Raw genomic sequence first — 64,725 nt, forward strand, 5'->3', positions numbered from 1 at the left:
GTAAAGTTGAGTTGATAAATCTGCCAGAGTAGTAAATAGTAACATAAATAGTAAACTTTAAACAGCCATAACTCTCTATAAAACGCTCCGATTTAGGTGATTCTTGAACGGATGGAAACTTAAAATATAGTAGAACATTTCATATGAAGAACTCGGAGCCAAATTATGAACTTAACCCAATCAAATTATTAGCCAAAGTTAAGTCACCAAAGCTGCCACAATCAGCCCCACGTGAACAGTAAAATTCATTTGACTATAACTTTGGCTACACAATTCCAAATGAGGTGATTCAAAAAGAGAAATAAAGATGAGACCTAGAGGGACAATTTTCATGAACAACATCTTATCAAATTATGATTGAAACTAGGTAAAAAATTGGGCTTAAAGTCCAATGTACCAAGCTGTCCAAAGTCAAAACTCTTTAAAAATTTACAAAGTTAACTTGGGATGCATTAGACATTCATGTGATGAGTACTTAGCAGTAATTAGGATGAGTATTGAGGTATTCTATTTGTGTATTTTCTGTAGAGAAAGAGGTTGAGACGGATAAGGAAAAGTAAAGATAAAGGAGTTTATTGAATGTTTGAGCATAATTAACATTTTCTTCATTTTTAAAGTTGTAAATTGTTTGGAATGTGTTTATTTGAATGAGTTTGCTTTGAACAAGTTTACTTTGACTGAAATATAATTTGTCTCTAGCATTTGAGAAATTTAGGTGTTGCCACCTTTATATGGATATTATGATGAATTTAAATGTGTTTATTGATTTATAAATGTGATTGTTGAGTGGAAAATTTTTGAAAACTGTTTTAAAATCACAGTTAGCATGACAGTCCCTTTCGGAACTCCTCAGTAGTAACGGCTACTTGGGATTGATAATTGATATTGATTATTTCTCCCATTAATAACGGTTAGTAGGGTAAGATTACGTGAGTACTCATTAGCTAGCTAGCCCTTCTCTCATTAATAATGGTTAGTAAGGTTGAGATTGCTTTGTCGTAGTGTAGAACATGCACTGCTCGTGAAATTTTGTGTCATGGCCTAAACCGTGTATTGATGTTGATAACACTAATGCTTTGTGAATTGTGATTTATGAAGTGTGATTTCTCATTTGAAATGTTATTCCAATAAATGGCCCTTATAGACTTAGAACTATTGTGAAGTTTTCATACTTAAGAAAAATATGCTTTATTATGCTTTGATAAGTTGTGTTTACCTTAAGTTTTAAAGTTATTAGTTGTGCACCACTGAGTGATATACTCAGCGATAGCTTCTTTATGCTGTCGCAGGTAAGGGAAAGGAGAAGGCTGCTGAGTGAGAGACTTGAAAGCAGCATTTTGGTATTGATTGTGGGTATTTACGTTAGGTATACACTTGTGATTCCTTTGGATATATTTTATACCTATATATATGGATATACGGACATTGAGCAGTTTGTATTAAAAAGCACTGTATTACTAAAGTATTTTGAGTTTGTAACTATTTGTATTGTATTTTGAAGCTTATGGAAATGTAACTTTTATAATATTTAGTCTATCATTATTTCCAATGAATGTTTACATTGAATTTTAACTATTCCCATGCAGTTTTCCATAAAAGAATTGATAAGATTAAAAGCTATAATTTATTTAAAATCTCTTGTAGCATAATTAATGGATTATCAGTAGGTGCAGTTCGGTAATTCATTAGGCATGCTACGGGAACATATCATACCTTACAAGGGATTAGGTGTGATATTAATAGTTATTTAATTATTACTATAATAAGTAGCTATTATTATAAGGTAACTTATAATATATTAACATAAATTAATTACATATATTTGTAAATATATATATATATATATATATATATATATATATATATATATATATATATATATATTATGTGTACATAGATTTTTATTATGAAATATTTATTAAAAAGTTTGAGAGATAAAAAGTAATAAAAATAAAATATGAAAAAAGTAATAAAAAATCTAAGACATTATATTATTTTTATATATTAAAATTAAAAGAAATATATAAATTAAAATTATTATTAGTCACATATATTTTCACGTGTAATTCCCTAGTTTAAAATAATATTATTTTATAAATCATTTCAAATTCACACTTAAATAAAACGATATCTATATTTATTAGCTAAATATATATTCATAATTTTAATCAATTAAATAAAATACATAGTTTTTCAAATTCAAATCTCATATTTTAAATTCTCTCATCTAAAAACAATATTAAAAGCTAAAATTTCCATTTTTATTGCCATCCAAATGCAAATTATTGAGGTGTTATATTTAATTAATTTTTGATAATCCACTAATTAATATGTTGACACACTATTTGAACCATTGATCTACTCATTTAGTCTTTTCGCTGAGTGAACCTCCGAACTAAATTTAATAACATTAATAAAGAGAGCTAGTTTGCATAGTGAACAATGAAGGGATATTTTAATGGTCGTTATAAGAAGAATTAACAAGACATATTTAATAAATAATTAAGTTAAAGCCCTACTTTTTTTTCCTTCATTAGTTGAAAAAATATTAATGTAATTTATTTTTATCTTAATTTATAATAATATTATTTACATAATATTTCTTACGTTAATAAAATATTGAATTATGCATAATTTGATTTAAGTCCAATCATACTTTGACTCTTATATTAAATTTATAAACCAATTATATTCATTGTTGATTTTTTTTATTTGTATAAAATTTGTTTATTTTCTGTGTTATAATTTATTATTTTATATTTGTAGTATAAGCTTTCAATCATTGACAAATAAATTATTCATTTATTTAATTTTTTAAGCTTATAATATTTCAAATATTAACATTGTGTTACATATAAAAACAATCGGGCCAAACCAGAACTAGACTTAAACTAGATCAAGCCATGTTTAACTCGAGTAGAACTGAAACCATTAAAAATGGAAGGAAAACGATTTTAGAACTGGACTGAAATCGGGGCAAAACAGACTTGAAACTGGAATCAATTCAAATCATACCGATTTGGCCTGGTTCCAGTTCAAACCGATGGAAGTGGACAGGAACTGGATCGTTGGCCACCCCTGATGATTGCTCTGCATAAAATCTCTCATTGCCTTTATCACTGAAGAACACTCAGGCAGCTCAGGAAAAAGATAAAATGTGTGCATTGCATTAGGATACTCCACAAAATACACTTCTTTTGTGGATTTCCTCAACCCTTCATAGTAACTTCTCACCCAATCTTGCAAAGGATCATATCCTCCCACGAAAATAATTGTTTTCGGAAACTTGAATTTGGAAATGTCAATCGAATTGGGCCCGAAAACATTCACCGTCTGATGGTCTCGGTTGTCACCCTTGGGCAAGAATGCCCTCCATATCCAATCTGTAAGCTCCATCGAAATAAATGGAGCTCGTGTGAGTCTCAACTCAGATTCTGTTCGTTCTTCTCCTCCAAAAAATGGTTGGTTCAATATGTTTCCAATGAGTTCTATCCTAGAAAATTCATGTTCACTTGCTTTTAGCGCCACATGATGCGCCAACTTGCCTCCTGCACTGTCTCCTAAGAGAAAACAGTGTTTGAGATTGGCTTGGTTTGAAAAGCCTTTAATTTGCGTGCTCTCAATGAATTTGAGAATATGAAAACTATCTTCGTATTGGGTTGGGCAACGATGCTCTGGAGCCAGTCGATAGTTGACGGAGATAATAAAAGCAGAGAATTCGCCAGCAAGTCGATAGCAAAAGTCGTCGTAAAATTTTGAATCGGGTGCAAAGTAGGTAAAGCCACCATCATGGAAGAAGAAAATAACATGCAAGCCAGCTCCATTAGAAGCTGCACTTGGGGTCGTGTTGTTGGCGGTAGGGATATAGAGGCGGAACCAGAGGATTTTGGTCCTCTCAACTGCGATGTCACTGGTTTTTACACCCCCATTGATTGGTTTCTTGGAGGGAAAGGTTCTAAGGTCGAAGAAGCTCATGAGAAAACTGTTGACAGTGCGATCACAACAACGGTTGATATCAACGACAAAGGAGAGAATGGATAAGAAGAGCTTAATATTCCATGGGAGGTCCGGCCATTGTTGGTTGTTGTCAGCCATTTTGCTCTCTTATATATATATATATATATATATATATATATATATATATATATATATATATATATATATATATATATATATATATATATATATCCATTGTTGGTTGTTGTCAGCCATTTTGCTCTCTTTTATATATATATATATATATATATATATATATATATATATATAACATGAAGCAAGGAGAAAGGTTAGTAGGTATATATAAACTGAAATATTTGTACCTTTTTTTTCTTTTAATAATAAAAAATCATGAAATTATATGTATATATTTTTATTTACATGTTTTATTTTTTTTTCCTTCTAATTAAAATGTATATATAAAAATATGTAGTAGTCGATATAAAATAGAAAATAAATTAATAGTTTTTATCAAAAATACAAACTTTAATTAGTTAAAATTTTAAAATTAGGAATTGCAATTTTTTTTACTATTTTAATATATATTGAGAAATTATTAGGTATACTCAGTGCACATGCACTATCTCTCACAATCATATGAGACTTATTCTCTATATTATAGAAATGGCTCACTTTTACGTGGGAGAGAACTATTTTTTAATACTCCTAGTGCATTTAATAATTAGCTAATAAATGAGAAGAAAAATTATGAATGATAGTAAATATTTTTAATAAAAATATAAATTAATATTTTTTGACAAAATAATAATTTAAATAAATACAAATAGATTGTATGTTTCTACCTAATAATCCTTATAAGTTTTCAATTATTATAAATGATTCTTCACATAAATATTTAATTAAACAAATAGCATGTTCTACTGTACGTATTTTATTATTAAATTAAACTTTAATAATTTATTCAATAATAATTATTATCAAAATAAAATACATTTTGTAACAAAAATAATATTAAAAAAACGAGTTAAGTATTATTAATGTATTAATAAAAAATTTTATTTTGTTTGTGTTGCCATCTCTTTGTAAAACAGTGTACATGTTGAAAAGTCAACAATATCTCAGTTTATATATACCTACTAGCCTTTCTCCTTGCTTCACATTCCTGCAAAGCATTTTATATATATATACAAGAGAGCAAAATGGCTGAAAACAACCAACAATGGCCGGACCTCCCATGGAATGCTAAGCTCTTCTTATTTTTTCTTTCCTTCGCCTTTAATATCAGCCGTCGTTCTGATGGCACCGTCAACCGTTTTCTTATGAGCTTCTTCGACCTTAGAACCTCTCCCTCCAAGAAACCAATCAATGGTGGTGTAAAAACCAGTGATATAGTAGTTGAGAAGAAAAAAAACCTCTGGTTCCGCCTTTATATCCCTACCACCGCCAACACAACCCCATGTGCAGCTTCTAATGGTGCTGGTTTGCCAGTTATTTTCTTCTTCCATGGTGGTGGCTTTTCCTACTTTGCACCCAATTCAAAATTTTACGACGACTTTTGCTATCGACTTGCTGGTGAACTCTCTGCTTTTATTATCTCCGTCAACTATCGACTAGCTCCAGAGCATCGTTGTCCAACCCAATACGAAGATGGTTTTCATGTTCTCAAATTCATTGACTGCACACAAATTGAAGGTTTTTCAAGCCAAGCGAATCTCAAACACTGTTTTCTCGCAGGAGATAGTGCAGGAGGCAACTTGGCGCATCATGTGGCACTTAAAGCAAGTGAACATGAATTTTCTAGGATAGAACTGATTGGAAACATATTGATCCAACCATTTTTTGGAGGAGAAGAACGAACAGAATCTGAGTTGAGGCTCACACGAGCTCCACTTATTACGACGGAACTTACAGATTGGATGTGGAAGACATTCTTGCCAAAGGGTGACAACCGAGACCATCGGACGGTGAATGTTTTCGGGCCCAATTCGATTGACATTTCCAAATTCAAGTTTCCGAAAACAATTATTTTCGTGGGAGGATATGATCCTTTGCAAGATTGGGAGAGAAGGTACTATGAAGGGTTGAGGAAATCCACAAAAGAAGTGTATTTGGTGGAGTATCCTAATGCAATGCACACATTTTATTTTTTTCCTGAGCTGCCTGAGTGCTCTTCAATGCTAAAGGCAATAAGAGATTTTATGCAGAAGCAATCAATAGGGTTGGCCACCGATCCAGTTCCTGTCAACTTTCGTCGGTTTGAACTGAAACCAGACCAGAACGGTCTGATTTGAACTAATTCCAGTTTTAAGTCCGGTTTTAAAGTGGTTTTGGTTCCAGTTTTTTATAATTTCAAGTTAAACTCTAGTCAAACACGGTTTGATCCAATTCAGGTCTAATTCTGGTTTGGTCCTGGTTGTTTACTTTTAATTGTAAAACAATGTTAGTATTTGAAATATTATTAGCTTTAAAAAACTAAATAAATGAATAATTTATTTGTGAATGATTGAACGCTAAATAATAAATTACAATAAGAAAACAAATTTTATTAAAAATTAGTGATGAATATTATTGATTTATAAATTTAATATAACGAGTCAAATTATAATTGGACTTAAATCAAATTATCAACATAAAAAATGTTATATAAAAATATTGTTAAAAATTAGAAAAAAAAAATTAATATTTTTTTAACTAATTAAAGAAAAAAGAATAGGGCTTGAACTTAATTATTTGCAAAATATATCTTGTTAATTCTTCTTACAACGACCATTAAATCATCCCTCCATTGTTCAATATGCAAAAGAATTTTATTTTTTCTTAGTTTCATGGAAAATGCCGCAAGATAAAATACTGAAATTGAATTGCTTGCAACACTAGAACCAGTGGATTCTTCTCATCCAAAATCCTTGAGGAGAATGAACTATAAAAATATCTTATTTTAAAGGCTACGTTTGATTTTCTTATAGAATGGACAATGGATTAGCACTCGCCATTAATTCCTTAACTCCCATTGCATCCTTTCAAATCTATTAATATTTGATATATTAAGTTGATAAAACATCAAATTATTATTAGTAGTAGTAATTTTTTTTAAAGAAAATTACTATTAGTGTTTGAATAGTCAATACTGTATTTTAATTGATTGTATGTGCGAAAAATGTGGCCTATCAGCGCTATATGGTCAAAAAGGTAAAATTATTGCAGGTTTGAAGGTCTAAAAATATGACGAAAGAAATGATAAGACCCCATGAGTGTACAAATGAAAGAAAGAAAAAGAGAAAGGGACAGAGATTATATATAGGCAAATGACTTTAAATGTAGAAAGCAATAATACGTGAGTTTTATTTTCTTGAAAATGAAATGGAACCAATGCTATCTTAGTCTCACAAAGAAATGGACAAGCCCTTGATGGGGTCCTTCAAAGGGTACCCGGCCGCCTTAGATTGTGACAGCAAAGTGGGCAATAAATTTCTAATTTAAAAGTATTTATAATATTCAATAAATTAATAAAAAATAATTATGTTTCCAATTTTAAAATTTTAGTTAATTGGAAGATTTATACACATTATTCTCCTTTTGGATTGCAAAAATTGTCTTTGTTAGCTTTTAAGTTAAACTAATTTTCATTTTCTGTAATGCGTTGCATTATATTCGTGATTTAATATATATATATATATATATATATATATATATATATATATATATATATATATATATATTGTAAATGTTATATTTAATTATTTAAATTAAATATTAATTTTAATGTTATATATTTATTAATTTTAATATAATATAAATGTTATAATAATAAATATTAAAAATAAAAATGGACAAAGATGTTTAAAAATTAAAATAAATTAATAAAAAAATACAAGTTAACTGATAAATTAAATTTATTCCAATTTTGATGTTAATTTTTTGAAAAAAAAAAGCTTGATTTACCTATATTATATTTTTTTACAATTTAAAATAATATTAATTTACATAATAAGATTGCATAGTTGTATGAATATGAAAGAAAATTAGAAAATTGGTAATTTTTTAAATGTATTTTCTAGTTTAGTGTATTATTATTATAAAAATTTTAATTTTATTACATTGATGTTTTGAAATTTTATATTGTCATATTGTTTAATATAAATTATTTAAAAACCTATTCAATATATTATTTAATATATTTAAAAAGTATTTTTATTTTTTAAATTATATATTATATTATATATGTTATAAAATACATTATAGATTAAAATATAAATTTAATCATGCATTTTTAATCATTTCTTATTAATTATATAATTAATACTCTCAAGTAATTAATTTTTTTCTTCTTTTTCATTTCATATCTTCCTCTCACTTTTACTATTTTAAAAAATCTATTAATTAACAATTTAAAATTAATATTAAAAGGAGCATAATTTTTTACATAAATATATGAAAAAATATAATTAAACTTTTTCTATAACTTTATGGTCAAAATTAAAAACTTAACTAAGATTGACTTATATATATATATATATATATATATTCACATAAGGATATTAATAAATTATGATTAATCTATATTTAAACTAAATAGACTCGAAAAATTAAAATCTCGTACAATAACATGTAAAATATACTTTTTTATATAAAATAATATTAATCATCCTAAATATTATATAATACATCAATATTAAACATGAAAAAATAGGAAAATCAATATATCTTAACCTATATAAATATCATTGAATTTATTAGGATTTTTGTTTCATTTAATGTCAGCAATAATAATAAAATCGTAATGATCACATTCATGTGTAACTAAGCATAATACTTGTAATATACAAGATCTCAAAAAATGTAACGCCTTCACCGTAGGTAATCCGTATATTTTACTGTTCCGACGACTAATGTCCTGCTCAACAAATAATTGTCACGACCCAACCTATGGGCGGACCAAAGACTAGGACACAGGCGACTTAAAGCCCCCGAGGCCCGTAGTAAGCCTAACTATTTCTCAAATCCATAACCAGGCCCACAATTTAAACCCAATATGCATATAAGATAATTTAAATTAAACTGTTATAATTTCATTTCAGGCTAACTTAGCCCAGAAATTTTCAGAAAACTAAAATCGTGAGTCCACTCAACCTCATACCTCATTTACAAACTGTTTAAATACCATACAAATCTTCATTTATAAATCTCAAAAATTTAAATTAACACAATTTCTAACAAGGTCCACACTATTACTAATACATGCGGAGTTCTATATTTTAAATTTAGAAAAGATAATAAAATAATTAAATAATCGACGTTAAACCTGCGAGGAAGAAAACAGGTTGCTCTGTAAAATAACTCCTCCTGTGGCCTGGAAAAAATATTGAACAGGAGTGAGCGTTCGACTCAGAGAGTAAAATATCAATTTTAACCATAATCTCTATAACTATCTAAAGCTAATGCACCCTGTAGAGTGAAATGCAACATCAACAACAATTGCACATCATAACATCAAAAAGGTAATTTGGAGCACTCACACACCCAGTAATATCAATCATAATATATGGGAGCCGATCCCCTATACAGCTCTCTTAAATCCAACCTGGTGCCAGCGAAGAACTCAAGCCGTGACTACCCCCGAAGGATTGGGTCCCATCGAAGATCTCAAGCCGTGTCTACCTGTCCTATCCATAGTCCACACCACATCACACGCACGCTAACGCACGCACACTGCTCCAAATTACCACAACAACATCCATGGCACTTTAACAGTTGTGAATGCAACATAAAACGTGCCTAGAGTTTAACTACATAGATACATACATATAAGTGATGCATGGGCATGCTTAAACATATAATAATATCGAAATTACAATTAAAATTAATATTTTACTCACAGTACACCGATGACTATTGTGGCTGCTAGATGCAGAAAAATAGCTGACCTCGATCATCTAATAATTAAATTATAAATTTATTAGTACTAAGTTAAGATAAAACTCTAAAGAGGCAATAGACAGCCTAATTCATACCGGAAATTCGGCAGAGTTTCCCCTATACCTGGGACCTACCCAACCTGCAAAAAGGCTCAAATAATACTTCTAAATTCTCAATTTCCACAACCACATCTCATCAATATCACATGGCCCCTCCTGGGCCCTCCAAATCAGACAATACTCAAAATCTTAAAAATTACGTTTTAGTCCCTATAATTGACATTTTTCAAAAATCCACTCAAACAAGCTCTAAAAATTCTAAAATTTTGCCCCGCGGTCCTTAATAATATTATAAGGCTATTGCAAAATAAATTATAATTTTCTAATCACCCATGAATATTTTATTCAAAAATTTTACTCGATTCCATAAGTTTCCAACATCTAACATATTCTTAATTCAACCTAATTAAATATTCACATATTTAAACCTCCATCCTCAAGCTTCAACCAATTATATAAAATTTAATTATCTTAATTTCAAATAATCTTATATGCCCATATGCTAAAAATCTAACTAAATTCCATCTATATTTTTCAAAAATATTCTACAATCACTAAAAAATTCAACAAACACCATAGAATATCTCCAAATAATTTTACTTTCATCATATATTTTTCTTAGAATTTTTCTCCAATTTTTCCTGTTTAAGAAACACTGTATTTATGCTCCATAGACAGAGAAATAATAAAATTTGTCTTACCCGAAGTTTATCTGTGTCTCAAAAATTCCAAAAATTTATGAGGAAGCCTCTAGAAGTTGAATCACCTCCATAGCCTATCGGAACCATCACGGAACCACCACAAGACGGTGGCCACGTCGCCGGCGACAATTGCCGGATCTGATCATACCACCATGTTCCTCTCCTCTTCCTCAGTCCATATGTGGTCTTGGATCTTCGATCCAACAGTCGGATCGTCCTAGATCTGACGAAAAAGCTTGAAAAACCCGAAACTTCTCTCCTCCATATCTCACTCATCCGACCTCCATTTGCTACAAAATTGGTATCAAAAGAAAGCTCTCGGAACAAGCTTTCCAACGCCACCAGAATCGCCTCGATCGGACATCGGATGAAGCCGGAATCGCGCCGAAAAGCCGCCCATCGCGGCGGCGTTCTCTCTCTCCTCCCTCTCTTGCCGCCGTTTCTGGTGGCTCTTGCCGTCGCCGGAGGGTCGCCGGCCAGATGGGGAGCTGCTCGGGAGGTCGCCGGCCGGTCACCGAAAAAAGAAAGAAGAAGAAGGGAGGGAAGAAGAGGAGAGAAAAGAGAGAATTTGGGGGGGGGGGGGGTTTCCTCCTCCCGATTTTTTTGAAGTTTTTTTTTTTTTTTTTATAAAAACTTTGGCAGTGACAGTGGAAATCCACTGTCACACGCCAAAGTCAAATCTCATCATTTTTTTTTTTTGTTACATTCTTCCCCCCTTAAGAAAAATTCATCCTCGAATTTTCGAATAAACAAGTGATAAGGAAAAGAAGATTATTAGAACAAGTGCAATCATTACTCCTTCAGCTATGCAGAGATTGGTAAAACATTTATTCTTCAAATTCTTCGTATATTATATATGATATTCTACCGCTTCTCTGATTCTACTATAGTATCCTATTTGTCATCTCTTATCTCTTGGCTATTCATTGACCATTCTTCTGACACCTCAGGTATTCATTATAACTCTTACTCTCGACTTGATCTCTGATAACTTTAATTAACTTTGGCACTTGCCTCACTTTTATTACGCCCTAACGTGTCTCTTGGTGACTTCAGTCTTTATTCCTTTATTTCGATAATCTCTGTTTTCTCAAAACATAACTTATGTTCCTTACCCTATTATGTTCTATAAGATGTTTCCTGTAGCACCTATCACAGGTATCTTATTCTAAATCTTTACTTGTCCTTTGACCTCAATGGTCAGCACCTATGCATCTTGTTCACTCCCATGATACTTCAAATTTCTTTTGTGTCATTACTATGGTCTTTAGACCAACCTTTGCCCATCTTATGTAACTGGTCAGGTAGAGTCTCCTCCAAGGCCCAAGTGTATCATTTATCAATATTGGAAAGTGGACTGGGTCTCTCCTTCTAGGTAATAAAAGTGTTTATATTCTCTGACAACTCAATCCATGCGACTTTATCAATTCTCACTCCTCCTCTAGAATGAGAATATCTAGACTTCTTCCTAAGACTTCTTAGTATGTGGCCTACTTCTGTCATATTGGCACTCAGATCGAGGCTCTACTACTCCTTTAATCTATCATCTCATAATAACTTGTTTTAAACATCTCTTAGTGTGTTCCTAGCATACCTATCCCTTCTTATCCTCATCATTATAACTAGCTCTACCGAGCTTTCTTCTTGTCCTTTGGATCTTATCCACTTCCTTTTTCCTATTTCTAGTATTGTTGATATCTTTTCAACCTGCTGTACTTATTCATTAATCTTAGTCCTATTTCACCCTTACACCTTTTTTCTTCAATGATATCCATCCCATCATTAACTTTAACTTTCACTTTATTTCTTAGTTTTATCTTGATTACTAGTTCTATTACTTCGGGAATTCTAACCTTACGATTTACTCCTACCAGCACATTCTTCACCTTTTGTAACACTTATAATTAACTATAGAAAATTCTTTTTGTATCCCCTTTTTTCCAACTTAACTATCAGAACATTATCATTCCCTACCCGCCTCAGTAGGAAATTGCTTATCCTGGATGGATATGAGCCCCAGAAACTATAAGTTCCATCTGAACTAAAACGGCTGTGGGAAATGTGTGCCATGCCTTAATTCTAAACAAAATACTTCACATGTTCATTCTTCTTAATATAATCACATATACTGCCCATAGCTTTCCAAACTTCAGTCTCCACTTTTCCCATTAGCAACAATTCTATTCACTGTAACTCATTAGCAATTAGCACTTCCTCCAGCTCATAATTTAAAATAGTCACAAGCCTTAGTAGCTAACTCAATTTGACTCATGTTATTACTCTGATCGTCCTTTCATACTTAACACTAGGTATGTACTTACTGTCATTCTCATATCAAGAAATTGTTTATGAATTGGTGCCTACCAAACTCTCAAATAACTCGGTCTCCTTGATTCAGCTTTGTTCCTTATATAACCCTCTAGAACCAATAGTACAAACTAAACTTGAAAAGAAAGAAAAATATCCTCTATATTCAACTACGCCCAATTGTCCATATAATAACGTTTAACCTATGTTTCTTAGTCTTTCTCTTCAAATTTCATCATCTCCTAGCACAATTGTGCTCTACCTATAAGGTATCATCTGTATGAACCATTTACCGTACCATTGTCCTTTCTGACATAATATTTTATAATTTATTAACTTTACTTATACTCGACCTATGATTCATATCTACCATCGTTTATATTGTGCCCTTAACTTTTGTCGATTCCTGAAAGATTTCTCTTACTAATAGATTCTTTCAACACTAATTCCACCCTTAGCTATGGTCATTAATTTGATCCTTGAACTTTCTAGTGATTTATAACCACCTATACTTGTCACTTCTCATTCTACCTCTACTGTTGTCATGTCGTTATTGCTTCACTACAAAGTGATTCTGTTGATCACACTAAAAATGTTTGCCTGACATTCATAATGAACCTCTAACTACCTTCTCACTATCTCAAAAGTCTAACCTAAAGCCTCTGTGTCATTATCTATCATTCTTTTCCTCTCATTATACCTTTTTGATCCCTTAGATTAACTTTTATTCAGCTTACTACTTACTAACTCTTTTGTCTCTGCCTAATTAGATAATTCGCAATACCACTGCACACCTTCTAGCTTTTGCTCATTATTATTGTATTCCTCGCCTAATCTTCTTGATACTGTTAACAAATTAAAAGAATCTTGCTCCATTGCTATCCACTTCACTTTAGAAAATAGAGAATAGATAGAGTATGATCCAATCATGAAACTCCAAGCTCTATAATTTAGCTCCTGACACTACCTCAACTACATCATGCTATGAGTATCACATTACTAGATTCCACACCTCTATCACTATTCTCACTAATGTGATCCCATTTTGGGTTCTCCATCCTTGTCATTCACCTTGCCAATAATAACACTTAGCCTACCCTATATCTTAACTTTTTTAACTTTTTTTTTTTTTTTTACGCTCTTTAGGTTATCCTTTCATTTATTTCCTTTGTCTTACCCAAAATAGAACTTGACTATTCAATACCTGATTCCATTATTCTTCCTAACATGACAGCTGTACTTACTAACTATATCTTTCAGAGTCTCTACCACGCTATCACATATCTGTGCTACTCAGATTTGGTCCTTTGACCACTCTAGCTACTGGCATTTAGATTATATTGCATTTGCAATCAATTGTCCAAACCTTCATTCTGCACTTTCTCTATCCATTGGCCTTCTATAACTTATCTTCGCTAATTTATTTCTCTTAACACTATTATAATTAGATTATACTATTGTTTTGAACAATATGAAGTTAGAAAGGAACTCAAGAAATTGCAGTTATACCTTTATCGTATGATTTCTATTCTTATCCTTTAGCTTACATAATACCCTTACTACCTCGAAAACTGATTCTGCAGTAATTTTATTTATTTGTTATTATTATTATTATCCATGTTTACTCAATTAGCCAAAACTTAAGGTTCCGGGCACCCAAACCCGTCATCCAATTCAAAGGATTTACATCCATTGTGATCTGATTATATATGATTCCTATAATGAAACTTGTATCCTCTGCAGGATACCCTAGCCAACTTCTCTCTACCACACTCTACAGTCCCATCTGGGGCACTATTTTGTTGGTCACCATTATTAGTAATAACTTTCGATCCCTTCTGAAAAGATAGGACTATACCCTAACTTGCTGCAATAAAGGTACTACATTTACCACCTTGCCCAAAACCATGTCAAATTAATGTCTCTTTTATCATATCATAGCTCTATAAATCATCAATTCATAGTTTCAACCTTCTCTAGGTAGTAAGGTTGCACTTTATTCCTTACTGATACACACAAGGTATACTATTCTCACTAAACTCTAAGCAAAACGTCTGTCGTACTACCAAAAACGATCCAAAATTCCATACTGAAGACTAGATGATCTCACTCTATAAGTGTCACCTTTACTTTGCAACTATTTCGAAACCTCTGGTCTGATGGCAACTCTTAATGCAACTCTAGCTCATGCTAGGGTAACTGAGTCACTGACTCTAGTTATCACCCAACTGTGACCTTTCAATATTCTAACTCTAGACCCCTAACCAGGAGTTCCCAACTCCTCTGCAGATATAAAACTCTGTTCTGGCATAACTATACCAAAATAGAAGCCATCCGCAAGCACCCTCATTATGGAGCACCACAGGGATGCACGTAGCTCTACACAATAATCTCATGTCGGTACTGTAATCTGCAACTTACAGAGCAGACATCGAGAACATTGTATAGTTACTACGATACGTCCTGACAGACTAAGTCTCCCAATTTTTTATCTCTCTTGAATCTTCTATTATCAAAAACTTATTCTGACTGGGTCATCTACTGATGATTGCCAGCAGTGGTATCCTCATCCTTATCTAGGCCAACTGTACTTTCAAGACTCACTTTTATGTACTCGTGCCTTGCACGAAATGGGCATACCATTTAAACCCATACTGACAAAAATAGAGTGTTTATTGGAGTACATATCCTCATGATAAACCTCAACATGTCTGCTAACTCTATTTCACCTTTCTATGTACTCCACGAAAATCAAGACACTAACTGAGGCACTTTTATAGTTCCCAAGGTATAACACAGAATCTAGAAACAAGAAATTACAGAAAAAGACGAAACAGAATCCTATACTCCGCATGTAACATCCTAACAAGACTCCTTTTACACTCCCAATTATATTATTTCCCATGAATCTAGAGCCTAAGCTTTGATACCAACTTTGTCATGACCCAACCTATGGGCCGGACTGGCACTAGGACCTGGGCCAGCTTAAAGCCCCCGAGGCCTGTAGTAAGCCTAACTATTCCTCACATCCATAACCAGGCCCACAATTTAGACCCAATATGCATATAAGATAATTTAAATTAAACTATTATAATTTCATTTCGGGCCAACTTAGCCCAGAAATTTTTAGAAAACTAATATCAGGGGAGCCCAGCTCAACCCTGTTACCTCATTTACAAACTGTTTAAATACCATACAAATCTTCATTTATAAATCTCAAAAATTTAAATTAACACAATTTCTAACAAGATCCATAATATTACTAACACATGCGGAGTTCTAGATTTTAAATTTAGAAAATATAATAAAACAATTAAATAATCGACATTAAACCTGCGAGGAAGAAAACAGGTTGCTCTGTAAAATAACTCCTCCTGTGGCCTGGAAAAAAATATTGAACAGGAGTGAGCGTTCGACTCAGAGAGTAAAATATCAATTTTAACCATAATCTCTATAACTATCTAAAGCTAATGCACCCTGTAGAGTGAAATGCAACATCAACAACAATTGCACATTATAACATCAAAAAGGTAATTTGGAGCACTCACACACCCAGTAATATCAATCATAATATATGGGAGCTGATCCCCTATACAGCTTTCTTAAATCCAACCTGGTGCCAGCGAAGAACTCAAGCCGAACTTTTGCTTAATAAACCAAATCGGGGTCCCAGCGAAGAACTCAAGCCGTGACTACCCCCCAAAGGATCGGGTCCCAGCGAAGATCTCAAGCCGTGTCTACCCGTCTTATCCATAGTCCACACCACATCACACGCACGCTAACGCACGCACACTGCTCCAAATTACCACAACAACATCCATGGCACTTTAACAGTTGTGAATGCAACATAAAACGTGCCTAGAGTTTAACTACATAGATACATACATATAAGTGATGCATGGGCATGCTTAAACATATAATAATATCGAAATTACAATTAAAATTAATATTTTACTCACAGTACACCGATGACTATTGTGGCTGCTGGATGCAGAAAAATAGCTGACCTCAATCATCTAATAATTAAATTATAAATTTATTAGTACTAAGTTAAGATAAAACTCTAAAGAGGCAATAGACAGCCTAATTCATACCGGAAATCCGGCAGAATTTCCCCTATACCTGGGACCTACCCAACCTGCAAAAAGGCTCAAATAACACTTCTAAATTCTCAATTTCCACAACCACATCTCATCAATATCACATGGCCCCTCCTGGGCCCTCCAAATCAGACAATACTCAAAATCTTAAAAATTACGTTTTAGTCCCTATAATTGACATTTTTCAAAAATCCACTCAAACAAGCTCTAAAAATTCTAAAATTTTGCCCTGCGGTCCTTAATAATATTATAAGGCTATTGCAAAATGAATTATAATTTTCTAATCACTCATGAATATTTTATTCAAGAATTTTACTCGATTCCATAAGTTTCCAACATCTAACATATTCTTAATTCAACCTAATTAAATATTCACATATTTAAACCTCCATCCTCAAGCTTCAACCAATTATATAAAATTTAATTATCTTAATTTCAAATAATCTTATATGCCCATATGCTAAAAATCTAACTAAATTCCATCTATATTTTTCAAAAATATTCTACAATCACTAAAAAATTCAACAAACACCATAGAATATCTCCAAATAATTTTACTTTCATCATATATTTTTCTTAGAATTTTTCTCTAATTTTTTCTGTTTAAGAAACACTGTATTTATGCTCCATAGACAGAGAAATAATAAAAATTATCTTACCCGAAGTTTATCTGTGTCTCAAAAATTCCAAAAATTTATGAGGAAGCCTCTGGAAGTTGAATCACCTCCATAGCCTATCGGAGCCACCGTGCACGATGGCCGGCCGTCGGTCGCCGGCGACAGTTACCGGATCTGATCATACCACCATGTTCCTCTCCTCTTTCTCAGTCCATATGTGGTCTCGGATCTTCGTTCCAACGGTCGGATCGTCCTAGATCTGACGAAAAAGCTTGAAAAACCCGAAACTTCTCTCCTCCATATCTCACTCATTCGACCTCCATTTGCTGCAAAATTGGTACCAAAAGAAAGCTCTCGGAACAAGCTTTCCAGCGCCACCAGAATCGCCTCGATTGGACGTCGGATGAAGCCGGAATCGGGCCGGAAAGCCGCTGCCCACTGTGCGCGCGTTTTTTCTCTCTCCTCCCTCTCTTGCCGTCATTTCTGGTGGCTCTTGCCGTCGCCGAAGGGTCGCCGGCCAGGTGGGGAGCTGCTCGGGAGGTCGCCGGTCGGTCACCAGAAAAAGAAAGAAGAAGAAGGGAGGGAAGGAGAGGAGAGAAAAGAGAGAATGGGGGGGGGGGGGGTTCCTCCTCCCGATTTTTTTGAAGTTTTTTTTTTTTTTTTAATAAAAACATTGGCAGTGACAGTGGAAATCCACTGTCACACGCCAAAGTCAAATCTCATCATTTTTTTTTTTGGTTGTTACAAGAATGTTTGAAACTACACTTAAACTATAGTGAGGAGACCTAAATTAATGAAATAAATGTAAAAAAAATAATAAATATAGGAAATAATTTTGGGACCCAATTTTAAGGTTTATTTAGGTAAAAATGACATTAAAAATGTTAAAGAAAATTTAGAAAAAATAAAATAAAATTTTAAAAATTTATTAATTGGTATAAAAAAAATAATAAAAATAACTCGATATGCACCTAGAAGGGCATTTTGGTCATTTCACCCCCCAGAGGTGAATTTTGATCTAAATGTCAAATTAAAAATTGAGAGAATAAAATAATTAACATAAATTAAAAATTTATGAAATGAATTGGAAAATGAGAAAAGAAAAGAAGAAAAGAAAAAAAAATGAAAAAGGCTTATGATATAAAATAAAAATAAAGTACAATAAAAATATATATATAGACACAAGATGACAAGAGCTACCAACCATCTTCTTCCTCCCTCTTCTCTCTCTCCTTGGAGCTGGCTGCCATGGATGTTCCCTTCTACCATTTTTGTTTTCCTTAAAGCTTGATTTTCCAAGCTTTCTCCTCACCGAAATCTTAACCTCTCTTCATTAAAAATTTAGCCCACTCCATAAGGAAGCCATAGATACCCATAAGAAGCAAGAAAGTTGAGGTTTGGGAAGCTCAAGTAAGGTTAGTGCACTAATCCCTCTTCTTCTCTTTATTAAACATGAAAAGCACGTTTAGCCAAGTATAAATATCATGAAAATGAAAAGAAAATTTGAAAGAAAGAACCCTTGATTTTTGGGCAGCCATGGAACTTGAAGTTTGTTACTTTTAAGTAATGAAAAAAATGGTTCCATGAGAATGATGATGAGTTGGAATGTTGGGAGTTGGTTGTGCAGGGTTTGTGTAAATTTGAAACTTTGAAAATTAGGGTTTGTGTAAATGATTGAGAACCTTGTGTAAATGCATGAATTTAACTTAATTGAGTTGATATTGATGCTTATAGAAGTGCCATAGATGCTTATTTGGAGTTTGGAAGAAGGAGGAGATTAAAATTGGGAGTGTGAATTTTCTGCAGGTTGTATTGTTGTTGAATCCAGTAGATTTTTATTGCCATATCTCCCTTTGTGTTGCCCAATTGGTATGAGGCCAATTGGAGGTGTTTTGGAACATCCAAAGCTTCATTTTTCAAGAAGAAACTAGGGCTGAGCACAATACGGTTCAAACCGAAAAATCGAACCGAACAGATTCAATTCGGTTCAATCGGTTCGGTTTTAAAAGTTAATAGGTTCGGTTCGGTTTTAATTTATAAAAATTTCGGTTATTTCGGTTCGGTTCGGTTTTGAAGAGAAAAAATCGAACCGAACCGAATAGTGATTTATATAGTCAAATCGAACTAAATCGAACCGAATCGATTTTTGAATTAATTTATTTTTATGGAAAATTTATGAATTATATTTAATTTTATATATATTAATTATTTAATTTCATTGATTAATGGTTATTAGGTTCAAACTAAGGTTAAAATTAGACCAAATAACTTGAAAATCAAGTCTAAATTAAAAAATAATCAAAAATCAAACTGATCGGTTTAAACCGAACCGAACCAAATTAAAGCGGTTCGGTTTGATTCGATTTTTCACTAATTTCGATTCGGTTCGGTTTCTAAAATTGGTGGTTTGGTTTTGATAATTTAATTCGGTTTGGTTCGGTTCGGTTCGGTTTGAACCGATTGCTCACCCCTAGAAGAAACCATGCCCAAATTTTGTCAAAATCATGACCAATTCTCTACCCAAACTCGAATGACCAAACACTTAAACCCAGAAAATAACCAAACGTGTTCATTTGGTCATAACTCTCTCTATACTGGTCCAAATGACCTAAAGTTTACATCAATGGAAAGCTTAGACATAGGCTACACTTTTCGTGAAGACCACTTGACCCAGTTTGGCCTTTAACCAAGTCAAATTGTTAGCACAAGTTGGGTCACTAAAACTGCCAACTCAGATATTGACCAAAATACTGTTCCTTTGGTATACTTGACCAGTTTTGGCAAAAATGTCATAACTTGATCTCTAAAGCTGCAAATTGAGTGAAACTAGTGCCAAAAGTTTTATAAGACAGCACAACAATTTTTATATTTTGACCAAGCTCTAGAAACCATTGCATCCTAGGAAAAATACTAGCCAAAATTAGGAATTGAAATCTGGAAAATGTTAAGTTGAACCCAAAATGCCATTTGATATCCGTGTGTTCATTTGGCCATAACTCCCACTAGGAAATTCCATTTGAGATGTGCCAATATGATCTGGAAACATGATACTTAGGGCTACAATATTGATTTAGACATCTTTGTCAAATTCTAAGTGTAAAGATCACAAAAAGAGGGACAAACATACTGCCCTGAAGATTGACTATTGCCTTTATAGGATTAAGAGTCCAGGTTAATACATTAACTATAACTCACTATACCAAGCTTGAAAAATTATGAAATTATACCTGGGAGTCCCTAAGACATAGAGGAACATATCTTATGAAGGAACCTAAGTCTAAAAATGACCATAAAATGATCAAATGATAGGTCAAAGTTTATTAACCAGGAATTGTAAATGCTGGACAGCTTAGAGGCAAAGGGACCAGTTATGATATTTTGACCATAACTTGAGTTCTATAACCCCAAATTAAGTGATTCAAAAACTAACATTCAAGTTTAAACATAGAGGAGCAATTGTTATGAAGGAAGTGTGACCAAATAGACACCCTAACTTAGCCAAATTCCTAGATAAAGATAATACATCAAAATAAACCTAAAAAAAGGTTCATGGGAAAAATGTTATACATGGTAATTAAAATACTCATAAGGCTAATTAAATATTAAAAATAATATAAATATGTAAACTAGGACTAATGTCCTATTAATATGAAATTTATGGTACCCCTGAACAGTACCAGAAAATAGTGACAGTGAATAGTACTAAAATAATTGAAAATGTTTAATTACCTATAGTATACCTAGACTTATTTATTTAGTTTGGATAAATTGGTATACCAATTAGGGACCACAGATAGCAGTATTGCTTACTGAGCAAATCATGAACTGACAATATATGTTTGATATGATTGTTCTACAGGCTATATGCCTATCCATTGGCCACTGCGCCTAACTTTATTTCTAGCTTTACAAGCCTGACAGCGAGTCTCGTGCCTGACAGTTGGCCTCGTACCTAACAGACGTATACTGGATAGATATATGGCTGTCTAAGCAGTATACACCCGTGCATCCATCTTTTATAATTTGTTATAGGTTTCTTGGGCACTAATAAAAATTAATTAAGACTTAACATACAATGAGTAATCATAAAAGATTCCGATAATATTATTTATTTTCAAAGAGCAATAAAAATGTAAAAGACCCAGAAACTATGATTTGCAGATATAAATTCAATTGTTTAATTATTGTTATTATAAATTATGCACTACTAAGCATTATGCTTAACGCATTGGTTTTTCATCACGTAGGTACTGAAGATCAGCAGCTGCCACAGCAGCAGCCGCCACAGAGTTCCAACCAGATCTGCCACCAACCAGAGTCACCTCACTAGTTTTTTGTATTTTGGTAGGGCCCATGTATAGACTAGTATTTTAGTTCATTATGTCTAGTCATGATATATTTTATTTTGGACTTGTAATTAAACTTGAGATTGAAATGAAAACTTGTAATTTATTATCTATAAATTTTCATATGAATGCAATAGATGATACTTCATTTTGAGATCTCATAAATAGTTATGAATGATATGATAAAAGAGAATATGATATGGAAATGTGTGAAATGAATATGGACATGTTAACAGGTGATTAGTGGAAACCCGCCATATGCTAATAAAATAAGGGAGGCTCTGTCCGGGTTTCCACAGAAATAAGATATAAAAAAAAAATTTACACATAGAATACATGTTTTAAATGACATCAAAAGTTTATAATAGTATGATAAAACAAGATAGGGTACTCCGGCATCGAATGTGACACTCCTCGCTCTGCTACACTGTAGACGGGTGAGGGGCGTCACAAAAAATTTGAAGGCTTATAAATAGATTTTGCCCATTGGAGAAAAAAAAAGATATACAAAAATGCAGTGAAAAAAAAAAATCTGCTACACTGTAGATGGGTGAGGGGCGTCACAAAAAATTTGAAGGCTTATATATAGATTTTGCCCATCGGAGAAAAAAAAAGATATACAAAAATGCAGTGAAAAAAAATCATATTATAAGTCAAAATTAATTTAGTTCAAATCTTATTACACGAAAATAGAATATGTAAATATAAAGATATATGTTACTAATATTTAAAGAAAATAGCTACAATTTTATGACAAATAAAATATTTGTTATTAAATAGGATTAGAATTTTAAATATAATGACATAAACACAAATTTTTTAATTAATAAAATACTTAATTTTTAATCATAATTTTATAATTATGTTAATTAAATAGTTATTTTTAATAGTAATTTTATAATTTAATATTATAAATTTATAAATATTAAAATAATTAAAAAAATAAATTAGTAATAAGTGAGATTCAGTTTTTAATGTTGTTTATTAATTTTGTTATAATAAATTAAATAATTTTTAATGAATTAAAAATACTTATATAATTAAGAATATAGAATTTAATAAGATTTTTTGTATAAGTAATATTACCATTAAAATGATGTTAAAATTTTAATTTATATTACTAATAGTAATATTAAAAATTGAAATTATTTATGGATTAGCAATTGACAAGTTATCGCTAAAAATTATTAAAGACAAATTTGTATTGAATAGCTTCTCACCGTTGAAAGTATTAGTATAGATAACTTATTGTTAAAATTCATTAGCGACGAATCTGTATAGCATAGCTTCTCTCTACTGCGAGTATTAGTGACAACTTTGTATTAAATAGCTTCTCATTGAAAATATTAGCGACGGATGCACTGTCACTAAAGGTAATTAGCGATGAATTTTCGTCACTAATTTATGTTATTAGAGACAAATATATAAAGTTGTTGTTGTGGATATGTTTTTATTGGTATTTTTGTAAATGATATAAATCATGAAGTGCATTATTAACAATGTCAATGTCCTCCTTCGTATATTTATATATACTACAGAATATAAATTAATAATATTTTTTATTTTTTATTTATTAATTTCTTATTTTAATTAATTGCTTTTTATAAAATTTTATATTTAATTGATGTTAAATATATGTAGGATTAAAAATTTTAAATTTATATGAACTCTAAATTTAAAAATTTTAAATTTATATAAATTTTAAAATTAATTTAAACAAAAAAAATTAATTATAATTAATTTAAAAAATAAGCACATTTTTAGCAAATCTAATGTCTCTTCCCCTTCGTACATTTATTTATATTATAAATTATAGATGGATAGATTATATATATAGATTATACATGTTATGATATGACTTTGTATTTTGATATGATTTCATAATCTTGAAAGCTTTTTAGATATTTTATGAAGTCTGGGATATTAATATTTGAATTTTTTTTTTCCTTATGGAGCTTTAAGAAAAAGCCAAAATCAGATGGCTCCATATGGATAAGTTTAAGACAAATTAGTTTTCAAGGATTATTATTATTATTTGAATAGTCAATACTGTAACTTAATTATTTTACTTTTATAAAAAATAAATGATTTTTAATTTTTATGACAACAAAAAATCTTGAATCTAAATTATTTATTAAATAGCGATGAAATTATTAAAAAGAGTGGAGTTAGTGAAGTCCCATTTATTGTATAATCAATTACATTAATCAAAATTATATTAATTGTTTTAAAGAGTACAAATAACTCTGAATATCATAGAAAAATAATTTATTAAAAATTAAAAATTTTTATTTTGGCATAAAATAATGTTATCATTTTCCATTTTCGAAATTTTATTTTTTCCTAAGAATCCTTGGGCCACACTTAACAAGCCAAATTTTCTGTGGAGACAGAGATTTCACTTTCATATAAGTTGTGTTGAATGCCTAGAGGTAAGAGGACAAAAATAGAAGATAAGCCATTTTTAATGGTCTCCTATTAAATAATATTAAGGGATGAAAAATATTGTTATTTATATTCCTACAAAATTGAAAATTTGGGATCAAAATTTAATCTGAAAGTATTTATTTTATTAAAATAGAAAAAAATTATTATGGTCCTTAATTGTTTGTCCTTTATTAATAAAGAAATAATATATATATATATATAAACTTACTTTTTATATATTTTTCTTTTATTGGATTTTATATTTGAAATTTTATTTACCTATATTATTTTTAATGATTTATAATTTTAATACTATATAATGTAATTAAATTATAAAAATATATTAAAATCGTTATAATAAGAAGAAAATAAAAGATAGGAGGTTTTTAATAATATAATTCTATTATAAATTGAGAAAAACATAAATATCTTAAAAAGGAAAAAAATAATGAGGAAAATACATATAAGTAAAAGAATTGAAAATATATTAAATATAAAATTATTGGTCTATCAATAATTAATATATAAAAAAGTACGAGTGAAAAAACCAACTGTAAACAGTTATAAATACTTTTAATATATTTATAAAATTATTATTATCTAAAAAAAGTAATAATTTAAATAAATATAAATAGATTCATCCTTAGGATTGAGCTATTTTAAATAATTTCTTTCACAAAAATATTTAATTAAATCATATGTTCTATATTTTATAATCAAATCAAAACTTTAATAATTTATTTAATAATAGTTACTATCAAAATAAAATATATTTTGCAAAAAATAAAATTAAAAATATAAGTTAAGTATTATTAAGTTTATTAATATTATTTTTAGGTAAAAAATAAATCTAAATAAATTTAAAAAATTATATTATAAATAAAAATTATAATTTTAACAAAAAAAATTATCAGTTAAAAATAATGAAGATGTCATATTTGTATTGCCATGTCTTTGCAAAATTACGTGCCTGCATGTTGAAAAGTCCACAATATTTAAGTTTATATATACCTACTGACCCTTCAATCAGCTCCATATTCCAGTAAAGCATTTTATATATCCACAAGAGAGCAAAATGGCTGAAAACAACCAACAATGGCCGGACCTCCCCTGAAGTGTTAAGCTCTCCATATACATTCTCTCCTTCGCCGTTGATATCACCCGTCGCTCTGATGGCACTGTCAATCGCTTTCTCATGAGCTTTTTCGACCTTAGAACCTCTCCCTCCGAGAAACCAATCAAAGGTGGTGTAAAAACTCGTGATATCATGGTTGATAAGACTAGAAACCTCTGGTTTCGCCTCTATACCCCTACCACCACCAACATCACCACAGTTGAAGTTTCTAATGGAGCCGGCTTGCCTGTTATTTTCTTCTTCCATGGTGGTGGCTTTGCCTACTTGTCAACCAATTCAAAATTTTATGATGATTTATGCTACCGACTTGCCAGCGAACTCTCTACTTTTATTATCTCCGTCAACTACCGGTTGGCTCCAGAGCATCGTTGTCCAACCCAGTACGAAGATGGTTTTGATACTCTCAAATTCATCGACAACGGAAGACTTGATGATTTTTTAAGCAAAGCCAATCTCAAACGCTGTTTTCTCGCAGGGGATAGTGCAGGAGGCAACTTGGCACATCATATGGCACTAAAAGCAAGTGAACATGAATTTTCTACAATAAAACTCAATGGAAACATATTGATCCAACCATTTTTTGGAGGTGAAGAACGAACAGAATCTGAGTTGAGGCTTACACGAGTTCCATTTATTACGTTGGAGCGTACAGATTGGATGTGGAAGACATTCTTGCCGAAGGGTGAAAATCGGGACCATCGGATGGTGAATGTTTTTGGGCCTAATTCGGTTGACATTTCCAAAGTCGAGTTTCCGAAAACAATTATTTTTGTGGGAAGTTATGATCCTTCACAAGATTGGCAAAGAAGGTACCATGAAGGGTTGAGGAAATCCAGAAAAGAAGGGGCAAATGACAAAAAAGGTGTAATAAAAAAATACAAAATACAGAAAAATGGTGACTTTCAAACTAATTATCAAAAAGGGGTGAATTATACTGAGTTGGATGAAGTGAGTGCAGAACGCTAACTATAATAGCGTTTTTTAGGTCCGAACGCCATTCAAAATAGCGTCCGCGTCGAAAATTTGAAAGGAGAGCTGGACGCTATTCAAAATAGCGTCCAGTTCTTGTAATAATAAAAAATTAATTAAAAAAGTTTAAAGGTTGAACGCTATTTATAATAGCGTCCAATCTTTTTTTTTTAATTTTTAATAATTTTATTTTATATTTTAAATAAAATATAAATATTATTTTAATAAATAAAATAATAATAAATAATATTATATATTATAATATTTTATTATAAATATTATTTTTTAATTTAAAATTAAATTAAAATTTAATAAAATAAAAAATTAAAATTAAAAAATAAATAATTAAAAAAATTTAAGAAAAGTTGGACGCTTTTCTTTAAATTTTTAATAATTTTATTTTATATTTTAAATAAAATATAAATATTATTTTAATAAATAAAATAATAATAAATAATATTATATATTATAATATTTTATTTTTACCGTACAGCCATACGACCGGCTATGCTATATAGTAGTGAGTGTTGGGCACTGAAAGAGTCGTATGCATCTAAGATAAGAGTTGCAGAGATGAGAATGTTAAGGTGGATGAGTGGTCATACTAGACTAGATAAAGTCCGTAATGAAAGTATTAGAGAAAAGGTAAGAGTGGTGCCAATTGAAGATAAGTTGAGAGAAGGGAGATTGAGGTGGTTTGGTCATGTGAAGCGTAGACATATGGAGGCTCCAGTTAGACAAGTAGAGCACATTAGGCTAGATGATAGAAAGAAAAAAAGGGGTAAACCTAAATTGACTTGGAGGAGAGTAGTACAGCATGACTTAGAAGCATTACACATTTCTGAGGACTTAACCCAAAATCGTTCAGAGTGGAAAAAGCGAATCCATATAGCCGACCCCAAATTTTTGGGATAAAGGCTTAGTTGAGTTGAGTTGAGTTGTATTATAATATTTTATTATAAATATTATTTTTTAATTTAAAATTAAATTAAAATTTAATAAAATAAAAAATTAAAATTAAAAAATAAATAATTAAAAAAATTTAAGAAAAGTTGGACGCTTTTTTTTAAATTTTTAATACTTTTATTTTATATTTTAAATAAAATATAAATATTATTTTAATAAATAAAATAATAATAAATAATATTATATATTATAATATTTTATTATAAATATTATTTTTTAATTTAAAATTAAATTAAATTTTAATAAAATAAAAAATTAAAATTAAAAAATAAATAATTAAAAAAATTTAAGAAAAGTTGGACGCTAGCGTCCAACTTTTCTTTAAATTTTTAATAATTTTATTTTATATTTTAAATAAAATATAAATATTATTTTAATAAATAAAATTATAATATGTAATATTATATATTATAATATTTTTATTATAAATATTATTTTAATTTAATTTAAAATTAAATTAAAATTTAATAAAATAAAAAATTAAAAAATAAATAATTAAAAGAATTTAAGAAAAGTTGGACGCTGCTGTAAGTAGCGTCCAACTTTTCTTTAAATTTTTAATAATTTTATTTTATATTTTAAATAAATTAAAAATATTATTTTAATAAATAAAATTATAATATTTAATATTATATATTATAATATTTTTATTATAAATATTATTTTTTTAATTTCAAATTAAATTAAAATTTAATAAAATAAAAAATTAAAATTAAAAAAATAAATAATTAAAAAGGTTTAAAAAAAATTAGATGCAACTTATAGTCTAATTTTTTATTATTATTTTATTTTATATTTTTATTATAATTTTTTAATTTATTTAAAATATAAAATAAAATAATTAAAAATATTATAATATATATAATATTAATTATTATAATTTTATTTATTAAAATAATATTTTATTTTATTTAAAATATAAAATAAAATTATTAAAAATTTAAAGAAAAGTTGGACGCTACCTATAGTAGCGTCCAACTTTTCTTAAATTCTTTTAATTATTTATTTTTTAATTTTAATTTTTTATTTTATTAAATTTTAATTTAATTTTAAATTAAAAAATAATATTTATAATAAAATATTATAATATATAATATTATTTATTATTATTTTATTTATTAAAATAATATTTATATTTTATTTAAAATACAAAATAAAATTATTAAAAATTTAAAGAGCGTCCAATTTTTTTTAAATTTTTTTAATTATTTATTTTTTAATTTTAATTTTTTATTTTATTAAATTTTAATTTAATTTTAAATTAAAAAATAATATTTATAATAAAATATTATAATATGTAATATTATTTATTATTATTTTATTTATTAAAATAATATTTATATTTTATTTAAAATATAAAATAAAATTATTAAAAATTAAAAAAAAAAGGTTGGACGCTATTATAAATAGCGTCCAACCTTTGAACTTTTTTAATTAATTTTTTATTATTACAAGGAGAGTTGGACGCTATTTTGAATAGCGTCCAGCTCTCCTTTCAAATTTTCGACGCAGACGCTATTTTGAATAGCGTTCGGACCTAAAAAACGCTATTAGCGTCCTGCACTCACTTCATCCAACTCAGCATAATTCACCCATTTTTGGTAATTAGTTTGAAAGTCACCCTTTTTCTGTATTTTGTATTTTTGATTACACCTTTTTTGTCATTTGCCCGAAAAGGAGCATATTTGGAGGAGTTTCCTAATGCAATGCACGCATTTTATCTTTTTCCTAAGCTGCCCGAGTCTTCTTTGTTGATAAACAAAATAAGGGAGTTTATGGAGAATCGATCATTAGGGGCGGCCACCGGTTCGGTTCTGGGCCATTTCCAAGCCGGAACAAGCGGTTCGCTCCCTTCAGCCGATTTGAACTAGAATCATGGTGTAGTTTGGTTCGAACCAATTCCAATTTCAAGTAGTCTCATTTTAGTCCAGTATTCTAAAGCAATTTTGGTTTTTCATGGTCCTGGTTGGACCTGGTTCAACATGGTTCAACCTGTTTTAGGTCCAATACCGGTTTGACCTCAGTGTTTCTTTTAAAAGTAAGACATTGTTAATATTTGATACATTATTAGTTTGAAAAATAAAACAATGAATGATTTAGTTGTGAATGATTGGAAACTTATAATTTACTCTCTTTTAATGTATTGTGCACATTATTTATATTCATTATAAATACTCATGATTTAATTTTTTTTATATGAAATTTGTTATTAACTGTGCTGCAACAAGATAATAATATTACAAGTTAATTTTTGTTTATTTATGTGAATGGCACATTGTTTTGCTTTTTTTTAATAGGCAAAGTAATTTTATTAAAAAAGAAATTGAGATAAGGGAAAAGCTAACAAGAGGACAATCGGAGATCAACAGATCTTGCCCCATACATCCAACTTAAGAAACTATATATTTTCTTGGAAAAATTATACAATATGATGATTTTATTGCCGATGAAAAAAACCTCTCAAACAGGAGTAATTATATAGTAAGTCAGTGATTTCATGTAGAATGTATACATAAAATAGCAAATTACTAATAAATTAATATGTACATAAATTTAGTTATAACAAAAGAAAAAATTGCTTAGTAGTTATTTATTTTAGAGTCTATCTTTTTTATTTGCAGGATTACTTCTATCTATGTGTCAAAATTTTATTTGCTAACCATTCCATCCAGGATTCCATGTAGGATTATGATGTGTCCCAACCGCAAGTGCACGGGTCGTTCAAGTAGTATAGAAAAAGATATCGTTCCCACGAGGAGTTGTGTTAATGATTGAATTTTTGATATAAAATAAAATATGTTAAAATTGTATTTTAATCAAATTAATAAAAGAAATTTAGGAATTTGAAGCATAAGGTATGAAAATGCAAAACTAAATTTAAACAATGACTAATTTAATAATTCACAAAATAAAGAAATTGATAATAATGAAAATTAATAAAATGAGATTAAACTAAACACTCAAAAGTAAAATTCCAAGCAATAATTGATGAAAGACGATTCTGGAGTTAAGGGTTCATATTTAAGTCATTTTGGAATTTTTCCTAGCTAGCCCAATCCATGAAATTTATGGGTTTAAAGGAGATTAATTCTAAAATCCTTTGAAAACTCTTTCGAGTGAGACAAAGAGTGCCTTAATTAACTTAATCCTACTTTCGTGGAGTTAAAATTAACCAAGACCCATTAGGTTCTTTAATCAATCTATTAAAACCCTCTTAACCCTTAGTCTATTTCTAGATCTAAGTTAATTAAGTCCAATTTCTTAATTAACTATCACTTGGTTTTCTCCTTTCGGTGCTTCAACCAAGGATTAAGAACATAACTTAATGGGGCCCTTCATTAAGCATGTGAATAAACACACAAGAAATGGATTAAACCTCATAAATTCATTAAATTGGGACTAATCCAGTTCAAATCCACAAAAATAACTAAATATTACATCCCTTACTCCAGAATCAAAGTAAAAGTACTCACTATCCATAATGTTTAAAAGATATTCTGATTTAATATGGAAATAAAACTTTAATCTAAGCTAAGAAACAAAAAGCTCAACACTAGAAATGTAGGAAAAATGTAAGAAAGGAAAGGAATCCTCAAATCTGGTTGAAAATAGTGTGGGAGGTGATTGTGTCTCTTCAGTTGCTGCTGCTCCTTCTTCTCCTCTTCCTTCTCTTTCTTCCCCCCCTTTCTAAAATGGGAAATAGGGCTATTTATAGCATTTTCTGACATGGAGCCCTAAAATGGTGTGTTTTAGGAGGGATTTTCTGAGGGAATCTTCTGCCAGCTCATTAATGAAATCTTTGTGGGAGTGCATAAGTGGACTGCATAAGTCATGCAGTCCCTTATGCAATTTTCGGCTGGTTTCTGGCTCACTTATGCGAAACTGCATGACCAGGTGCATAGGTTATGCACAATTCCGTGAGATTGCATAAGGGGGCGTGAATCCGCATAAGCCATGCACTCTCCTTATGCACAATTCGGTAGGTATTGGAACAATGATTTTTCTCCTTATGCAGATCTACATGGCTTATGCGGCAAGTTATGTGTAATTTGGCCAATGCATATTTCAACTTTGAAACTTGTTTTTGACATCTTTGGCTGTAGAGATCACTCCTCAATGGCAAAATTTCTTTTTAGTCCTTCCAAAACACCATTTTTCCTACAAAATAAAGTAAAAATTACAAATTAATCCAAAATTGATAATTATGAAAAACTAACTAATTAACTAATGAAATTAGCTAAAAATGACTAATAATCAAATAAAATGGCTATGAAATTAAACTTAAATGATTATGCAAAATGTATGCATCAAATACCCCCAAACTCAAACTTTTGCTTGTCCTCAAGCAAACTTTAAAATGTGATGCAAAATTTTTAGGGGTGCCTTATCCAAAGAGCTATGAAAATTACCTATTAGAGTAACTTAACACACCTTTAGCCATACCAGCAATCCACATACCCATCCTTCAAAATAAAAAGAATTTAATGCTTATCCAAGCTTTCACCGCTTAGCCATTAAGTCAATTATCATTCAAAATCCCCAAACTAACCAATCAAAAGAGAAAGTCATGCTCAAAAGGAATTCTAGGACAATCAATAACCAAAGTGTCTCTATATAGAATGATGGAATTAAATGAATGAATGGATAATTTTCCAATCCCATAGGCAAATTCCCTACTCCTATCTCCACTAATGTAGCAAGTACTATCAAGAGATCAAAGGTCTTTTTAGGGATGTAATGGGGCCATGGGGTTCAAAATGAGGCTAAGAAGAAAGATGGGTAAAAAGGATTCAAAGCATGAGAATATTTTCAATCTTGACAACATAAGGTACATTTCTTATTTTATTATATTTTTTTCTTTTTTTTTTATTTATATGGGAGAGAGAAATATACAATGAGGATTGTCAAGTGCTAGCATAATTTACAAAACACATAAAAATGGAGGGACATTTTGATACTTTAAACTTGTATCTTGCATTTTCTTTTGATGATTGTCCCTAAAAATGCCACCCCCAAACTCATTCCTTTTAATACTTTGGGTGGATTTCTTTCAATTTGAATGACAATAATGAAAAACACATATTCTAGCACTTTTGCAAGATGACAAGCATTTCTTCTCCCTTTTATTGTATATATTTTTTTCTCTTTTCTTTTCTTTTTCTCTCTTTTTTTTTTATATGTACCTAATATTCAATTATCCTCATGAAAAGGGTTGGAGTGTTTGGTTCATTGGCTAGGTAGCAATAAGGATTTCAAGAAAAATTAGGAATAAAAAGGCTCAAAGGGATTTGCAAGGGTAAATTTTAATTAGGAAAAGGGCCAAAGGTTTAAATCAAAGAATGCCTAATCATCTCTCTTTTCAAGTACAAGCTGGTATTTCGCCTCGAAAGGTTTAGAAAATTTGTTCTAGAATTGGTGAGACATCATTTGACTACCTTATATCCAATAACTCCCTCTAAACACTTCCATCTCCAAATGACTAGTTGGGTGGCTTTTTGGCTAAGAAGATATAGGCAAGGGATAGACACTTCAAAACCTTGCACCTCTTAGGAAACTTTCAATCCACAAACCCAACTAAAGGTAAGTCAAATCACTCTCATAGGCACATTTTCAATACTCAAGGGATTTGGCAAAAGATTTTAATGCATGATGCATGATTCCTAAAAATGAGCAATGCATTAACTAAATGGAGGAAATCTATTTGTGTGCAATGTGTACAATTTCTAAGTGATGTATAATGTGTGTGTAAATGTGTTATGTATATGTATGTATGGATATATATGTAAAATATTTACAATATATGTAAATGGAATGGGATGAGATGTTCCTATACTCAAAATGTGAAAAATGTAACAAAAATGTAGCAAAAATCAAAATGTGCACCCCCAAACTCAAAATTAGACATTGTCCTCAATGTCTCAAGCAGTGTATTATAAAAACTTAAAGTAAACAGGAATTACCAGGAATTGTGAGATTTAAGAGCAAAAAGAAGGAGTTACCTGTTATAGAGCAGATGAGAATTCAAGAAATAATGGAGATGCATAAGAAGCTGCACAGGTTATGCAGAGTAAAGTGTTGTCTAGAATAAGTGCATAAGGAAGGTGCATAAGTTGTGCGGTTCTGCATGAGTGGCAATAAGGACTGCAAAGGCTATGCAAAATATTTGCATAAGGGGATTTACAGCCTGTGTAGTACATTCAAAAGCTGCTGCATGATGATGAGCAAGGAAAAATGCAAACACCAGTAAAAGCATGCAAATATATACAGAGTATGGATAAGTATGCACAAAAGGGCAGTAAAGGCAATGAAAATCAATGAAAAACTAATGTAATAGCTATCCAATAAAACTTCAAGAAAAACAGAATTCAAAACAAACTAAAATTGTTTCAACATATCTACAAAGAAAAACTCCTACAAGTTTGAACAAAAGTAAAGCAGAAACTAATCTAATTCTATTGTTTTGCCCTTGTCCAAAGATGCTGCTAAGGGGCTGGTTGCTGCTGGTTGCTGTCGAAGTGATGGTGCTGGAGGAGGTGATGGAGGTGGAGGAGGAGTTTCTTGTGGAGGGGAATCGGGGTTGGGAGGCCGCATTGCCAAGGGCGAAACTTGGAGAGGGGAGGTTTGAGGGGAATGAGGAGGCGACTCCATTGGTTGCCGATGGTGAGGATGGAGGAGATGAGGGAGAAAATGAAAAAGATATAGAGAAATTAAGGCAAATGCAGCGAAAATAGGAGTGGAGAAGAAGAGGAGAGGTAATGCTGGGAGAAATGGAAGTGGAGGGACAGTCGTGAACAGAAAAGACGGGAAGAGGAGGTGGGAAAAATGGTTGCCGAAAAGAAATTTTTATTTGAACAGGGTTTGTGTAAAACTGCATAAGTGAAAAGTGAGTGTGCATAACTTATGCACTCTCTTATGCATGTTTCGGTGGGTGATAAAAAGTGTGAAAAACTGATTATGCAAGAGTGCATAGCTTATGCGCTAACTTATGCAAGTTTTGGCCTGTTTTGGATTTCAGAGAAATAGGTCATGCGGAAGTGCATAAGTTATGCACTCTCCTTATGCAGGTCTCGGCAGGTTTTGGCTTTTGGGGAGTGTGGTTATGCAGAAGTGCATAAGTCATGCACCCTGCTTATGCACCTCTCGGCAGGTTTTGGCTTTTGGGGAGTGTGGTTATGCAGAAGTGCATAAGTCATACACCCTGCTTATGCACCTCTCGGCAGGTTTTGATTTTTGGAGAGTATGGTCATGCGGAAGTGCATAAGCTATGCACTCTCCTTATGCAGATTTCGACAGAGAGAGAAAATGCAGGATTTGAAGTCATGCAGAAGTGCATAAGTCATGCGCTCTTCTTATGCAAGTCTTGGCAGATATGAAATTTGACAAAATGTGGCTATGCAGAGTTGCATAAGTTATGCACCTCCTTATACAGTTTGCAACAGAGATGAAAATTACAATAATTGTGGTTATGCAGGAGTGCATAAGCTATGCAGTTACTTATGCACAATTCAACAAAATTGAGAGAACAAATGAAAATGATTTGCAAGTGTGAAAAATACCCTAAAATGAAGATAATTCTATGAAGCATAAACCATGAGAAATTGTCACCTAAAACACATCAATATATACAAAGTCCATCAAAATTGCATCACACAAGCTTGTAAAAGTGAATCCTGCATAAAAGGCATTTATGAATCATGCCATTTCAACTCAAATTCTGCAAATCAACATTTAGCACATTAAAACTCAATAAAATCTGGATAAAGTTGCATCTATCCATAAATGAGAATGGACTCCCCAAGTTTTGCCAAGAAAATGCAATATGTCCACCTTAAATCCCACAACCCAAATAGGCTCAAAACTGCAAAAATAACCCACTTACCACCATATTAACATTATAAGCACAAATACTTAAAAGTTATACACCCAACCTCACCAAGAACATAATTCATCTGCTGCAGACCCCCTCCTTTGCTGCAAATTTCATTTTTCTACATAAACCAAGAGCAAACCTGCACAGGTTATGCAGCAAAAATTAATTAGTTTTGGGAGAGTTGAGGGATAAAATATCAGTTAAGGGTCACTCCCCAGCAGTTCACCAGCCTTCCTCCATTGAAATACATCTACAAGGGACAAGATTCAACAATGTCAAAAATTGAATTTGGAGATTTAAGATAAAAACAAAAGCAATGTAAATAAAAGTAAATCAACAAAAAGGAAAACAAAAGAACTTGGGATGCCTCCCAAGAGGGCTAATTTATAGTCCTTAGCTGGACTCTTTTCATGTTTCATGGCGCCTGAAATTGGAATTTATTGCCTCTGTTTCCAATAGGAGCTTCAATGAATCTATACTTCATTTTCTTTCCATCATATGAGAAGATCCTTGTTGCTTTGTCTAAAAATCCAACCATTTCTTTCTTGACGACCTTTGGTGCATCTTTTTCTTTGAGAGATGGTTGCTTGACTTCACTTTTCTCCACTTGCTCAACTTGAAAGATTGGTGCCATAGGACAAGGTGGATTACTATTCAAATTTTGTGCAAATGCAGCCTCTTTTGGATTTTCATCATTGATACTCCCTTCATGGATAAGACAACTTTTAAGAGAAGCCTTTGGATAGCTCTTTCTAAAGTGCTCTTTTGCTAACTCATCAACTATATCAATTCTCAAACAAGAGTCTACATCTTCATGTTGCTTCTTTTTATCATTGCCAATGTTGAAGACTAAATGATCCTCTCCGACTCTAAAAGTAAGCTTTTCACCTTTCACGTCAATCAAAGCACCAGTTGTAGCCAGGAAAGGCCTCCCCAAAATGATTGGCATATGAGAATCCTCTTCCATGTCCAAAATGACAAAGTCAACTGGGATGTAAAATTTTCCAACCTTCAGTGGTATATTTTACAAAATCCCTTCTGGATATTTAATTGATCTGTCTGCCAACTGAAGAGAAATGTGGGTTGGCTTAAGATCTCCCATGTTAAGCTTCTCATAGATGGAGAGGGGCATAAGGCTTACACTAGCCCCTAAATCACATAAAGCTTTTACAGAACATGATTCCCCAATGTGGCATGGAATTGAAAAACTCCCTGGATCCTTGAGCTTTGGAGGAAGTTTCCTTTGGAGGATAGCACTGCATTCCTCAGTTAAGGCTACAGTCTCATAATCTTCAAGTCTTCTTTTGTTTGAGAGAATTTCTTTCAAAAACTTAGCATAAGAAGGCATTTGGGAAAGAGCATCGATAAAAGGCACATTTATATATAGCTTCTTCAAAACCTCTAAGAACTTCCCAAATTGCTTATCAAGCTTGGCTTTTTGAAATCTCTGTGGAAAGGGAAGCTGTGGCTTGTAAGGCTCTGGAGGTATATATTTCTCTTCTTTCTCTCCAACCTCCTCTTTACCTTTTCTTGCACTCCCTTTTTCACTCTTTTGTTTTTCATCTCCCTCAAAATCTTCCTCATTTTCTCTCTTTTCAACTTTTTCACTCTTCTCATTATGCACTATTTTACCACTCCTCAGTGTGATGGCATGACATTGCTCCCTTGGATTTTCTGTTTGACTAGGAAGTTTCCCCATAGAATTGGTACTTGATGAGCATGCTTGTTGTGCAATCTGATTTTCCAAAGATCCTATTGTGTGTTTGCATTTGTTCCAGCCTTGCTTTCATCTCTCTCAACTCTTCATCACGCTTAGTTTGATTAGCAAGAATTTGTTGTAATAAAGCCTCTATGGTGGAACTTTGTTCTTGCTGTCTTGGTAAAGGTGCAGGATTTGCATTCTTTTGCTGAAAACTAGGTGGTTGTTGCCTAGGTTGTTGGTATTGATGCCCTTGTTGTTGTGGTGAAAAGTTCTGAGTTGAAGCTTGATTTTGCTGATTCTCCCATGAAAAATTGGGATGATTCCTCCAAGCATATGAAGGATAATCTACTCCACAGCTTATTGTTCCTTCTGCATAAGTAACTTGTTGAGAACTTCCAGAACATGATGATGAACTGACTAGCATACTTAAATCCTCCATTTTCTTAGCAAGGACATTAGTGAGTGCATCAAATTTGGCATTGATCATGTTGAATGGATCAAGCTCATACATTCTAGCAACTTGCCTTTTTTGAGTTGGAGTTGACCCTCTTGGACTACTCCATAGATGACTGTTCTTTGCTATTTTCTCTAATAACTCATAAGCTTCATCTTCATGCTTAATGATGAATTCCTCCGCTTGAGCATCAATGATTCCTCTGATAGCAGGAGTGACATTTGTGTAAAAATTCTGGTTTATCATCCATTTAGGAATGGCATGATGAGGACATTGTCTCTCCAATTCCTTCCATCTCATCCATGACTCATAAAGAGTCTCATCTTCTCTTGGTCTAAAAGCAATCATTTGATTCCTCAACTCTTGAGTTTTTCCAGGTGGAAAGTATTGGGCAAGAAATGCATCGTTGAGTCGCTCCCAATTTGTAATTGAGTTGTGAGGTAAAGAATCAAGCCAATCCAATGCTCTATCTTTCAAAGAGAATGGAAACAATTTTAGCCTTGCTGCATCATCAGATACTCCTGGTTGCTTTTGCATGTCACAGATCATAACAAACTTCTTAAGATGAGTATGAGGATTTTCTGAAAGATGACCTCCGAATTGAGAATTCTGAATCATTTGTAGTACTCCAAAATCCATCTTGTAACTATTTGCATCAATTCTTGGTCTTGCTATACTCTCTCTTAAATCATCAAAATGAGGAAATGCGTGATCCATCATACTTCCCTTAGGCACATTAGCATTTACAACTTCTTCACCATGAGCTGCATTTTCATTGTTTCGATCATTTTCAACATTATCACCACCGATTCCAACTCTTTCTTCAGCCATTTCTTGTTCAATTTTAGCTGCTCTCAAAGCTTCTTTTCTTTTTCTGGTTTCTTTCTTGTTGGCTTTACAAAACTTCTCAATTTCAGGGTTGAACAATAAGGATGTGTCACTTGTGCTTCTAGCTCTTCTCATAAAAGATTAAAAGTACCTGAAAAAGAACAAACAAACACAAAATGAAAAGATAACAAAGATAAAACTATAAACAACTAAAATAATCAAGAATTCAATCTTAAACAAACAACTCCCCGGCAACGGCGCCAAAAACTTGATGTGTCCCAACCGCAAGTGCACGGGTCGTTCAAGTAGTATAGAAAAAGATATCGTTCCCACGAGGAGTTGTGTTAATGATTGAATTTTTGATATAAAATAAAATATGTTAAAATTGTATTTTAATCAAATTAATAAAAGAAATTTAGGAATTTGAAGCATAAGGTATGAAAATGCAAAACTAAATTTAAACAATGACTAATTTAATAATTCGCAAAATAAAGAAATTGATAATAATGAAAATTAATAAAATGAGATTAAACTAAACACTCAAAAGTAAAATTCCAAGCAATAATTGATGAAAGACGATTCTGGAGTTAAGGGTTCATATTTAAGTCATTTTGGGATTTTTCCTAGCTAGCCCAATCCATGAAATTTATGGGTTTAAAGGAGATTAATTCTAAAATCCTTTGAAAACTCTTTCGAGTGAGACAAAGAGTGCTTTAATTAACTTAATCCTACTTTCGTGGAGTTAAAATTAACCAAGACCCATTAGGTTCTTTAATCAATCTATTAAAACCCTCTTAACCCTTAGTCTATTTCTAGATCTAAGTTAATTAAGTCCAATTTCTTGATTAACTATCACTTGGTTTTCTCCTTTCGGTGCTTCAACCAAGGATTAAGAACATAACTTAATGGGGCCCTTCATTAAGCATGTGAATAAGCACACAAGAAATGGATTAAACCTCATAAATTCATTAAATTGGGACTAACCCAGTTCAAATTCACAAAAATAACTAAATATTACATCCCTTACTCCAGAATCAAAGTAAAACTACTCACTATCCATAATGTTTAAAAGATATTCTGATTTAATATGGAAATAAAACTTTAATCTAAGCTAAGAAACAAAAAGCTCAACACTAGAAATGTAGGAAAAATGTAAGAAAGGAAAGGAATCCTCAAATCTGGTTGAAAATGGTGTGGGAGGTGATTGTGTCTCTTCAGTTGCTGCTGCTCCTTCTTCTCCTCTTCCTTCTCTTTCTTCCCCCCTTTCTAAAATGGGAAATAGGGCTATTTATAGCATTTTCTGACATGGAGCCCTAAAATGGTGTGTTTTAGGAGGGATTTTCTGAGGGAATCTTCTGCCAGCTCATTAATGAAATCTTTGTGGGACTGCATAAGTGGACTGCATAAGTCATGCAGTCCCTTATGCGCTGGTTTAGCTCGCTCACTTATGCGAAATCATGACCAGTGCATAGGTTATGCACAATTCCGTGAGATTGCATAAGGGGGCGTGAATCCGCATAAGCCATGCACTCTCCTTATGCACAATTCGGCAGGTATTGGAGCAATGATTTTTCTCCTTATGCAGATCTACATGGCTTATGCGGCAAGTTATGCGTAATTTGGCTAATGCATATTTCAACTTTGAAACTTGTTTTTGACATCTTTGGCTGTAGAGATCACTCCTCAATGGCAAAATTTCTTTTTAGTCCTTCCAAAACACCATTTTTCCTACAAAATAAAGTAAAAATTACAAATCAATCTAAAATTGACAATTATGAAAAACTAACTAATTAACTAATGAAATTAGCTAAAAATGACTAATAATCAAATAAAATAGCTATGAAATTAAACTTAAATGATTATGCAAAATGTATGCATCAGATTACCTACATAAAATCACCGTTTTATTATATAAATTTTCTTCAAAAAGTGGAGAAAAAAAAAACAATTAAACAAAAGCTACAAAATCGTCTAATCTATTCTTGCCCAAGTTAGCCAAGCAGTCAGCAAAGCCATTGTATTCACGAGAGGAGAAGAAAAAAACTGATATTTGGCAGCTGTGCGAACGAATTTAGATTGCTTTTGACAAGGTTATCATGCTTCCATGGACCACAAGAAAAGCCTAAGATCCACACAAGGGCGTTAGAAGATTCAGACTCAACAATAAATTCAACACAATTGATTAAAGTAGGAAGACAAATCACTATCATGTATGCTGATAATGTAGTTATAAGTTAATGGCAACAGTTTCAAAATCACGACAACTGCTTTCACTACAGTCACATAAAGTTGAGTTTTGATTACGTTTTTGTAGCAAATAAACCGCTGCCTTGAATAGTATAAATGATTGTTATTATAATAATTTTAATGGTAATTTTATTAAATTTTTTACATAGTGTATTAATTTGTTTGTAAATAAAACTGTTACCTTATACGTATAAAGACAACAATTTTATCTGAAGAAAATAATTGAAATTCAATTTTATCTTTTTTTCTCATTTGTTTTTTGGATTTAAAATTTTATTATTTAAAAGAGTAAAAATAACTCTAATTATTATCAAGTTAAAATTTATTTATTATAAAATAATTTATAGATAAAATTTATTATCTCTGTTCGTATAAAATTAAGAAATAAAACCTAATTTCTAAGTTACAAGCATTTATAATATTCAATAAATTAATAAAAATAATAATTACAACCTCAATTTTAAAATTTTAGCTACTTAATTGGGAGATATGTACACATTATTGTCCCTTATTACCCTTTAAGCTTAAATGCTGTGATGTGGGTAAATGTTCTCGTGGAAGTTAAAATTTATGTATTATAAATTTAAAATTTTTATTTTGAGGAAAAATAATGTTTGAAAATTATTTTTTTTTCTCTAACAATCTTGAGGCCACACGTAACAAGTCAATAATTTAGTAGAGACAAAATTTCAGTTTCATGCAGCATGGTACACCGTTAAGTTGTGTTCAATGGAGACGTAGGAGAACAAAACTAGCAGACTATCCATTCTTAGTGGTCCCTATGATACATTTCCACATAGATTTGGAAAATGAGAAAATAAAAGGTTTATATACGTTAGGCTCAACTATTTTGAATTATTATTTTTAATTAAGTGGTTAGAATTAAAAGTTATTTGGTCTAATTAGTCTTAGGGTATTATAATCAATGTCATAATTATTTCGGGTCGAGAAAATTATGCATGAATATAAGAGAAAAGGACTACTCGAAAATAATATATTAATAAAATTACTTTTACTTATAAGTTAGTTTGATGAATTCATAAATTAAAATAAACACGTTCTAAATCAGAAAATATCTTAAAGACGGTATGAATAAGAAAAATATATATAATTTTACATAAAATTATTCCACGAGACTATAATATAATTACGGTAAATAAGCCTTCAGAATATTTTTGACGTGAGAAAGTGAGCACCCTTCTCCCTTCTCTATGAGTTTTGACTTTTGAGTGAACTTCAAGTGAATAAACTTGAGCACTTCCACAGCAGAATTTGGATTAATAAATTATTATGTGTTAATTTTTCCAAATGACTCGATCGTGTAGCTGATGAATAATTCTCAATTTTCTTTTCATAAATCCTTCATTCCACGCAGTGAGATTTAATAATAAACTATATTAAAAATTAAGGAATAATTTAATTAATTTTCTTTTATTTTTTAAAAATGGAAGAATACAAATGTTTAAATTTAAATCTTTAATATATTTATTTTATTATTATACCCTAATTAAAGTTTGAAGTAAAAACCTCACACATAACTCAAACACCATTGAATTAAGATTTAAATTTCTATAAATTATTTAATTATTGAGCTATCTTTAGAAGATATTCTTTTAAAATGCTATGCTAATTTGTTCTTCTCGAAGCAGCCGAGAGAATTTAGTTGAAGAGCCGCCATACATTTTTTCATCAAGTTGCATCCAAAATAATGTATAAAAAAAATGTTAAGGACATGATCTTAAAATTGGATTTGGATCTTAGAATTAGGATTTCAAATTTAGATTTTAAATATTTGATTTAAAATTTAATTAAAATTTAAAATTGATATATTTAAAAATATTTTATTTAATTAATAAAAAAATAATGAAAATATTTAAAAATTACGATATCATATAAAGGTGATATATTTGATTATAATTATTTTAAATTTTTAGCTTGTCATGAATATATGAGATTTGGACTAAATTTAAATCTATTTTCATTTAGATATTTAGTATAAATCCAAATACATATCATATAAATTTATTTTTTAGTGATTTTTAAGAAAAAAAATTTAATATTTAAATAAAATCAACTAATTATGTTTAGGAAATTATTACAAAGTATTTTTTTTAAAAAAAATTATTTTAGATATTACTGAAAAAAGTAATTTATAAAAAGTTGTTATTTAAAAAAAATTATAATTAAAATATATTAAATTTAATTTTAAGTAGATATTAAATCAGACAACTCCTGAATAAGTTATTTAACCAAATTCAATTAGTCAGTCCCATAAAGATTCTCAAGAAATTTGTTAAAACTATAGACTAAAAATTATTGAATTGTAATGCATATAAGAGCATAATTTATGGCCATATATAGCAGAAGCATTATAATTTGAGTTGCTGTAAGTCAACGATAAAGCATCCTTCATCTCCTCATTAAGTAGTTCTTAATTGATAATTGTGGCCTCATCCCTCGGAGATGGAGGAGACTAACCCTTGAATTACGGTTTAGGGAAGTGGATCATAATAATGCTTCAATGGTAAAGCAAGCTGATTTGAAGTTAAATAATGTTTCGATGATCGATAATGGGAAATATATAATACTGCTTGGCGCTGGCGAGAATTTCCCTATGCTTATATACACCTATGCACAAGCAATTGGCAAAGCACAGTTTTCGTTGAGAGAGTATGGCTAAGTGGCTTTTTCTTTGCATTGCCTTCTTTTGTTGGTCCTTGTACACAGCTAAACCTGATACCTGCTTGCAAAATGTGACTGATCGGCTTGCTTTGCTAGCCTTCAAACAAGCTATACATCGAGATTCTTTTCAGGTCTTGAGTTCCTGGAATGATTCGGTGTATTTCTGTAATTGGCATGGTGTTTCATGCAGTCGTAGACATCCTGACAGGGTCATATCATTGATTCTCAACTCCCAAGGCTTAGCAGGATCTCTGTCGCCTCATATTGGAAACTTCTCCTTTCTCAGAGTCATCAACTTCGAAAAAAATAGCTTCAATGGCGAAATGCCACAGCAGATTGGTCGTCTTCGTCGCTTGCGATCTCTCACTCTGGCTAATAATTCATTTACTGGCAATATACCAGCAAACTTGTCTCGTTGCTCCAACCTTGTTTATCTTGATCTCATTAACAACAAACTCGTTGAAAACATACCTGCTGAGTTGGGCTCTTTAGCTAAACTTGGAGCTCTAGGCTTGGCAAGAAATAATCTTGCAGGAAGTATTCCTTCTTCCACTGGCAATCTCTCATCTCTTTACCGAATCGATCTGCGAACAAATGGCTTGCAAGGACAGATTCCAAAGGAACTCTCCAGACTTCAGAAACTAGAGTACTTATTATTTGCCGAAAACAATCTGGTTGGTGAGATTCCTCATGGCCTCTTTAACATCTCCAGCGTTATTGCTTTTAACGTAAATTTTAACCAATTGCATGGGACCATCCCCTTTGACATAGGACTCACGCTTACCAACTTATCGTCCCTTGGACTTTCATTTAACAAGTTCACTGGGTCAATTCCTGTTTCACTATCAAATGCTTCTGCTCTTTATCAAATTTCTTTCAGTGGAAACAATTTCACAGGTTTAATTCCAAGAGATCTTGGAAAGCTGCCACATCTCAGAATTGTTCTACTTGCAGAGAATTAGCCACAAGATGACTTGAGTTTCATTGATCCTTTAACCAACTGCTCCAAATTACAACAAATCTATGTTACAAAGAACTTTCTTAATGGATCCATTCCCAAATCCATAGCCAACCTATCCAAAGACATGTGGATTCTAGGCCTTTCAGAAAATCAGCTGCAAAATTCCATTCCCTTGGGTCTTGAAAACCTTGTTAATTTAAGAATCTTGCAGCTTGGCTGGAATTTTCTTTCTGGTCCTATTCTAATTGATTTTGGGAAATTTCAGAGGTTGCAATATGTGACTTTATCTAGCAACAACTTTTCAGGAACTATCCCATCTTCTCTTGGTAATTTGACTTTTCTGAGTGGTCTCTACATGAGTCTTAACAAACTACAAGGAAACATACCACCAAGTCTTGGTAGCTGTCCTAACTTGATAGAGTTGGATCTCTCCCATAACAGTCTCAGTGGTTCAATACCCCCACAAGTTATAGGCCTTTCTTCTCTTTCTGTTGGATTATATTTATCTAACAATGAACTTTCCGGCCCTATTCCATCAGAAGTAGGTTCGCTTCAAAATCTACTTCTGTTGGATTTATCCAATAATAGATTATCAGAAACAATTCCAAGCTCTATTGGAAAGTGATTGAATCTTGAAATGCTTTAACTGGAGGGTAATTCATTTAATGGAGAGATACCTCAGGCTTTGAGTTCTTTGCAGGGCTTAAGAAAGTTGGATATTTCGCGCAATAATTTTTCTGGGAAAATTCCAGTTTCTTTAGCTGCGCTTGATGGGTTGAACCTTCTGAATCTTTCTTTTAATAGGCTTGAAGGAGAAGTTCCAAAACATGGAATCTTTCTGAATTCAAGTGCAGTTTCATTGTTGGGAAACAATCAACTCTGTGGAGGCATCACAGAATTGAAACTTCCTCCTTGTCAATCCAGCAAGAACAAACTCTCTTTTATGCTGAAAGTAACAATCTCAGTGGTTGGTGCTACCCTATGTTTGCTATTGTTGGTAGGTTCCTTAATTTTCTGGCACAGGAAAAGAATGCCGAGAATAATAGGCATTTCCATGCCATCATTCAAGCACCAACTTTTGAGAATATCATATGCAGAACTCTTCAAAGCTACAGATGGATTCTCTGCATTCAATATAACAGGCACTGGCAGCTATAGTTCTATCTATAAAGGCATTCTTGGTCAAGCAGGAATAGAAATAGCAGTAAAAGTGTTTAATCTGCAACGTGGAGGTGCGTCGCATAGTTTCATGTCAGAATGCAAAGCTCTTAGAACCATCAGGCATAGAAATCTGGTGAAGCTACTGAGTGCCTGTTCTAGCATTGACTTTGAAGGGAATGATTTCAAAGCTCTGGTATATGAATTCATGCCTAATGGAAGCTTGGAGAAATGGTTGCACCCAGAAAATGCAGGGGAAGATGGGCAACAAACAGTTACAGGAAATCTGAAATTAATTCAGAGGCTGAACATTGCTATTGATATTGCTTGTGCAATCGAGTGTCTTCATAATGGCTGCCCTTCCACAATCATCCATGGCGATTTAAAGCCAAGTAATGTTCTTCTAGATGATGAGATGACAGCCCATGTTGGAGATTTCGGATTGGCTAAGATTGTCTCTGCAATTTCTGATGGGGCTGAACAGTATCAAAGTGGTTCTCTGGCAATCAGAGGAAGTATCGGCTATGTTGCTCCAGGTACACATTTTGCATTTCCAGCTTCTTTTTCTTTCAACAGGAAATTGAAATCTTCTCTCAAACTTCTACATGAAAATTCTTATACACATTCAGGTGTATACATCCATCTAATTAAAACTTGACATATAATTTAAAATCATAGTGGGCCTTATCTAAAAACATGGTAGGACCTACTATAAATATGGAATTCTAATTTCTGATTAGCTGGATGTATAAATTAAACACCTTGGTGTAGGTAAGAAATTTCTTTCAGTTATGAATATGAAATTCATTTTAAAAAATCATATTCAATACCTTATACATTAAAACTTTTATTTCATATTAAAATGTATAGTATATGTATAAATAGTTTTGAATTATTTGTAAACTTTGTCTGCAGAGTATGGCATGGGTGACTTGGCTTCTGTAGAAGGAGACATTTATAGCTATGGAATTCTGTTGTTGGAGATGTTTACTAGAAAGAAACCAACGGATAGTTCTTTTAAAAATGGATTAAATCTTCATATTTTTGTTGAGAAATCATTTACTTACAAAGTCATGGAAATTATAGATCCATGCATTCTATCTGAAGTTGGAAGAGAAAGTTTAATAAATTGTTTAGTCTCTGCAATGAGAATTGGAGTTGCATGCTTTACGGAACTTCCAACAGAGAGGATGACGATGGTAGATGTAATCAGAGAATTGCAACGTATCAAAGGCATTTTTCAGAGTGGACAAGAGAGAAGTAATGCTCGCGATGAAGGCCCAAGCACCTCGCACATGCAATAGCTTTATTTTTATAAAATATTAAGTAAATTCAAGCTGTTAAATAAAAGGTGGCTGTTTTTAGAGTTGTTGATTTTTCTTGTTTTTATTTGATTCCTTCTATTGCTATGAGTTTTGTCTGGTTGTATTTGAGGATTGCCTGATGGCATGGGAATAGATTAGAGATTTTTCATGTCTAAATCTTGTCCACATGCTTTCTCTCTAATAAAACTCTTGGCTTATCCAATAAAATAAATAAATAAAGAGTAATTTGTTATTTGAGTCCATCTTTATATTTCAATAATCAAATTTATGTGTTTTTATTATATTTTAATTTTATTATTGAATTACTTCATTCATTTAATTTTACATGTTTTATTTATAAAATTTAAACATTTTTTTAAAAATATTTTTTATTATATATAAAATCTAAGAATTTTAATATGATACTTCAAAAATCAACAAATGGTATATATATATATATATATATATATATATATATATATATATATATATATATATATATATATATATATATATATTACCTCCTTTATCTTTTTTTTTATATATGTCAAATAATTTGAAAATAATATATTAATCAACTTATATACTTATTAACACTTGAAATAAAATTATGATTAATTAAAATTTTTATTGTTAACAAAGTTTTATAATATGATTATGAAAATATAAAATAATACATTTTAAATTACATTATTAAAATAAAATAATAAATAATTTACACAAAACGAGTAAAACAATTAGTTTCAGATTTCATTGATTTAAATATTAAATGCAACTGATAATTGATAAATAATAACTATTATTGTTAGCGGATAGCTATTTATGTTAAATATTTGATAATTATATTTAACCATTATCGTTATTGTTAACGATGAGTAAAATGATTAATAAGGGTATAAATAATATTTTTATTTTATTATTAAAATAAATTATTATTATTAATTTATTATATCATATTATTTATTTTATTATTAAAATAAATATATAATTATTGATTTATTATATCATATTATTTATTATATTTTTGAAATAAATAAATAAATAATAAATAGTAATAATTTTTTTTTGATATCTAAAGATTTGGATATGAAATTGCCGTCATAAGTTTTATTGGATAAATGGGTAAAAGTTTTTGTCAAATAATGAAAAAAATTATACAATTATTCATGAATAATTCTATAATTAAAATTGGTGATAAATATCCTTAATTAGTTATCTGTTATGTTTTTCTAATTTTACCAAATATCTATCAGCTAGCTCCACCAAACACTCTCGAATATCTAATTTCCAGAGCATATTTTGCTAGTCAAAACCTTTAAATAGAGTCCAAGAAGAGATTTAATTTAAAAAACACCCTCTTTCTCCCACCTCTAAAACACCCACATCCTGTTCCTCTCAAAAAATATTGCTTTTGTCTTTTTCTCATTTCTTTTCTCACACCGCTGCAGTCTTTTCTTTGTCCATTATCGGCAATGGCACCGACAGCCCATTATCGACAAACTGTTGAAGTAGCAAGGACTGGTAACCTCCAACTGCAACCTTGTTCACTTCCTTAGGTTCGAGCTTGCTTGAAAGCTTAAGTTGTTAGGCTTATGACAAATGTGGCTTAGTCACTCTCTCTACTCCAACTTTGCTCGCTTCTTTCACTCTGCTCTCTCATCTTCCTCCTCTTGGCGGGTTGGAGCTCTATTGGGGCTAAGGGGAGCATGGCCTCCCAAGCCCCAATAACTCCCATTAATTTTTCTTTTTCCTTTTATAAAGTTTTATTTTTTTTAATTTTTATTATTTAATAACAATTATTTAATTTATAAATAAATATAATTAAAAATTATATTAATTTATTTTATATTGCAAACAATTAATTATAATTTAACATATTTATTAAAATTATTATAATGTTATAATATCTTTTCTATTATTACCTTATATTAATCACATAATTAATTTTTGTTTATTTTAATAATTTTTTATTTAAATTATAGACAATGTTTTATTTTTTTAGATTTATTAATAAAATAAGTATTCAATAAATTATATCTATTAAAAAAGAATTCAAGTTAGTTGTCATTATTTTTTTATTTTTAAAAATATTTTTAATTAACTGGTAATTATATATTTTCAATTTTAAATAAAATAATTTAATATAAATTATCTACTACATAATTAATATATTTTTATACAAATATGTACATTCATAAATATGCATATAAATATTATATTATATTTATTTTTATATATGAATCCTCATAATATAATATCTAGCTCTGTTGGATGACAAGCCCAAATCCAAGCCTCAATCCACCTCCAACTCCAAGATTGTGCCTTATTATTCGAAAAAGGTGGTTATCTTTAAATAATCTATTTTTCAAAGATTAATATAAATTGTAACTCAGTCTCTATTTAATTGGGGATAGAGTCAAAAAAAGTTTTTATGCCCCAATGTTATATATAAAATTGATTCTAAAAGTTATTAACTATACTTATTGTTTATATGTTTTGAGAGGACAATATTGTGTATTTAAAAAAATACAATAATAGAGTGTAATTAAGTTAGAAACTTTTTTGAAGGTGCCAATGCTATGAAAATTTATTGCATATTAATATTTCACATTACAAATATATGTAATGATAAAACAGTATAAATTACTTTTGATGGACCAACAGCTAAAATAAAATAGTTTTTTTTTTTTCTTTTAGAATGGTTGCGGGAGCTAAAACTCTCTTAGCCCCTTCCTTCCACCCTTGGACTCAAGTAACTGAGCAATCACAATATGCGAGATAAGAGTTAAGCAAGTTTGGGCATTTAATCTCATGGAAGAGCTGTGACCATACTTGGCAAATCAATGGTTTCAATTTAATTCTAGCAAAAAATAAAAAATGCTTTTAAAACCTCTCCCTTCCCATAACCTCCCTTCTTCCAACTCTGACCACCTTAACTCTACGACACCCTACCCCGTTAGAAGCCTAACCAAAACACCATCACAAAACTGCAACCTCCCCTCTATCTATGTCAAAAACTTCCCAGCTTACTCTAGCAAGGATTATGTAGAGCTTTCTCCAAATTTGGTGCTATTCAAGATTTCTACATCCCAAACAAGCTAAGCAAAAGAGGATGCAAGTTTGGCTTCATCAAGGTACCTTCCATGGCAGTGGTCCAGGATCTTCTTTATGTCCTCAATGCTATATATATGGATGGCTCCTACAGGCCTAGGGCCTTTATATCTAGATATACTAGGGATAGGCCCTATGTCTTTAGCCACAGCAAGCAGAACTAGAGTTTCAACGAGCGACCTGTTGCTAAAAAAGATTATGTTGGGTTTGATATTTGCCCAGGCAAGTCAAGGGAACATATTCCATTTGAGCTTCAGGTCATGGAGGGAGGGTGCTACAAAATATCGACTGAGACTGAGAAGACAAACTTGGCTTGGTTATCGAGATCCAAAATTGCATACTTGAAGAATATTCAATCCTTGAACAATCTTCAATTGGTTTTTATGTCAAAAGGCATTTTCTCTATAGATGTTAAGCCATTTGGAAGTGATATGGTTCTCCTTACTTTTGATACAACAGACCATATGAATAGCTTCCTTTCAAATTCTCAGGGCTGGTTGTCCCAATGGTGTTATGATGTTCAACCATGGCAAAACTTCCATTCTCCAGCTAGTCACCTCATTTGGCTCAACTCAAGCTCCATGGAGTCTCGCTTCATGCCTAGTTAAAGGACTTTTTCAGCTAGGGAACTCATGTGAAAAATTCATCTCAATGAACAACACTACTCAATCCAAATCAAGGCTGGATTATGCAAGAATTCTCCTATTAACAAATGCTTCGGGTCGTATTAACAAATAAATTTTAGTCGATATTGAGAGTCTATGTTACCATATTCAGGTCTTTGAGAACCATGCATGAACCTATTTTAGCCTATAATTGAACCTCACCATAAAGCTCTTTCATCTCCCTTCGAATATGGAGACGTGGAGCTCAGCATATGCAACAAAAATGATATGGAACATCTCACGAATAGTAGCTCAACAGTGTATGCCTTCTCTAAAAATGCAACCACCTTGTTGGTTTGGTATAATCATCTATATTAAGGGGCTCAAAGACTGTATATTCAATCGGTTGCCCAAATGATGGTGAAATAGAGTGTAATCATTTTATTGATAAATGTGTTTCTCTCTAGTTGATGTCCCTCAACATGAAGATCCAATTGCCTCTTTGATGGATTTAAGGCCTACTAACTTTGCCACACCAAATAACAATCCTCTTGCTTTGGTCTCGTTCAAAAGCCTAGCCTAAGTTCTTCCAACATCTTACCCTTAGACAGTATTCAACATATCCAAATTATCTAGGTATTCAAGCTATCCAGATTATCTAAATAGAGGAAATAATGCAAACTAATTAACGATTTAATTGATATTGCTCCTAAGTTGAATAAGGGTGGGAAGAGGAAGAAGTGCAGAAAGCTAAGGCCTTTCAATCAGTCGGAGAAAAGGGGTTCTTACTCCCCCATATCATCTGTGATTTCAAAATTCAAGCCCCCCAAACTAGCCTTTAAATACAATATATATTGAATCAACGCACGTCATCAAGTTTCTGACCTTGGGCAGAATCCAGATGCAATGCCTCTCAATGTTAAGGAGGAAGCAGCCAAATCTACTTCGAATGAAAAACTTTTGGATTTCATGGTCAGTCAGATTAATTCTGACATAATGTTATGGAGGAAAGCATATCAATATCGTTGAATGTTTAGCCTTTCTAGTTTCTTTTAGGTTTCCATATTTCCATTAATGGTTTCTTTTTGCAATTCTGTCCTTTTCCAAATTTGGGTTTATTGGTCTTTGTTGTGTTGTTCCTTTGATTATTTGGGCATCTAAGTGAGGGTTTTTCAATTCTTTGGCTTTAGTCTCTTTCCCTATCTTCTAGTCAAGGGTTTTCTATTTTTTAGATTTTTTTTTTCTTTTTGTTTTGTTGTTCTCATGGGTTTTTTTTATTTCTTTTGTTGTTTTTAATCAATTGTTAGGTGTGTGCCTACCTTGTTAGTTTTCTTGGCAAGTTTGAGTATGTCTTTACTGGTTTTCTTCTGCCTTTCTCTTCCTTCTTGGGATTCTTTTCTTTAGTTTCCTTTCAGTTGTTCTTCTTAGGGTCCCTTTCATTAGGTCTATGTCTAGGTTTACATGGATGGGCTTCTTGTTTTTTTTTTTTTCCCATTCTTTGATTTAGTTGTTTATGGCTTGTTGGTTCTCTTTGGCTATGTTTCATAATGCCTCAATGCTTTCTCTAGGCTTCGCCTTCGGGTTTGTAGTAGTTTTTGATCTTGACGTCCCAAATATGTCCAACAGGGGGAGGGGGGGTGGTGAATTGGACTAATAAAATTTTTCGGTTCTTGCTTAAAACCTTTGAAAAATTGTAGCTTAATTTAACTAAGTGTTCTAATTTGATGTGTATGTGATAAATAGCTTAAATAAACTATTTATGCAAACCAAACTCAAAGTATACTCAGCATACTATTCAAATAGAATATAGCAATACTCAGCAAATAGAACAATAAACTGATTCAAAACATAGCATACAAATTGAACTTAACCAGAAAATAAAATGCAGAAATTTAAAAAGTAAGGGTTAAGAAAATAGAATATTAAATTTTTATAGTAGTTCGGCTTAAATAGCCTACATCCACTCTATCAAAGGTACCTCTTTGAGTCTTCACTTCACTATTCTTTTCTTTTAAAGACAAGAGACAAAAGCTTTTTACAAATCTCCACTCCAAAGCTTTACAAAGTAGCTTCAAACTTCTCACAAGTGTTATCCCAAACACTTTACACCTTCAAGTTTCAATAGGTGCTTGCTAGACCTCTTAGAAATGCTAATAAAGTGTTTAAAACTCACTCTCACTCATTATAACAAAATCTAAAAAGAAAAGTTGAGTAGATATGCCAATGGAGAGCAATAAAAACAAGTGGGAGCACTTTGAATGAAAGTTTTAAATGACTTTAAAGAGTTGGAAACACTATAATAACTTTCATTAAGTGCAAAATGGCCAAGAATAAGTGTATTTATGGTCCCAAACTATTTTTGACCATTTGAAAACTCATTAGAATGTTATAAATTTAAATTTCAAGAAACTAGCCATTATTTTATCATTTTTCGTGATTTTTTGCGGACTTAAGTCTGTTAGCAAACTAGTTAGCATACCAGAGACAATAGCAAACTTATAAACCATTTTTGCTCAAATTTGAAAAATTAAAAACATTGCATCATATCATAATAAAATACTTTTAGGCCATTCAAAACTTAAAAACAAGTTTTAAAAACTTAGGATAAAAATTTGAGGGATTAAAAGTTAATTTCATTAACACTACTCCTCAATTCTTTTCACAAATATTCTTAAGATACTTAAACTGTATTCTAAACTATGTACCTTCATTTTGATCTTCAATATAGTTTGGAATATAGCATTTTTGTTTCTTGTCTTCCTCGTCTTTGATTCATCTTGAATTGCCTTAGGATGTCATTTTTCTTCAAAGCATAATTTCACCAACTCATGAATCTTTCTTTTTATACTTAGGAAGATATATCACAATACTTAAAGAAAAGTTAGTTTGATTCTAATTGAGTTTTGCTATCATCAAAATCCTTACTCCTTTGAGCTCATGGGGTCAACAGAACTTTGGCAAATGGAGGTGGCTTTGGTTAGCTTGGCAATTTTGATTTGGTGTTTTTTATTTGATCTGGGCTTTGGTCTACTATTGTTCTTTGGGCTTGGTGTTTCAACTCTGTTGTTTGTTCCTTCAATTTGCTGCTTGCTATGTGTTTTAGAGCCCATTGTTAATTGCATTTGTCGCTGCAATCATTCATTTTGGCTCTATTGTATTTTGGAGATAATTCATAGTTTGGATTGTTATGTTTCCGTATTTTTTCTTTTAATAAAAATTTTTTCTTTTGCCTATAAAATAAATCTCATGAAAGAGCTGGAAAAAATGAACGTGCCATTGCACCACCACCTGGTGGTTTCCATGAGCACGGAGTTCTTTGGATTACTTCGAAACACCCCTCACAAGTATGATGAGTTGATAGCATGAGAATTATCCAACTGGGTATTATATTTCTCGTTGAGAATGGAATTATTACTGGAATTTGGGAGTTTAATTTCAAGTTCTTCATAGAAATGGAAGTTTTTGATCCCAAGTCAAATGAGTTTCTAAAGGAAAGTGGAATTGATTTTGAGAAGCTGAGGGACTTGAAGTGGTTAACTTTTCATGGGCTATATGAAATGGCACATGCAATACAATTCAAACGTCAAAATATTATTAGTAAATGGAAATATCTTACAACTAAATATATAAGCTTACACAACATAATTCGTGGAGGCATAGCACTACCCTAACATCACAATTTATTGACGGTCACACTAGTAATTTTTTTCAGTGCATTTTTTTTATCTAAAAATCAGACTTGCTATTACAGGTTAAATGGATTTTTTTTAAAAAAAATAAAATTTAAGAATTTTTTAATAATAAATTAAAATTAAAGAACAACAGTGATACACGAGATAAAATTCAAAGACAAATATAAAAATTATCTCCCAAATTAATAGAACTATCATGATGCAATTGTTAAACGGTGTTAATATAACTAAGGTGACAGTTCTAATAATTTCTAACAGCATGGTTAACGGCAAAATACAATTATATTATTATCAATAATTAAGGGGTAATTATTAAAAAAAATTATAATATAATTATAAAAATAGTAAAATTTGGATTTTTTTTCCATTTTCTTTTAGGTGGAAATATATATAAGTTGCATGAATACAGTGTTTGGCGGCTAAATTTTACTATAAACAGTACTTAAAAAGGTCAAAGAAAATGAAATCACGTGCATTTGAAAATTTGGTACTATAAATATATATATATATATATATATATATATATATATATATATATATATATATATATATATATATATATATATATTTCTGTTCTTTTATCCCTCCATCCAGAAAACTCAATTTTGCCGTCTTGACTAATTTTTTTTTTTTCTCTAATTCAATGGAGGTTAAATGATCTGAATAACAATTGCTGATAGACTACACAATAGAAGGTAGTCATTTCTTTTCTCATCATGAGAGTGAATTAACTTAGAATTGAAGAAATTCAAACTTAAGATTTCCTCATTTTTTACACTTTAAAAATGAAGAAAGACCAATTTGACTATTCCTTAATTGACTATCGTCTTGATTAATTTGCTCATTAAGTACACAAAAGTTTTATATTTAATTAACCTATGATTATATTAAAAAAAATTTTAAAAACGTGTCTCTTAGGATTTAAATTATAAATCTTATGTTATAAGTGATGACGATTGAGTTGAATGAAATGCATTTGAATTTGGATTATCTAAATTCGAATTATTTTGGATTGCAGATTATTTCGATCTCAATTTTTTAAAGTGTGTTTGAATTAAGAGTTAGATTGATTTGATTTATCAATCAAATTGCTATACAGAAAGGATTTCATATTATATGTAGATTAATTTATAAATTACAAATTATTTTGAATCAAATTTTTTTATTAAAAAATTATATTTAATAATACTTTAATTTTCTGATCTAAATTATGATTGATTAGATCAATTTAAATGAGTTATTTTTTGGTTGGATCATTCAAGTTGACATTAAAATTTTATGTGCATTAAAATATTTACAAATTGCTTTTAAATTGAGCAAATTTGAGTCGAATCAAAATTTATCATGAATAAAAGTAAATATAGGGTGCATCAGTATACTAAAAAGTAGTACAACCATCACTAAAAAAATTAATTATTTTTTAAATTTAATAATGTAAGACTCACGACTCTATGAATAAGGATATAAATACACCAAGAGTATTCAATAATTTGCCCATGAATAAACACTTGGAATTATTAATCTAATAACATCTAAAAGACATCATTTGATTGAAAAATAATATGCTCACATGTTAATTTAAGATAATATTGCATTCTCAAGTGAAATATCAGGGGAAATATATTTGCCTTTATGAAAACCCTAATTTTTTTTAATATAATGATTATCTTATGATCATTACAACAGGCACATAGATTTAAGTACACGCACATTTACACAATTATAGTATAAAGAGAAGAGAAAAATAACGGTAAATCTTTTGACCTTAAAGTCTAGAGATAAATTTCATTACAATATAAAAAGTAAGATATAATCACATAAAATTCTTAAATCGTAAGCCAAGCTCAAATTTCACATTAATATCGCAATAGATAGAAAATACAATATTTATAGACTTCATCCAAGTCGCAATAACAAACATTTTAAGGTAAGTCACAATTTGAGTCGTAAAGAAATCTAAAATTAACCCACGAATATATTTAAATTTTTATCCATCCCAACTCAACTACTCATTAAAACAATTCTAAATTAATTTCTATCACAAGAAACAATATTCAATTCTTTTGTTTCATTCATCATACACACCTGGAGCAAAATCCACTTATATAAAGAGAGAAGTCCTTTCTCCTATATATAGCAGTAATGAGAGAAAGCTGATCAAACTTTGACAATAAATTGTTTAAACTTCTATACAAACCCCATATGGCAATACTGCTTCTTTTGTTTGCTCTGCCTTTCATTCTATCCTCTCCATTATTGTCTTCAGCATCTGATAGCCTTACCAAAGGCTCATCTTTATCAGTCGACAAAGCAAACGATGTTTTGATTTCACGGAGTAACACTTTCGTCGCTGGATTTTTTCCCGTCGGAGACAATGCTTACTGCTTTGCCATATGGTTTGATGAACCTTTCTGCAACAAAAACTGCACCGTAGTTTGGATGGCAAACCGTGACCAGCCAGTTAATGGGAAACATTCAGAGCTCTCTCTGCTAAAATCTGGTAATCTTATCTTAAAAGATGCTGGTCGAGTTACAGTTTGGGCAACGGACACAGTTTCAGAATCTTCAGTGCAACTATACCTTCAGGACAGCGGCAATCTTGTACTGCAGAGCTTGGAAGGTGATTTACTTTGGCAAAGCTTCGATTTCCCCACCGACACTCTCCTTCCGCTTCAGCCACTGAGCAAAGACAGGAAGCTTGTGTCCTCAAGGAGTCAAAGCAACTATAGTTCAGGATTCTATAAGCTTTACTTCGACACTGATAACGTTCTCCATCTTCTTTATGCTGGTCCTGATTTTTCAAGCATTTATTGGCCAGATCCTGAAGTATCTATCTTTGACTCTGGGAGAACTACTTACAATAACAGTAGAATAGCTCATTTTGATCCTTTGGGCAATTTCAGTTCATCAGATAAGTTCTTTTTTAAGTCAGCAGATTATGGAGCGAACCTCCAAAGAAGATTCACAATGGATAGCGATGGAAATATTCGATTGTACAGTCGGGAAGACAAGGGAGGCAAATGGACTGTTTCATGGCAGGCCATATCTCAACCATGCAAGATTCACGGCATCTGTGGACCAAATAGTTTATGCAACTATGTTCCTAGTTCTGGGAGGAAATGTTCCTGCCTTCAGGGATTCAAGACGAAGGATGTAAATGACTGGTCTTTGGGTTGTGAGCCAGAATTCAATCTTTCTTGTTCAACAACTGAGATCACTTTTCTTCGACTGACTCATGCTGATTTTTACGGGTATGACAATCGTTTCTATCGGAATTACACCTTAGATATGTGTAAAAATGCATGCTCCAAAAGATGTGATTGCAAAGGGTTCCAATTCAAGTTCATCAAGCCTGGTTATCCTAATAACAATCCTTATTGTTTTGTGAAGATCCTGTTGCTAAACGGGTATCGTTCACAGAATTTTGAAGGAGATATTTACTTGAAAGTGCCGAAAGCAAGTCACTTCTACTCTCAGCCTATGGAAGAATCCAGGACGTTAGATTGCTCAGGTGAAATTGCCAAGCTACTAAACAGAGTGTATACAAAAAGCCAAGAAAACGAAACACTAAAGTATATGCTTTGGTTTGCTTCGATAATTGGAGCAATTGAATTCATTGGTATTTTCTTGGTATGGTGTTTGTTGATCAGAATCCACCAGAACTCAGGTGCAGTTGAGCAAGATTACGTTCAAGCTGCAACAGGCTTTAGAAAATTCACCTACGCCGAGCTGGAAAAGGCAACCAGGGGTTTCAGCGAAGAAATTGGAAGAGGAGCAGGAGGAATTGTTTACAAAGGAGTACTATCTGATCATAGAGTTGCAGCAGTAAAGAGATTGATTAATGAAGCTAACCAAGGCGACGCACAATTCCGAGCGGAAGTTAGTGTGATTGGGAAACTTAATCACATGAACCTGATAGAGATGTGGGGATACTGTGCAGAGAGAAATCACAGGCTTTTGGTTTGCAAGTACATAGAGCACAGATCCTTGGCAGAAAACCTCTCATCTAATTCACTTGATTGGGAAAAGAGGTTTAATATTGCCTTGGGTACAGCCAAGGGCCTTTGCTATTTACATGAGGAGTGCTTAGAGTGGGTTCTACACTGTGATGTAAAGCCTCAAAACATTCTGCTTGACTGTGATTACCAGCCAAAGGTGTCAGACTTTGGCCTGTCTCATCCACTGAAAAGAGATAGCCATGGAATTTCAAGGCTTTCAAGGATAAGAGGAACTAGGGGTTACATTGCTCCGGAGTGGGTTTTGAGTCTACCCATCACCTCCAAAGTGGATGTTTATAGCTATGGAATGGTCTTGCTGGAGATGATAACTGGAAAGAGCCCAACAGCAGATATAGAAGACAAAAGGCTGGTTACATGGGTAAAAGAAAAGATTAAAGCAGCTACAGCTATTGTGGACCCCAAGTTGGAAGGAAACTACGATAAGACCCAGATGAAAATTCTTGTTCAGGTGGCTCTAGATTGTGTAAATGAAGACAAAGATGCAAGACCCACCATGAGAAGAGTAGTTGAGATGCTTTTGCAAAATGAAATGAATCACTTCTGTTTGGTTTAACGGTAGCTGATAGCCAATAATTACTCTGAAAGGAGACAAATAGTTAATTTTATTTAATTGTTCTAAATTTTTAGAAGGGAAATAATTAAGAGGGCTAACGGTTAATAAGTTGTACTTTTGGTTAATAGAAAATTCTTACTTATATCTAGTTAATTATGGATTTAGTCTATATATTTAACAGGCGTATCTTATTATACATTTTATATATTAAATTCATTATAAGAAAAATCTTTGTTATTCAGGTATCTCAAATTAAAAGGTTTTTCTTTTTAATGGGTTAATTGCTTAAAAAACCCTTGAAATTTATCAATTTTTATAATTAAATCATGAAATTTATATAATTACTAATTAAACTCTCACGTTTGATTGGTGTCTCAAATTGACCTGACCGCTAATAATCTGTTAGTATACTTAACAGGAATTCAACGTCAGCTACTATATCATCACTGAAGAAGCTACATCAAAAACCCAAAATCAAGTTTAATTGCCAAAAAAATCATGAAGTTTGCTAATTTTTGTAATTAAATCCTAAAGTTTGCATAATTACCAATTAAACTCTTATATTTGATTAATGTCTCAAATTGACACGACTATCAATAAGCCGTTAGTATGTGGTGCTTGGGAGGTAATTGTAATGACTTTTGTTTTGACTATTTTGGTTAGGAACTATATTTTATAAGTTTGTTGATAGCTGATATTAATGAGTAATTGATTTAGAGAAATGACTATTCTTTCTTCCATTAGTTTGATCCACTTTGTAATAGCTAGGAGAATGAACTACTTTCATATTTCATATGGATGCAGTTTAATAAAAAGTGTGATCAAAATGATACACTAATTAATAATATGTAAAGCAGAATTAAAGTGTTAACAAAGACTAAAAAAAAATTAAAGGAAACAATAGTTTATTTGAAAAAAAAAAGTCAATTGTGTTGAGGAGGGAAAATTTGATTTTGTTTTATTTTGCTCTGTTTCTAAAATTGTATTATGTTGTTATGCATATGTATAATAATAGCGAGCAGACTTTGTTAATGTTGGCTTGAATATATAGATTAATTAGAATGGGATAGTGTAATTGTATCTACATAACAGAATTTGGCTTATAATTTCTAATTTGATGAAGTTTACTAATAGTTTATTGATGGTCGGGTTAATTTGAAACATCAATAAAATTTGAAGGTTTAATTGGCAATTATACAAACTTAAGATTTTAATTGTAAAAATTGGCAAATTTCATGTTTTTTTGGCAATTAATACAAATTTTGAGTTTCTAATGTGGCTTTTCTAATGATGATGTAGCAGCTGGCGTGAAATTTCACTAAGTATATTAATTATTTTTTGATGGTCAGATCAATTTGAGACATCAATCAAACATAAGAGTTTAATTGACAATTAAGTAAACTTCAGATTTTAATTGCAAAAAATTATAAAACTTTAGGGTTTTTGGGCAATTAAACCTTTTTGAATTCAAATTAAAAAGGTTAAAGGGTAATGGTTAAGAAAAAAAAATTATTTATTTAATTGTATAAATGTTTATAATAATTAAAATTAATAATATAACATTAAATAAAAAAAATAGAAATTATTTATTAATAAAATAACTAATTAATAAAATTAAGTAAAAGAAAATAAAAATAATAAATAATAAATATAATATACATATAACATATAAATAATAAAAAATACACTTAATATAATTTCATAATTTATAAAACTTTTTCCTTTTAACTGTTCAAAATTGTTACAAATTAATTGATAAATTATATACAAAAAATTAACAAAATTGTTACTAAAATTGTTATAATAATAATGATTTGCACCTGTTACATGCAATGGTTTTTGTCCATTGCAAAAACGTAAACAAACCACTGCTTTATTTTAGATGTAGCATTTCTCTAATCATTGTCATTGGCTTATGGTTATGGTTTAAGCATATCTGACCGCTACCTTATATACATTATGTACTAGTGTATGGAGTCTATGCACGTGATTCATTGATGACCTCTTTACTATACTATAGTAGTATAATTTCTATTCTGCCTTGTGCATATAGTCTGCCAATGGATAGATGATTGAAGTTTCACTATAAAGAGTTGGCATATTTCTTTCACATCTAAGTCTTGTTTGTGCAATTTTAAATCTTTTTATAACTGCTTGCCCAATGTATATATTCTATGAATGATATTTCATCTTATATGTTGCAGCTTTTTATGTCTCGTATTTTTTTCATGGAAATGATATCTTATGCAGGAGCGGGGATGGTGTGAAGGAGGGCGGGTCGTAGTAAGGCGTGAGGCGAAATATCATCCACTAGAATTATATAAAATATGTTATATAATGTCCAGAAAAGATGGTGGAGTCACAATGGTCTCACTTAAGTACCACATGCTTTGACAGCATTTCCTAAACATACACTTCACACAATCCTAATAGAATCGATATACTGGTAAGTACCGTCTTCCCATAACACTACCACGGTACTAAGGATTTATGCCACAAAGGCACAGATAAACAGGAGTCACCACCCGAGTAATAACCGGGACATATTCAGTATTTCTTCTAAGGGTCATGGATGGCAAACTTATTCCTTGCAGAGTTTCCACAACCGTCATTACCATAGCCCAATGTCTAGGTTCGGAATAGTGGGTATGTAAGGGGAAGATGTTAGGCACCCCTTACGCCTGATCTAACCTCGTTAATTCGAGTGTCAGTCCTCTACTGATGTTTCTAGAAGTCTTGTCTTTTATTCCTCTATTAAACTTTATCCTAAAAATGCAATTCTAATCCTACACATGCAAGTAATTCACAAAAAAGTTATTGTTTACAAATAATTTTCATGCACAAGTAATTCATATCTATGGGGTTGCTAATTATTTAAATGATATTTATTAGATGACTAAAATTAATTTATTATTGAAAATTTAATTTACAAACAAATTCAATTTTAAATAACCCTAAGTTTCTATTTAACCTAATTAATTAATTTTTCACCAAGTTACCCTAAGGATAATTAAACTAAATTAATTATGTACATGTGTAATTTATTCTAATATCACATAAGGCCCAAACAATCACAACCTAATAAAGATTTCTAATATGCAAATTTATTTTACAATTACCAAGTATTAAATTATATTTATTTTACATGTCAAGGTTAGTTTAATTTACAAATAAGATTAATTTTAATTTACCAAGTATTTATTTAAATTAATTATATGCAAAAGTCAATTAAATTAAAAACAAAGTTAATTTTAATTTACCAAATAAAAATCTTATTGTTACTACATTTTCATGCCAATAATTATTTTAAGAATTTAGGATTACTTACTTGTTAGTAATTGCAGTTGTCATTGGGGCAAGTTACCCTTAAAAAAGGGCATTCTCTTCTAGCAAATACTAATAACAATTCACATTGGATTCTAATTCTAGTCTCCTAAAAGGTTAAGATTCTTAATTAGTTACAACTACCTAAGGGTCCAGGTCTTTTAACATATTCCAAACACTTCTTGAATTAAAAAAAAAAACATAAAAAAATAGTTCAAATATCAATTGAAACCTAAGAAAATACAAGAATATGCATAAACATACAATTTCTAAATTCTGGCATATTGACGATAGCAAAAATCCGATTTTTGAAAAATAGTTAGACATGCCTAAAAATCATGAAAAAATTATAGAAGACAGCCAACACATCATACAAAATCATAAAATTTATAAACCAAAGAAAACCCTAGCCAAATGGTCTATACAAATTGTAACTTTTTCCAGTGATAGAATCGCACTACTTTTTTATAAAATTCATAACTCATCAACCACAATAGATATGAATGCAAAACCAATTGGAAAAGATTTATAAGATTCTGAAATTAATTTTTGATGCCAAATTCACATAAAAATATTAAGAAATAAAAGAGATATAGACTTCAAAATTCGGGTATGCTGCAAATCGGGTTTTGCAAGAATCGTAATTTCAAACAGCCATAACTTATAAAATACAAAAGTTTTTTCCAGTGATTCTTAAACCTAAAATTAATATAATTTCGTAAAGAATATGAATATATTTTTACTAAAATTTTTACATATTCATAAAATAACAAAAAATAATAAAAATGTGAGAGACAGAAAACTGAATATGTACAGAGTTGTGTATCCCCTCAAATTAAACATGATTACATGATCCGCATAAACATGTAAGATAAATTAAAAGACAACGAACATAAAATTAAATATTACATGGCATAGATCTTAAAAAGAAAATAATGAAAACCAACATTTGAGAAAACTTGCAAGAAAATTTTCTTGAAGAAAAGAAAAGAAAAGAACTATTGAATATCTCTCTAAATCTCTTATAGCTCTAAAGTATCTCTATATAACTCTGAATTTTCTGAATATTTCTCATCCTCCTTCCCCCCTTTTTTCCCTTCTCTAGTAGGGTATTTATAGGGTTTTGGGAGAGAGGTGTGATAGAGTTTAGAGTCCTAGGGTGATAAGGTTCAGATAACTTAAACAATTGGGATTGTAGAATTTGGGTGAGACTGGGATATGGGTGTGGTATTTAAACCAATGGGAAGAGAGGGGAAGGGGGCAGCACCAATAGGGAGTAAGAAAGAGAGTGAGGCCAAGGAGGAGAGAGAGTTTGTATGGGAGATGGCTAGAGAAAAAGATATTTTCTTATTTTAATTTTTAAAAAATAAATTAAATTGGTTCTATTTAAAATTCCTAACTAGGCTTCTTAGGCCCATGGAGCCCAATTAAACTTAATTAGGTCCATTTAAGAACTACCCATATTAAATTTAAACAAAATAAAAGTTTATTTAAATTTAATTAAATTAAGTTCCCAAAAAAAAACATATGACTTTTTTTTTTTCAAGATCATGCCACGGAATTAATAATTCAACTCCATACCTCCAATTACATCTTACATTCATATAATTTTTCATCATCAGGTCTTCCACAGCCTCAATGCACATACTCATCACAAAATAAGGGTCTACAGATGGACTTAGCAAGCCTTACTGCTTGTTTGAAGACAAACATGACCCCTAATATTTACAGGAAGGAATAGATCAAATTTGGTGTATTTACTACTAAGGCTGTCCAGTTTTTTTTTTATTTTAATCTAAAATTAAACTGAATTTATCCTTTTTTTTTTTTTTAGTTTTTCGGTCCATTAGTCTTAATTTGATTCAGTTAGTTCTACTGAAATCTTCTAACTAAATTTTGTTATTTTGCTCACCTAGGTATAAAAATCTTGATTTGTGCTTTTGTTTTATCATTTTCTTATTTCATGCACATAATTTAGTTCTGTTAATTTATGGATGGCTGGTTTAACTTATGAAAATCAGTCTATAAGTACTTATAAGCTAGTTTAAGCTTATAAGCATTTAAAATTTTAAGCAGTTATGTGTTTGGTTAAAATATTTATAATTGACTGATAAATAGTTAATATATTTAGTAAAAAATATTAAATGAGGATAACATAGTAGAATACTTGGTCAAATTAACTTATAAATACCAAAATGAAAAGTTTGATCCCTAAGTTTAAATTTTTTTAGCTTATAAGTTCAACTTATAAGCCCAAAAATTATTATAAATAAATACATTAACCTATTTTCAAAGCCTGACCAGCATATAAGCTAAGACATACACCCTCTTAAGTTAAAAAAATGTCAAGTTAAAAAATAAAATTAACCAAATCCATTGAAATCTTCTACCTAAAATTATGTTGTTTTGTTCATCGAGGTGTATAAAGCCTTGATTTTTGCCTTTGTTCTATCATTTTTCCACCTCATACACACAAAGACCCTTATTTTTCCTCTCGATCTTACCTCATCCTCTTCTCACTAGATTTGCTCTTCTTCTTATTCACCTCCTCGACTCTTTCTTCTTCTTCTTCTCCTTTGCCAGTCACATCCTCTCATCATCGTTGGGTGTTGATGGTTAATTCAAATTTTATCTATACTTTTTATTTGATTTTCATAATTTTAGATTTCAAATTTTTTATTAGTTCAACTTGATTTAATTTAAAATTGAACCAAC

At 31.0% G+C, this 64,725-nt stretch overlaps 3 protein-coding genes, 1 non-coding gene and 2 pseudogenes across 4 annotated transcripts; 5 read left to right on the top strand and 1 right to left on the bottom strand.

Annotated features, from left to right (window-relative positions):
• Window positions 1-3,009: 3,009 nt before the first annotated feature.
• LOC110651191 (probable carboxylesterase 18) lies at window positions 3,010-4,095 on the bottom strand. The gene has a single exon (XM_021806450.2). The coding sequence runs from the start codon at window positions 4,093-4,095 to the stop codon at window positions 3,010-3,012; it is 1,086 nt and encodes a 361-aa protein (XP_021662142.2).
• Window positions 4,096-5,103: 1,008 nt separating this feature from the next.
• LOC110651187 (probable carboxylesterase 18) lies at window positions 5,104-6,457 on the top strand. The gene has a single exon (XM_021806445.2). The coding sequence runs from the start codon at window positions 5,157-5,159 to the stop codon at window positions 6,246-6,248; it is 1,092 nt and encodes a 363-aa protein (XP_021662137.2). The 5' UTR covers window positions 5,104-5,156; the 3' UTR covers window positions 6,249-6,457.
• Window positions 6,458-25,505: 19,048 nt separating this feature from the next.
• Window positions 25,506-29,596, top strand: LOC131171090 (probable carboxylesterase 18; annotated as a pseudogene).
• An 8,186-nt stretch (window positions 29,597-37,782) lies between these two features.
• On the top strand, window positions 37,783-37,890 carry LOC131171540 (small nucleolar RNA R71). Its single transcript, XR_009142200.1, has one exon. It is a non-coding gene; the product is annotated as a small nucleolar RNA R71 (small nucleolar RNA).
• A 5,232-nt stretch (window positions 37,891-43,122) lies between these two features.
• LOC110642947 (putative receptor-like protein kinase At3g47110) lies at window positions 43,123-46,706 on the top strand (annotated as a pseudogene).
• Window positions 46,707-56,276: 9,570 nt separating this feature from the next.
• LOC110651189 (putative receptor protein kinase ZmPK1) lies at window positions 56,277-58,808 on the top strand. Its single transcript, XM_021806448.2, has one exon. The coding sequence runs from the start codon at window positions 56,317-56,319 to the stop codon at window positions 58,684-58,686; it is 2,370 nt and encodes a 789-aa protein (XP_021662140.2). The 5' UTR covers window positions 56,277-56,316; the 3' UTR covers window positions 58,687-58,808.
• The last annotated feature ends 5,917 nt before the right edge of the window (window positions 58,809-64,725 follow it).

This window comes from Hevea brasiliensis, chromosome 12 (assembly GCF_030052815.1).
Source record: "Hevea brasiliensis isolate MT/VB/25A 57/8 chromosome 12, ASM3005281v1, whole genome shotgun sequence".
Classification (NCBI taxonomy): Eukaryota; Viridiplantae; Streptophyta; class Magnoliopsida; order Malpighiales; family Euphorbiaceae; genus Hevea; species Hevea brasiliensis.

What these genes read in the sequence shown, in the direction of transcription:
- LOC110651191 (XM_021806450.2), bottom strand. Translation starts at nt 4,095, where the DNA reads ATGGCTGACAACAACCAACAATGGCCGGACCTCCCATGGAATATTAAG.
- LOC110651187 (XM_021806445.2), top strand. Translation starts at nt 5,157, where the DNA reads ATGGCTGAAAACAACCAACAATGGCCGGACCTCCCATGGAATGCTAAG.
- LOC110651189 (XM_021806448.2), top strand. Translation starts at nt 56,317, where the DNA reads ATGGCAATACTGCTTCTTTTGTTTGCTCTGCCTTTCATTCTATCCTCT.